A 72089-nucleotide genomic window follows, 5' to 3' on the forward strand; every position below is an offset into this window, starting at 1 on the left:
ACCCTCAGTCTAATGGTCAAGCCGAGAGAGCCAATCAAGAAATTTTGAGAGGCATCAATCCCCAGCTTATGGTCCCTTTGCAGAGGACGCCGAGTTGTTGGGTGGAAGAATTACCCTCCGTGTTATGGAGCATCAACACCACCCCTAATAGATCTACGGGTTACACGCCTTTCTTTATGGTTTACGGAGCATAGGCCGTTCTCCCTAGTGACATCCGTCACGACTCGCCCCGTGTGGCGGCTTATGTTGAAGCTGACAATGAAAAAGGACGTTAGGATGCAATTGACCTGTTAGATGAGGAGCGTGACCTTGCGACGGCTCGTTCGACGATTTACCGACAAGATCTGCGCCATTATCATAGCCGCCGGGTTAAGACCAGAACCTTTCAAGAAGGTGACTTGGTGCTCCGACTTATCCAGGATCAAACTGATATGCACAAGCTATCCCCACCTTGGGAAGGACCCTTTGTGGTCAGCAAGAATCTGAACAATGGGTCATACTACCTTATCGATGTTCGAGACCACACGGACTCACGCATGTCGGAGGGGGAGACCCGCGGGCCGTGGAATATTGCTCATCTTCGGCCTTACTATACCTGAGCCACCGGCTCTTCTGATGTACATATTTTGACAATGTATATATTATGATCAATATAATAAAGCCGGCATCCCTGATAATTCAAGGCCTCTGTCGTTTCATGTCTCAGAAACTGAGTCTTTATTGTTACTTTATATGATCACTTAAAGGCTTGATGCCGAGTTACAGGGACCAAAGAGAGTTTTGTTGCACAGCACAACTCAAACATGGGTACCCGGCGAGCACAGCTCACGAATATGTCACTTGGGGGCTTCTTGTTCAAACATAGGTGTATTCACCAAAGAGAACATAGCGTTACTACCCTCTTGACTGGGTTATCTTATTCAAACATAGGTGTATTCACCAAAGAGGACGTAACCCTTTCGGGTTATCCTGCTTGTATGCCAGATGCTTCTCCATTAGGTAATCCTGTTTGACTCGCCGAACTCTTAACAGTCAATCTTTTAAACAAGACCCTGAACTTGTTAAGGTTAAAACGCCGGTTTGTCATGTGAGGGCACGGCTTACAGATAGCGAGGATGAATCCAGGCGATTATGCCGTCTTCATTGAAACTTGGTTAAACCTGCCTGTTTGCATGATGCTACTCCGACCTGGTGTACTCTCGATAAGTCAATCTTTAAACAAGACCCTGAACTTATCTAGGTTAAAACATCGATTGGGTCATGTGAGAGCCGGCTTACGGAAAGTGAGGATACTCCAGTGGCTATCATGCTAGTTTCATTGTAGTTTTTATGTTGAGATTTGGTTTTGGAGATTTATAACAAGCCTTGTTTTTATGGGTTTTATTTATCTTGCATTTATATCATTCATTTTTCCCACCATATGGTTTTCACAAATCGGGCCAGGTAGTCCTGTCTGTCTCATATTTGAGCATCTTTGGGTTTTTATAACCCGCCATGATGGCGGACTATAAGTCACCAGTGTATGATGATCTTATATACTTGGAAGCGTTGTGATCTAAGTTTTGGGATATTACCCCTTACTGCACTGGTATCATAAGCCGGCAGTGTGATCAAATGTCACAGGTATGATATTTTTGTTATGATTATATATGGTTATGATTTAACCAGCCCTGGTTATGAACTATTTTAGTCACCACTGGTTCTATATTGGGTATTATGACCCGTCCTGCGGTAAACCGCCAGGACACTTGTGATCTGTTTGTATGCAGGAACAGACTCAAATTGATGGCATTATAAGCATAAGTGGCAGCTGCTACCTCTTGAGCACTGTGTTGGTTTTTCCCTTGAAGAGGAACGGGTGATGCAGTAAAGTAGCGTAAGTATTTCCCTCAGTTTTTGAGAACCAAGGTATCAATCCAGTAGGAGGCCACACTCAAGTCCCACGCACCTACACAAACAAATAAGTACCTCGCAACCAACACGATAAAGGGGTTGTCAATCCCTTCACGGACACTTATGAGAGTGAGACCTGATAGAGATGATAAGATAATATTTTTCGTATTTTATGATAAAGACTAAAAGTAAAGAAAGCAAAATAACGGTAATAGAAATAACTTGTTGACGGGAGATTAATATGATGGAAAATAGACCCGGGGGCCATAGGTTTCACTAGTGGCTTCTCTCAAGATAGCATAAGTATTACGGTGGGTAAACAAATTACTGTCGAGCAATTGATAGAATTGAGCATAGTTATGAGAATATCTAGATATGATCATGTATATAGGCATCACGTCCGTGACAAGTAGACCGAAACGATTCTGCATATACTACTATTACTCCACACATCGACCGCTATCCAGCATGCATCTAGAGTATTAAGTTCATAAGAACAGAGTAATGCTTTAAGCAAGATGACATGATGTAGAGGGATAAACTCATGCAATATGGTATAAACCCCATCTTTTTATCCTCGATGGCAACAATACAATACGTGCCTTGCTGCCCCTGCTGTCACTGGGAAAGTACACCGCAAGATTGAACCCAAAGCTAAGCACTTCTCCCATTGCAAGAAAGATCAATCTAGTAGGCCAAACCAAACAGATAATTCGAAGAGACTTGCAAAGATAACCAATCATACATAAAAGAATTCAGAGGAGATTCAAATATTGTTCATAGATAATCTTGATCATAAACCCACAATTCATCGAATCTCGACAAACACACCGCAAAAAGAAGAGTTACATCAAATAGATCTCCAAGAGAATCGAGGAGAACTTTGTATTGAGATCCAAAGAGAGAGAAGAAGCCATCTAGCTAATAACTATGGACCCAAAGGTCTGAAGTAAACTACTCACACTTCATCGGAGAGGCTATGGTGTTGATGTAGAAGCCCTCCGTGATCAATGCCCCCTCTGGCAGGACGCCGGAAAAGGCCCCAAGATGGGATCTCACGGGTACAGAAGGTTGCGGCGGTGGAATTAGGTTTTTCTGGTCGCTTCTGATGGTTTGGGGGTACGTAGGTATATATAGGAGGAAGAAGTAGGTCGGTGGAGCCACGAGGGGCCCATGAGGGTGGAGGGCGCGCTCAGGGGGGGTATGTGCGCCCCCGACCTCGTGGCTTCCTCGTCTGTTGCTTGACGTCCACTCCAAGTCCTCTGGATCATGTTTGTTCCGAAAATCACGTTCCCGAAGGTTTCATTCCGTTTGGACTCCGTTTGATATTCTTTTTCTACGAAACACTGAAATAGGCAAAAAGCAGCAATTTGGGCTGGGCCTCCGGTTAATAGGTTAGTCCCAAAAATAATATAAAAGTGTATAATAAAGCCCATTAATCATCCAAAACAGAATATAATATAGCATGGAACAATCAAAAATTATAGATACGTTGGAGACGTATCAAGCATCCCCAAGCTTAATTCCTGCTCGTCCTCGAGTAGGTAAATGATAAAAACAGAATTTTTGATGTGGAATGCAACTTAGCATAATTTTCAATGTAATTCTCTTATTTGTGGTATGAATATTCAGATCCGAAAGATTCAAGATAAAGTTTAATATTGACATAAAAGTAATAATACTTCAAGCATACTAACTAAGAAATTATGTCTTCTCAAAATAACATGGCCAAAGAAAGTTCATCCCTACAAAATCATATAGTTTGGTCATGCTCCATTTTCGTCACAAGAATATTCTCATCATGCACAACCCGATGACAAGCCAAGCAATTGTTTCATACTTTAGTAATCTCAACCTTTTTTCAACTTTCACGCAATATATGAGCATGAGCCATGGATATAGCACTATGGGTGGAATAGAATATGATGATGGGGGTTATGTGGAGAAGACAAAAAAGGAGAAAGTCTCACATTGACACGGCTAATCAACGAGCTAGGGAGATGCCCATCGAATGATGTGAATGCAAGGAGTAGGGATTGCCATGCAACGGATGCACTAGAGCTACAAATGCATGAAAGCTCAACAAAAGAAACTAAGTGGGTGTGCATCCAACTTGCTTGCTCACGAAGACCTAGGGCATTTGAGGAAGCCCATTGTTGGAATATACAAGCCAAGTTCTATAATGAAAAATTCCCACTAGTATATGAAAGTGACAAAACAAGAGACTTTCTATCATAAAGATCATGGTTCTACTTTGAAGCACAAGTATGGAAAAAAGGATAGTAACATTGCCCCTTTTTATTCATTTTTCTTTTTTTGTGGCCTTTCTTTTTTCTTTTTTTGGGACAATGCTCTATGAATGATGATCATCACACTTCGATTTATTTACAACTCAATGATTACAACTCGATACTAGAACAAAGTATGACTCTATATGAATGCCTCCGACGGTGTACCGGGATGGGCAATGAATCAAGAGTGACATGTATGAAAAATATGCATGGTGGCTTTGCCACAAATACGATGTCAACTACATGATCATGCAAGGCAATATGACAATGATGAAACATGTCATGATAAACGGAACGGTGGAAAGTTGCATGGCAATATATCTCGGAATGGCTATGGAAATGCCATAATAGGTAGGTATGGTGGCTGTTTTGAGGAAGATATAAGGAGGTTTATGTGTGATAGAGCGTATCGTATCACTGGGTTTGGATGCACCGGCGAAGTTTGCACCAACTCTAAAGGTGAGAAAGGGCAATGCACGGTACCGAAGAGGCTAGCAATGATGGAAGGGTGAGAGTGCGTATAATCCATGGACTCAACATTAGTCATAAAGAACTCACATACTTATTGCAAAAATCTACAAGTCATCAAAAACCAAGCACTACGCGCATGCTCCTAGGGGGATAGATTGGTAGGAAAAGACCATCACTCGTCCCTGACCGCCACTCATAAGGATGACAATCAAAGAACACCTCATGTTTCAAATTTGTTACACAACGTTTACCATACGTGCATGCTACAGGACTTGCAAACTTCAACACAAGTATTTCTCAAATTTACAACTACTCAACTAGCACAACTTTAATATCACTACCTCCATATCTCAAAATAATCATCAAGCATCAAACTTTTCTTAGTATTCAACGCACTTATAAGAAAGTTTTTACTAATCTTGGATGCCTATCATATTAGGACTAATTTCTCAATTTAAGAAAATTAGCATGCTGTTTTGTAGGACTCTCAAATGATATAAGTGAAGCATGAGAGAACAATAGTTTCTATAAAACAAAACCACCACTGTGATCTAAAAGATATAAGTGAAGCACTAGAGCAAAAACTATATAGCTCAAAATATATAAGTGAAGTACATAGAGTATTCTAATAAATTCCGAATCATGTGTGTCTCTCTCAAAAGGTGTGTACAGCAAGGATGATTGTGGTAAACTAAAAAGCAAAGACTCAAATCATACAAGACGCTCCAAGCAAAACACATATCATGTGGTGACTAAAAATATAGCTCCAAGTAAAGTTACCGATGGACGAAGACGAAAGAGGGGATGCCTTCCGGGGCATCCCCAAGATTTGGCTTTTTGGTGTCCTTAGATTTACCTTGGGGTGCCTTGGGAATACCCAAGCTTAGGCTCTTGCCACTCCTTGTTCCATAATCCATCAAATCTTTACCCAAAACATGAAAACTTCACAACACAAAACTTAACAGAAAATCTCGTGAGCTCCGTTAGCGAAAGAAAAGAAAACACCACTTCAAGGTACTGTAATGAACTCATTATTTATTTATATTGGTGTTAAACCTACTGTATTCCAACTTCTCTATGGTTTATAAACTATTTTACTAGCCATAGATTCATCAAAATAAGCAAACAACACACAAAAACAGAATCTGTCAAAAACAGAACAGTCTGTAGTAATTTGTAACTAATGCAAACTTCTGGAACTCAGCAAAATCTACCAAAATAGGACGACCTAGATAATTTGTTTATTGATCTACTGCAATTGGAATCAGTATTTTATCACGTTCTGGTGATTTTTAACAATTGTTTTCGTGAACAGAAAGTTTCTGGAATTTCCAGCAAGATCAAATAACTATCATCCGAGAAGATCCTATAGGTTTAACTTGGAACAAACACTAATTAAAACATAAAAACAAATCTAACCAGAGGCTAGATCAAAGATTTATTCCTAAACATAAGCAAAGCAAAAAACTAAAAATAAAATTGGGTTGCCTCCCAACAAGCGCTATCGTTTAACGCCCCTAGCTAGGCATAAAAGCGAGAATAGATCTAGGTATTGCCATCTTTGGTAGGCAATCCATAAGTGGCTCTCTTAATAGATTCATATGGTAATTTAACTTTATTTCTAGGGAAGTGTTCCATGCCTTTCCTTAACGGAAATTGGAATCTAATATTCCCTTCCTTCATATCAATAATTGCACCAATCGTTCTAAGGAAAGGTCTACCAAGAATAATAGGACATGAAGGATCGCAATCTATATCAAGAACAATAAAATCTACGGGCACATAATTCCTATTTGCAACAATAAGAACATCATTAATTTTTCCCATAGGTTTCTTAATGGTGGAATCCGCAAGATGCAAATTTAAAGAACAATCATCAAAATCACGGAAACCTAGCAAATCACACAAAGTTTTTGGAATCGTGGAAACACTAGCACCCAAATCACACAAAGCATAGCATTCATGATCTTTAATTTTAATTTTAATAGTAGGTTCCCACTCATCATAAAGTTTTCTAGGGATAGAAACTTCCAATTCAAGTTTTTCTTCGTAAGATTGCATCAAAGCATCAACGATATGTTTGGTAAAAGCTTTATTCTGACTATAAGCATGGGGAGGATTTAGCACGGATTGCAACAAGGAAATACAATCTATCAAAGAGCAATTATCATAATTAAATTCCTTGAAATCCAAGATAGTCACTCTTGATTCATTGCATATCCCGGTACACCGCCGGGGGCATTCATATAGAGTCATATTTTGTTCTAAGTATTGAGTGTTGGAAATATGCCCTAGAGGCAATAATAAATGGTTATTATTATATTTCTTTGTTCATGGTAATTGTCTATTGTTCATGCTATAATTGTATTGTCCGGAAATCGTAATACATGTGTGAATACATAGACCACAACGTGTCCCTAGTAAGCCTCTAGTTGACTAGCTCGTTGATCAACAGATAGTCATGATTTCCTGACTATGGACATTGGATGTCATTGATAACGGGATCACATCATTAGGAGAATGATGTGATGGACAAGACCCAATCCTAAGCATAGCATAAAAGATCGTGTAGTTTCGTTTGCTAGAGCTTTTCCAATGTCAGGTATCTATTCCTTAGACCATGAGATCGTGCAACTCCCGGATACCGTAGGAGTGCTTTGGGTGTGCCAAACGTCACAACGTAACTGGGTGACTATAAAGGTGCACTACGGGTATCTCCGAAAGTGTCTGTTGGGTTGGCACGGATCGAGACTGGGATTTGTCACTCCGTGTGACGGAGAGGTATCTCTAGGCCCACTCGGTAATGCATCATCATAATGAGCTCTATGTGACTAAGGCGTTAGTCACGGGATCATGCATTGCGGTACGAGTAAAGAGACTTGCCGGTAACGAGATTGAACAAGGTATTGGGATACCGACGTTCGAATCTCGGGCAAGTAACATACCGATTGACAAAGGGAATTGCATACGGGATTGATTGAATCCTCGACACCGTGGTTCATCCGATGAGATCATCGTGGAACATGTGGGAGCCAACATGGGTATCCAGATCCCGCTGTTGGTTATTGACCGGAGAGGCGTCTCGGTCATGTCTGCATGTCTCCCGAACCCGTAGGGTCTACACACTTAAGGTTCGGTGACGCTAGGGTTGTAGAGATATGTGTATGCGGAAACCCGAAAGTTGTTCGGAGTCCCGAATGAGATCCCGGATGTCACGAGGAGTTCCGGAATGGTCCGGAGGTAAAGAATTATATATAGGAAGTCAAGTTTCGGCCACCGGGAAAGTTTCGGGGGGGTCACCGGTATTGTACCGGGACCACCGGAAGGGTCCCGGGGGTCCACCGGGTGGGGCCACCTATCCCGGAGGGCCCCATGGGCTGAAGTGGGAGGGCAACCAGCCCTTAGTGGGCTGGGGCGCCCCCCATGGGCCTCCCCCCTGCGCCTAGGGTTGGAAACCCTAGGGTGGGGGGGGCGCCCCACTTGCCTTGGGGGGCAAGGCACCCCTTGGCCGCCCCCCCCCCCCATCTAGATGGGGTTTGGCCGGCGCCCCCCCCCCCTCCCAGGGGGGCCTATATAAAGGGGGGGAGGGAGGGCAGCAATAGAACAGCCTTGGGCGCCTCCCTCCTCCCCCGCTACACCCCTCTCTCTCGTAGAAGCTCGGCGAAGCCTTGCCGTCATCCCGCTACATCCACCACCACGCCGTCGTGCTGCTGGATGTCCATCAACCTCTCCTTCCCCCTTGCTGGATCAAGAAGGAGGAGACGTCGCTGCACCGTACGTGTGTTGAACGCGGAGGTGCCGTCCGTTCGGCACTCGGTCATCGGTGATTTGGATCACGGCGAGTACGACTCCGTCATCCACGTTCATTGGAACGCTTTCGCTCGCGATCTACAAGGGTATGTAGATGCACTCCTTTCCCCTCGTTGCTAGTATACTCCATAGATGCATCTTGGTGAGCGTAGGAAAATTTTAAAATTATGCTACGATTACCAACAGTGGCATCATGAGCCAGGCCTATGCGTAGTTACTATGCACGAGTAGAACACAAAGCAGTTGTGGGCGTTGATGTTGCCAATTCTTCTTGCCGCTACTAGTCTTTTCTTGTTTCGGCGGTATTGTAGGATGAAGCGGCCCGGACCGACCTTACACGTACGCTTACGTGAGACAGGTTCCACCGACTGACATGCACTAGTTGCATAAGGTGGCTAGCGGGTGTCTGTCTCTCCTACTTTAGTCGGAACGGATTCGATGAAAAGGGTCCTTATGAAGGGTAAATAGAAATTGGCAAATCACGTTGTGGTCATACGTAGGTAAGAAACGTTCTTGCTAGAAACCTACAAACCACGTAAAAACTTGCAACAACAATTAGAGGACGTCTAACTTGTTTTTGCAGCATGTGTTATGCGATGTGATATGGCCAGAAGATGTGATGAATGATATATGTGATGTATGAGATTGATCATATTCTTGTAATAGGAATCACGACTTGCATGTCGATGAGTATGACAACCGGCAGGAGCCATAGGAGTTGTCTTTATTATTTTGCATGACCTGCGTGTCATTGAATAACGCCATGTAAATTACTTTACTTTGTTGCTAAACGCGTTAGCCATAGAAGTAGAAGTAATCGTTGGCGTGACGATTTCATGAAGACACAATGACGGAGATCATGATGATGGAGATCATGGTGTCATGCCGGTGACGAAGATGATCATGGTGCCCCGAAGATGGAGATCAAAGGAGCATAATGATATTGGCCATATCATGTCACTATTTGATTGCATGTGATGTTTATCATGTTTTTGCATCTTATTTGCTTAGAACGACGGTAGTAAGTAAGATGATCCCTTACGATAATTTCAAGAAAAAGTGTTCCCCCTAACTGTGCACCGTTGCGAAGGTTCGTTGTTTCGAAGCACCACGTGATGATCGGGTGTGATAGATTCTAACGTTCGAATACAACGGGTGTTGACGAGCCTAGCATGTACAGACATGGCCTCGGAACACACGCAATACACTTAGGTTGACTTGACGAGCCTAGCATGTACAGACATGGCCTCGGAACACGGAGGACCGAAAGGTCGAGCATGAGTCGTATAGAAGATACGATCAACATGGAGATGTTCACCGATCTTGACTAGTCCGTCTCAGCTGATGATCGGACACGGCCTAGTTAAAATCGGATCATGTTTCACTTAGATGACTAGAGGGATGTCTATCTGAGTGGGAGTTCATTGAGTAATTTGATTAGATGAACTTAATTATCATGAACTTAGTCTAAAATCTTTACACTATGTCTTGTAGATCAAATGGCCAACGTTGTCCTCAATTTCAACGCGTTCCTAGAGAAAACCAAGCTGAAAGATGATGGCAGCAACTATACGGACTGGGTCCGGAACCTGAGGATCATCCTCATAGTAGCCAAGAAAGATTATGTCCTAGAAGCACCGCTAGGTGAAGCACCAATCCCAGAAAACCAAGACGTTATGAACGCTTGGCAGCAGCGTGCTGATGATTACTCCCTCGTTCAGTGCGGCATGCTTTACAGCTTAGAACCGGGTCTCCAAAAGCGTTTTGAGAAACATGGAGCATATGAGATGTTCGAGGAGGTGAAATTGGTTTTCCAAGCTCATGCCCGGGTCGAGAGATATGAAGTCTCCGACAAGTTCTTCAGCTGTAAAATGGAGGAAAATAGTTCTGTAAGTGAGCACATACTCAGAATGTCTGGGTTGCACAACCGCTTGACTCAGCTGGGAGTTAATCTCCCGGATGACGCGGTCATTGACAGAATCCTTCAGTCGCTTCCACCAAGCTACAAGAGCTTTGTGATGAACTTCAATATGCAGGGGATGGAAAAGACCATTCCTGAGATATATTCAATGCTGAAATCAGCGGAGGTGGAGATCAGAAAAAAGAACATCAAGTGTTGATGGTGAATAAAACCACTAAGTTCAAGAAGGGCAAGGGTAAGAAGAACTTCAAGAAGGACGGCAAGGGAGTTGCCGCGCCCGGTAAACCAGTTACTGGGAAGAAGTCAAAGAGTGGACCCAAGCCTGAAACTGAGTGCTTTTATTGCAAGGGAAGTGGTCACTGGAAGCGGAGCTGCCCCAAATACTTAGCGGAAAAGAAGGCCGGCAACACCAAAGGTATATGTGATATACATGTAATTGATGTGTACCTTACCAGTACTCGTAGTAGCTCCTGGGTATTTGATACCGGTGTGGTTGCTCATATTTGTAACTCAAAACAGGAACTACGGAATAAACGGAGACTGGCGAAGGACGAGGTGACGATGCGCGTCGGGAATGGTTCCAAGGTCGATGTGATCGCCGTCGGCACGCTACCTCTGCATCTACCCACGGGATTAGTTTTGAACCTCAATAATTGTTATTTAGTGCCAGCTTTGAGCATGAACATTGTATCTGGATCTCGTTTAATTCGAGATGGCTACTCATTTAAATCCGAGAATAATGGTTGTTCTATTTATTTGAGAGATATGTTTTATGGTCATGCCCCGCTGGTCAATGGTTTATTCTTGATGAATCTCGAACGTGACGTTACACATGTTCATAGTGTGAATACCAAAAGATGTAAAGTTGATAACGATAGTCCCACATACTTGTGGCACTGCCGCCTTGGTCACATTGGTGTCAAGCGCATGAAGAAGCTCCATGCAGATGGACTTTTGGAGTCTCTTGATTACGAATCATTTGACACGTGCGAACCATGCCTCATGGGTAAGATGACCAAGACTCCGTTCTCCGGAACAATGGAGCGAGCAACCAACTTATTGGAAATCATACATACCGATGTGTGCGGTCCAATGAGTGTTGAGGCTCGCGGAGGATATCGTTATGTTCTCACTCTCACTGATGACTTAAGTAGATATGGGTATATCTACCTAATGAAACACAAGTCTGAAACCTTTGAAAAGTTCAAGGAATTTCAGAGTGAAGTTGAGAATCAACGTGACAGGAAAATAAAGTTCTTACGATCAGATCATGGTGGAGAATATTTAAGTCACGAATTTGGTACACACTTAAGGAAATGTGGAATAGTTTCACAACTCACGCCACCTGGAACACCTCAGAGAAATGGTGTGTCCGAACGTCGTAATCGCACTCTATTGGATATGGTGCGATCAATGATGTCTCTTACCGATTTAACGCTCTCATTTTGGGGCTATGCTTTAGAGACTGCCACATTCACTTTAAATAGGGCTCTGTCTAAATACGTTGAGACAACACCGTATGAATTATGGTTTGGGAAGAAACCTAAGCTGCCGTTTCTAAAAGTTTGGGGATGCGATGCTTATGTCAAGAAACTTCAACCTGAAAAGCTCGAACCCAAGTCGGAAAAATGCGTCTTCATAGGATACCCTAAGGAAACGATTGGGTATACCTTCTACCTCAGATCCGAAGGCAAGATCTTCGTTGCCAAGAACGGGTCCTTTCTGGAGAAGGAGTTTCTCTCAAAAGAATTGAGTGGGAGGAAAGTGGAACTTGATGAGGTGATAGTCACCCCTTCCATACCGGAAAGTAGCGCGGCGCGGGAAGATGTTCTTGTGGTGCCTACACCGACTGGGGAAGAAGTTAATGATGATGATCATGAAGCTTCGGATCAAGTTGCCACTGAACTTCGTAGGTCCACAAGGACACGTTCCGCACCAGAGTGGTACGGCAACCCTGTCCTGGAAATCATGTTGTTAGACAATGGTGAACCTTCGAACTATGAAGAAGCGATGGCGGGCCCGGATTCCGACAAATGGCTAGAAGCCATGAAATCCGAGATAGGATCCATGTATGAAAACGAAGTATGGACTTTGACTGACTTGCCCGATGATCGGCGAGCCATAGAAAATAAATGGATCTTTAAGAAGAAGACGGACGCGGATGGTAATGTGACCATCTACAAAGCTCGACTTGTCGCTAAGGGTTATCGACCAGTTCAAGGGGTTGACTACGATGAGACTTTCTCACCCGTAGCGAAGCTGAAGTCCGTCCGAATCATGTTAGCAATTGCCGCATACTATGATTATGAGATATGGCAGATGGACGTCAAAACGGCATTCCTTAACGGCTTCCTTAAGGAAGAGTTGTATATGATGCAGCCGGAAGGTTTTGTCGATCCTAAGAATGCTAACAAAGTATGCAAGCTCCAGCGCTCAATCTATGGGCTGGTGCAAGCATCTCGGAGTTGGAACATTCGCTTTGATGAGATGATCAAAGCGTTTGGGTTTACACAGACTTATGGAGAAGCCTGTGTTTACAAGAAAGTGAGTGGGAGCTCTGTAGCATTTCTCTTATTATATGTGGATGGCATATTATTGATGGGAAATGATATAGAATTCTTGGAAAGTATAAAGGCCTATTTGAATAAGTGTTTTTCAATGAAGGACCTTGGAGAAGCTGCTTATATATTAGGCATCAAGATCTATAGAGATAGATCAAGACGCCTCATTGGTCTTTCACAGAGTACATACCTTGACAAGATATTGAAGAAGTTCAATATGGATCAGTCCAAGAAGGGGTTCTTGCCTGTATTGCAAGGTGTGCAATTGAGCACGGCTCAATGCCCGACCATGGCAGAAGATAGAGAAAAGATGAGTGTCATCCCCTATGCCTCGGCCATAGGGTCTATTATGTATGCCATGCTGTGTACCAGACCTGATGTAAACCTTGCCGTGAGTTTGGTAGGAAGGTACCAAAGTAATCCCGACATGGAACACTGGACAGCGGTCAAGAATATCCTGAAGTACCTGAAGAGGACTAAGGATATGTTTCTCGTTTATGGAGGTGACGAAGAGCTCGTCGTAAAGGGTTACGTCGACGCTAGCTTCGACACAGATCTGGATGACTCGAAGTCACAAACCGGATACGTGTATATTTTGAATGGAGGAGCAGTAAGCTGGTGCAGTTGCAAGCAAAGCGTCGTGGCGGGATCTACATGTGAAGCGGAATACATGGCAGCCTCAGAGGCAGCGCAGGAAGCAGTCTGGATCAAGGATTTCATTACCGACCTAGGGGTGATTCCCAATGCGTCGGGCCCGATGACTCTCTTCTGTGACAACACTGGAGCTATTGCCCTTGCGAAGGAGCCCGGGTTTCACAGGAAGACCAGGCATATCAAGCGTCGCTTCAACTCCATTCGTGAAAGTGTTCAAAATGGAGACATAGATATTTGTAAAGTACATACGGACCTAAATGTAGCAGATCCGTTGACTAAACCTCTCCCTAGAGCAAAACATGATCAACACCAGGACGCAATGGGTGTTCGATTCATCACAATGTAACTAGATTATTGACTCTAGTGCAAGTGGGAGACTGTTGGAAATATGCCCTAGAGGCAATAATAAATGGTTATTATTATATTTCTTTGTTCATGGTAATTGTCTATTGTTCATGCTATAATTGTATTGTCCGGAAATCGTAATACATGTGTGAATACATAGACCACAACGTGTCCCTAGTAAGCCTCTAGTTGACTAGCTCGTTGATCAACAGATAGTCATGATTTCCTGACTATGGACATTGTATGTCATTGATAACGGGATCACATCATTAGGAGAATGATGTGATGGACAAGACCCAATCCTAAGCATAGCATAAAAGATCGTGTAGTTTCGTTTGCTAGAGCTTTGCCAATGTCAGGTATCTATTCCTTAGACCATGAGATCGTGCAACTCCCGGATACCGTAGGAGTGCTTTGGGTGTGCCAAACGTCACAACGTAACTGGGTGACTATAAAGGTGCACTACGGGTATCTCCGAAAGTGTCTGTTGGGTTGGCACGGATCGAGACTGGGATTTGTCACTCCGTGTGACGGAGAGGTATCTCTAGGCCCACTCGGTAATGCATCATCATAATGAGCTCTATGTGACTAAGGTGTTAGTCACGGGATCATGCATTGCGGTACGAGTAAAGAGACTTGCCGGTAATGAGATTGAACAAGGTATTGGGATACCGACGATCGAATCTCGGGCAAGTAACATACCGATTGACAAAGGGAATTGCATACGGGATTGATTGAATCCTCGACACCGTGGTTCATCCGATGAGATCATCGTGGAACATGTGGGAGCCAACATGGGTATCCAGATCCCGCTGTTGGTTATTGACCGGAGAGGCGTCTCGGTCATGTCTGCATGTCTCCCGAACCCGTAGGGTCTACACACTTAAGGTTCGGTGACGCTAGGGTTGTAGAGATATGTGTATGCGGAAACCCGAAAGTTGTTTGGAGTCCCGGATGAGATCCCGGACGTCACGACGAGTTCCGGAATGGTCCAGAGGTAAAGTGTTATATATAGGAAGTCAAGTTTCGGCCACCGGGAAAGTTTCGGGGGGTCACCGGTATTGTACCGGGACCACCGGAAGGGTCCCGGGGGTCTACCGGGTGGGGCCACCTATCCCGGAGGGGCCCATGGGCTGAAGTGGGAGGGCAACCAGCCCTTAGTGGGCTGGGGTGCCCCCCATGGGCCTCCCCCCTGCGCCTAGGGTTGGAAACCCTAGGGTGGGGGGGCGCCCCACTTGCCTTGGGGGGCAAGGCACCCCCTTGGCCGCCCCCCCCCCCCCCCCCATCTAGATGGGGTTTGGCCGGCGCCCCCCCCCCTCCCAGGGGGCCTATATAAAGGGGGGAGGGAGGGCAGCAATAGAACAGCCTTGGGCGCCTCCCTCCTCCCCCGCTACACCCCTCTCTCTCGTAGAAGCTCGGCGAAGCCCTGCCGGCATCCCGCTACATCCACCACCACGCCGTCGGGCTGCTGGATCTCCATCAACCTCTCCTTCCCCCTTGCTGGATCAAGAAGGAGGAGACGTCGCTGCACCGTACGTGTGTTGAACGCGGAGGTGCCGTCCGTTCGGCACTCGGTCATCGGTGATTTGGATCACGGCGAGTACGACTCCGTCATCCACGTTCATTGGAACGCTTCCGCTCGCGATCTACAAGGGTATGTAGATGCACTCCTTTCCCCTCGTTGCTAGTATACTCCATAGATGCATCTTGGTGAGCGTAGGAAAATTTTAAAATTATGCTACGATTCCCAACATTGAGTTGTATGTAAATAAAAGTGTGATGATCATCATTATTAGAGCATTGTCCCAGTGAGGAAAGGATGATGGAGACTATGATTCCCCCACAAGTCGGGATGAGACTCCGGAGGAAAAAAATAAATAAAAGAGGGCAAAGAAGCCCAAATAAAAAAAGGGAGAAAAAAGAGGCCATAAAAAAAGAGAAAAAGGCCCAAACAAAAAAATGATGAGAGAAAAAGAAAGAAGGGGCAATGCTACTATCCTTTTACCACACTTGTGCTTCAAAGTAGCACCATGATCTTCATGATAGAGAGTCTCCTATGTTGTCACTTTCATGTACTAGTGGGAATCTTTCATTATAGAACTTGGCTTGCATATTCCAATGATGGGCTTCCTCAAAATGCCCTAGGTCTTCGTGAGCAAGCGAGTTGGATGCACACCCACTTAGTTTCTTTTGTTGAGCTTTCATACACTTATAGCTCTAGTGCATTCGTTGCATGGCAATCCCTACTCACTCACATTGATATCTATTGATGGGCATCTCCATAGCCCGTTGATACGCCTAGTTGATGTGAGACTATCTTCTCCTTTTTGTCTTCTCCACAACCACCATTCTATTCCACCTATAGTGCTATGTCCATGGCTCACGCTCATATATTGCGTGAAGATTGAAAAAGTTTGAGAACATCAAAAGTATGAAACAATTTCTTGGCTTGTCATCGGGGTTGTGCGCGATTTAAATATTTTGTGTGATGAAGATAGAGCATAGCCAAACTATATGATTTTGTAGGGATATCTTGCTTTGGCCATGTTATTTTGAGAAGACATGATTGCTTTGTTAGTATGATTGAAGTATTATTGTTTTCATGTAAATATTAAACTTTTGTCTTGAATCTTATGGATCTTAATATTCTTGCCACAATAAATAAAATTACATTGAAGAATATGCTAGGTAGCATTCCACATCAAAAATTCTGTTTTTATCATTTACCTACTCGAGGACGAGCAGGAATTAAGCTTGGGGATGCTGATACGTCTCCAACGTATCTATAATCTTTTATTGTTCCATGCTATTATATTATCTGTTTTGGATGTTTATGGGCTTTAGTAAACACTTTTATATTATTTTTGGGACTAACCTATTAACCGGAGGCCCAGCCCAAATTGTTGTTTTCTTGCCTATTTCAGTGTTTCGAAGAAAAGGAATATCAAACAGAGTCCAAACGGAATGAAACCTTTGGGAGAGTTATTTTTGGAACGGAAGCAATCCAGGAGACTTGGAGTAGACGTTACGGAAGCTTCGAGGTGGCCACGAGGCAGGGAGGCGCGCCTGCCCCCCTGGGCGTGCCCCCCACCCTCGTGGGCCCCTCGTGGCTCCCCTGGCCGACTTCTTTCACCTATATATATCCATATACCCTAAAAACATCGGGGAACACAATAGATCAGGAGTTCCGCCGCCGCAAGCCTCTGTAGCCACCAAAAACCAATCGGGACCCTGTTCCGGCACCCTGCCGGAGGGGGAATCCCTCACCGGTGGCCATCTTCATCATCCCGGCGTTCTCCATGACGAGGAGGGAGTAGTTCACCCTCGGGGCTGAGGGTATGTACCAGTAGCTATGTGTTTGATCTCTCTCTTTCGTGTTCTTGAGGTGGTACGATCTTGATGTATCGCGAGCTTTGCTATTATAGTTGGATCTTATGATGTTTCTCCCCCTCTACTCTCTTGTAATGGATTGAGTTTTCCTTTTGAAGTAATCTTATCGGATTAAGTCTTTAAGGATTTGAGAACACTTGATGTATGCCTTGCATGTGCTTATCTGTCGTGACAATGGGATATCACGTGATTCACTTGATGTATGTTTTGGTGATCAACTTGCGGGTTCCATAACATTGTGAACTTATGCATAGGGGTTGGCACACGTTTTCGTCTTGACTCTCCGGTAGAAACTTTGGGGCACTCTTTGAAGTACTTTGTGTTGGTTGAATAGATGAATATGAGATTGTGTGATGCATGTCGTATAATCATACCCACGGATACTTGAGGTGACATTGGAGTATCTAGGTGACATTAGGGTTTTGGTTGATTTGTGTCTTAAGGTGTTATCTAGTACGAACTCTATGATAGATCGAACGGAAAGAATAGCACTTTGGAGTGACTCTTTGTTGCATGTTGAGGGATATTTATATGATCCAATTATGTTATTATTGTTGAGAGAACTTGCACTAGTGAAAGTATGAACCCTAGGCCTTGTTTCCTAGCATTGCAATACCATTTACGCTCACTTTTATCATTAGTTACCTTGCTGTTTTTATATTTTCAGATTACAAAAACATATATCTACCATCCATATTGCACTTGTATCACCATCTCTTCGCCGAACTAGTGCACCTATACAATTTACCATTGTATTGGGTGTGTTGGGGACACAAGAGACTCTTTGTTATTTGGTTGCAGGGTTGTTTGAGAGAGACCATCTTCATCCTATGCCTCCCACGGATTGATAAACCTTAGGTCATCCACTTGAGGGAAATTTGTTACTGTCCTACAAATCTCTGCACTTGGAGGCCCAACAACGTCTACAAGAAGAAGGTTGCGTAGTAGACATCACGCGTGAACCGTACCGGAGCCGATTCACCCCCGCCATTGTTCACGGCGCCGGAGCGGCTCCAACTTCGGATCCGTCCAGAGTCCCGGCGCTGCTTCCCCGTAGCCGTCGACCGTCGCGACATCGCTGTTTCCCTGCCGCCGGCCTCACCGACTCGGCCGCTGGACCTGCCTACTTCACCATGCCGCCAGATAGGTTGCACCCTCATCTCAAATCACTTAATTTAGGCATCAGTTGTCTGAATTTTTATTCTGGGCCAATTGATTCCCAATGGGAAGCAACACCCCTCGAGGCGGCGGAGCTCCTAGGCTCCCGGTTGGCTGGTGTCTAATGTAAGGGTGCGGGGCCGCAAGTTCGCCATGGAAGCAGCGCTTAGATGGTTATCTTTGAGTTGCATGGGTTGAAGGTACTGCCGCCGCCGGATCTGGATGACGGGGAGTCTTTGTGGATTGGCCCGGGGGCGGCGCAACCACGGCAGTGCGGTGGGGCGGGGAGCGGGGTTTTGGCCGAGGCCACGGACAGCGGAGGCAAGCTGCTCTGCCGTTGGTCGCTGGCTCTTCAGGGAAGATTCTTAACAGTGTCAGCCAGGAGGCACAAGACGGCCATCAAGCCATCCGGCGTAGATCGGACAGTACCAAAATAAAATAAAATCGTGTGACCCCAATTTAGTCATCAGTCAACAGACGTGTGACCACTCTCGTACCTTGCTGTTGATCTCTTAGTGTATTTCTTCAGATCAAAGATATGTGTCATTCTTAACATTATGTGTTATCTGCATCTTCAGCCACACCGTCTTCCGACTCACCGCAGCTGCTCCAACAAGGGAAGCATACACCAGAATGGAGCTATAGTCCCCACTCAACAGTTCCCTGCATCGAATGTGCGTGCCCGACATGGACAGCCACAACAACTGCAGGGCCATCGACAAGTCAGCACATGATGCTCACTCCTATGGATGGCGGCCAGATAGGTTGTACCCTCATCTTACTTGTGTGCAACATTTATGGCTTTGTTATTCATCTAAGCATGGAAAATAGATTATCACGTTTCACTATATATGCATGCTGATCTCTTACGGGTCTTGTTCAGGAGTTAACGTTGTTCCATAGTTCAGCTAAGATACTTGTTCTTTAGGTAACGTTGTTCCATAGTTATCATACATCAGCCAATGCTATCCCACAGGCTGGTGATTATAGTATTATACCACTTCTAGTATTACCTATGTTGTTCTTTAATACTTTTGTGTGCCATCTAGTTAATCTCGAGTACAAACGATACATATTCTGTAGCTTTCATCTGTGTTCTCCCTTTAGTTTTTGAGACCTGTTGCTGCTAGTTAACCCCAGTCCTACTATTTATATCGTCTCCTACAGGCACTCATTACATAAATCTAACTACTAGTTGTCTTCCATGCATGTCAGATATAATTGCACACACTGATATATCCACAAGAACCTCACGGAGCAATGTAAAGGCCAATAAACTTGATGTCAATGATACCCAATATGATGGAACATGTAAAGGCAGTTCTTCAGAAGACTTGCAGAAAGATGTTGAATCCTCTTCACCCCACAAGGTCCTTGCTCTAACTTGGCCCGTGATATGGGTACAACATGCATATAATGTCCTGGAGTGTATCTACTCTGTTGCAATGCCATGTGCTTAGCATGATGATCATGCATGTAAATATGTCATACCTTCCTGTTTTTCAGTACCTATTCCATTCATGATAACATGTTTTCAAATTCAAGTACTGTCATTCTACTCTATCGCAATGCCATCTGCTTAATTTGGACATCATGCTTCTGAATATCTTATGCATTGTTATTCATCAGTATGTACTTCATCTGTCTACCATACCATGTTTTTTTACATTGAAGTGTTTTTCTAGTGCTCTGTTGCAATGCCATCTTAGTTTCCCAATCATACACGTGTATGTTGCCTTAGTTTTTCTGTATGTATTCCGCTAGCATACAGTTTTACATTCAACTAGTATTTTTTTACTGTGTTGTCATGTCGTATCCCTAGCTCTTACACCATACTCCCTCCGTCCGGATTACATGTTGCCGAAATGGATAAAAAAGGATGCATCTAGAACTGAAATACACCTAGACCCATCCATTTTTTCCGGATGGAGGGAATACATGTCAATATGCCATGCCTTTCTATTCTTCAGTACCTATTCCATCTCTCTGTTGTAGCATGTTTTATAATTAAAGCACCATTCTTCTATACAAGGCATGCAAGGGGAAGATGACTATGTTAGAATCTGAAGGGTTACAAACCAGGTTTTGCAAAAGATCCAAACGCCAGGAGATAATAAACCAACTCCAGTTTTTATAGATACTGCTCCAGCACAGAGAAACCCAACTCCTACTGATAATAAGCAGATTCCAGTGGCCAAAGAACTAGTTCGCTCCAGTCCAGTAAAAATATGTCAACTCCATTCTAAGAAGCGTGTGCGTATCCTTGCATCATGAAATTTTATAGCATGCCGATCATATTTTCTACATGTTTCTTACCCATCTCTCTTTTAGAAAATAAGCTTAACAGATAGAAGAATTTCTGCACTGGTATCGTCTGTGAGGAAAGATTCTTGCGGGAATTCTCTGTGCTCCAATGCAGATGTAAGTACATGTTGTATATCATTATATTTTTACATCAGCATGTATTTTGTTAATCGACGTGAATCCAACCTTTATCTGATCTAAATTTAGTTGTAGCAAAATGTATGATTAAAGGCCACAATGTTGATTTTTGTAAGGAAAACTGCCTGGTAGTTTTGCATCCTGAGCTGCATGAGTGTACTATCTCATATCAGTGGGTTTGATTACTTTGGTTCTGCAGTGGGTTTTCAGTGTTTTTTTACTGTGTTTTCCTGTCGTATCCCTAACTCTTACATCATACTCCCTCCGTCCGGATTACATGTCGCAGAAATGGATAAAACTGGATGTATCTAGAACTGCAATACGCCTAGACCCATCCATTTATTTCCGGATGGAGGGAATACATGTCAATATGTCATGCCTTTCTATTCTTCAGTACCTATTCCATCTCTGTTGTAGCATGTTTTATAATTGAAGCACCATTCTTCTATATAAGGCATGCAAGGGGAAGGCGGCTATGTTAGAATCTGAAGGGTTACAAACCAGGTCTTTGCAAAAGATCCAAACGCTAGGAGATAATAAACCAACTCCATTTTTCATAGATACTGCTCCAGCACAGAGAAACCCAACTCCCACTGATAATAAGCAGATTCCAGTGGCCAAAACACTAGTCCGCTCCAGTCCAGCAAAAGAATGCCAACTCCATTCTAAGAAGTGTGTGCGTATCGTCGCATCATGAAATTTTATAGCATTCCGATCATGTTTTCTACATGTTTCTTACCCATCTCTTTTTTAGAAAATAAGGTTAAATGATAGAAGACTTCCTTCATTGGGATTGTATTCGAGGAAAATATCTTGCGGGAATTCTCTGTGCTCCAATGCTGATGTAAGTACTTGTTGTATATCACTATATTTTTACATCAGCATGTATTTTGTTAATCGGCGTGAATCCAACCTTTATCTTATCTAAAATTAGTTGTAGTAAATGTTAAAGGCGCCAATGTTGATTTTTGTAAAGAAAACTGCCTGGTAGTTTTGCATACTGAGCTGCATGAGTGTACTATCTCATATCATGCACATTACTGAATTGTAGTGCTGCTCTTGTTGCCCATTCATTCATTGTGTCAATGTTGCTTTCGTATTACCTTACCTGGCTGATGATAGCTGTGCCATATTGTGTTAATTTGGTGTTGGCTAGTTGCCCAAATGTTCGTTGTGCCAATGTTTCTTTCCTATTATCTGACTTGGCCAATGATAGCAATGCTAGTGTCTTAATTTGGTGCAGGCTGCTGAAGATAAGAAGACAAACTCTGAAAACAGCAAGGCAACCCCATTGTTTCTTTCCAATAAATCTAGGCCAGGTAATATGGCAATAACTCATGATTAATCTGTTTGGTTCCCCTCCTAATTTATGTTATGATGCAGTGGTCGAGACACTCTCCACTATCAATAATACAAGTCTGCCAAAATCACCATTTGAATCTGTTCAGTATCCTCTGTCTCGAGTGCAACGGAAAAAATATATGTTTGTGAACCAATTAATGGCTGAAGGAATGATGGAAATGGTGGAGGAATCAGAGGTGCAAAGTCGTGCGACACAACAACTTATGGACGTGTTTTCAGAGACAATGTAGCAAAGCAGCAAGAACTTGCCCACATGCTTATGGGCGTCATCCGTGCTGAGGTTGCAGATTATGACGTTGTAGATCGTTAGGTTCTGTTTATTTATTTGCACTGGCATCAATCTTTGATTGCCCAGTGGATGTAATTTCCTGTAATATATGCTGGATGTGCAACGTTTTCCCCTGTATGTCGTACCTTTGCTTGATCAGTTTTGGTCCTGTGCATAATTGCTCGTCATAATAGGCTCAAATTATCTAATTTGGCCTAAAGACATGTACGAACTTTAGTGGGCCCATTAAGTTAATGGGTCATTACCAGGCCGAAAGTTAATGGTCGGCCCTCTTAACTCCCGGGTCGTTAATAGGCCGACATCGAAGCGGGCAACAAGTGGGCCCAATTGATTCCACGGGCCGTTAACAGGCCGTTACTAAGTTCGGGCTACATATGGCCCAACTATACTGTGGGCCTTTAGCAGGCCGAAAGAGACAGCGGGCTTGTACTGGACCATGAAGAGCATGGGCCGCTAAGAGGCCGAAAGTCAGGTCGTATTGTAAATGGCCCAACTGTGTTGTGGGCCTTTAGCAGGCCGAAAGAGAAACCGGGCTGGTATTGGACCATGAAGGGCATGGGCCGTTAAAAGGCCAAAACTCAGGTCCGACTACAAATGGCCCAACAGATATATGGGCCGTCAACAGGCTGAAAGACACACCGAGCCGGAAATTGGCCCAACACTTAAATGGGTCGCTAAAAGGCCGAAACTCAGGTCCGACTATAAATGGCCCAACTGATTTATGGGTCGTCAATAGGCTGAAAGACACACCGGGCCGGAAATTAGCCCAACATTTAAATGGGTCGCTAAAAGGACGAAAGATGTACATCGTGAAAATTGGCCCATCCACTGAATGGGCCGTTAACAGGCCAAAATCTCATCGGGCCGATATTGAGCCCAAATATATAGCGGGCTGTTAATGGGCTCAAACTGACGATGGGCTGCAATGGTGTCAAATCTTTAATGGGCCGTTGACGGGCCGAATTGGCACATCTCGTATGGGTCGTGGGCTTAAATGGACCTGGCACAAGTAGGCCTTATATGGGCTGGCCTGCTAATTTTTACTGGGCCGGCCTTTTTCACCGGAATGGGCCACTGTTGGGCCATGCCACGTGTCGACCTATCATAGGCGCCTCCTGTCCAATGAGTGGATGACATCTGTCCCAACGGTGAGGCAACACATGGAAAATCCCCATTGGTCCGGGCTGTTAACGGGTTATCGGATCCAAAACCGGACCCGATAGCTTAACGGCGTTCTGTTACGGTGGATGCCACGTGTCGGTCACCCTTGACGAAAGCACTTCTGTGACGCGCGATTTATCGTCATGGAAGTGGACACTTCCGTGATGATAATTTTGGTAATGTCGTGGAACACTTCTACGACAGCACAGGTATGACTATCTTGATTCTGTCATAAATTTGTCATGGATGTACATGCATGACAGAAAACGTGACCTACTGTGACAAACACGTATCATTACGGAAGTGTTTTTTTGTAGTGGATATAATATTATCTGTAATAAAGGTGCCCCGATCAAAAGTTGATTGCTATTAAAAAAATGATCTGAGGGTGGAGGGCGGTATTTCTTTAACAAGTTAGCCAAGACCTTAGTGGCAATCTTGTACTAAACCTTGCACAATCTATTAGGCCAAAACTAAGAGAGACTAGAAGGGTCGGGTACCTTCAGAATTAACACCAAAACAATATTAGTTATTGACTCCACGATGTCCTTTCCCTCAACAATTTTAAGAACTGTTTGAGTGACATCCGGTCCACACAGTTCCCAATGATGCTGAATTTTTTTGGCCGGGTACCTTCCGGGATAGGATCTTTTAAAGGAGGCATATGGAAAAGAGCGCATTTAATCTCCTCTTTGGTGTATGGTACAGCCAATAAAGAGTTCATCTCCTGCAACACCTTGCAAGTGATAGTGTTCAGAACCTTCTCCATCTCCAAAACTCCTTCATAACATATATCGGGTGTGTACACTTGGCCCCACACACTAGTGGCGTGTGAAAATGAAGGCACGCCACAACCTATCAGTCTTGGCGTACCAAATATTGCCACGCCACCGGTATTTTGGAGAAATAGTGGTGGCGTAGATTGAAAGTGGCGCGCCATCAATTAAGATTGTGTGTAAGCATTTCTGCACTAGTGAGTAGCAATGCCTCTAGGAAGGGAACAACGCTCAAACACCGCTGTCACTGGATCCAACCACCAATGGTCAGATCCTTGGTTCACCCTGAAGATAAAGTATGAGCAAATCTAAGCAACTCCTTTAACAAGGTTAAGACGCAAAACACCATCATTGCCATGTATAACCAACTAGGGTCAAACCTAAGATTTCACCCTGGAGCTCGAGACTAGCTATTCGAGAACCACCATCAAATTGAAGTCATCGTGTGTTGTCGCCACCATTTTTTGGAATCACAGTAGCTACATACGTAGCACAGTCTTGACCTGAGATGCCGCACAAGTGATCATGTATTGTTGCCACCACTTTTCGGAATCACAGTAGCTACATGCGTAGCACGGTCTTAACCTGAGATGCCACGCAAGTGAACACCATGCCCGCGTAAGCAGACAGTGTCAAGCCCCAACAAGTGCTAGTCTCCATCAAAGGCTCCGAACGATGAAGGCCGCCTTCACACATACGACGAAGATTGGCGAGGGAGGAAGGTCGTCGGTACCGCCAAAATCCCAATTCGGGACACTCCAGCACTCACGCAGTGACCTCATGCTCCGCCGTCCTTGCATGTGACATAGAATTGGTGCGCAAAAACATACTTGTCGTTGTCGCCGGATTTGAAGGTCCAAGACTCTCCTGCCCATTGCGAGAGTTGCCTAGCAGCGCAGGACCATGGAGCCATACGCACTCCCAAGCTGAGGACTGCCTCATCGGGACGCAATGCATGTCGTTGCCGCTCGCGTCCCATTAACTCGAATCACATCCACCGATGGCTCGCCACCAGAGATCGTCAGTCCGGCCAAAAACACCATCGAGGCCGCTATAGAGCCATATCATGTGCCTCAAGTCGTCACCCGCAGATTGCATCTCGCCGCCAAAGACTACCAGAACAAAGACCTAGGTCCACGCCGCCGCCTTCATCGACTTGTGTTGATACTTAGCCTGGCCACTGGTCTCTATCGGCAACGATGGAAAGGTGGGTGGGGAGGTAGGAGACGATGTTTGTGGCGATGGGAGGAGGCGACGGCTATGTTTTAGAAGTTAGTCTTCACATTAGCAAACTGAGAGGGAAAATTTCCGGTTTACAAGTCAAAACAATCCGAAAAAAACATACTTGTATACTTCTTTTATAAAGAGGGTTCCCCCTCCGATTTCATTATGGAAACCAATTGTGTTAATACAACTGCCTAAAATTTATACATGTACATGTTTCATGTCGTTTATGTTAAAAACGTATTTTTTGCAGGAAATTAGAAACACAATTTAATGCTTAAAAAGTTGCTTACAGCACTGACTTTTTTCAGGAGACAAAACTTGTCCTTTGCTTGTGAAATATAGTAAACATGCAAAATGGTATATGTACTTGTGTAAAACATAATTTTGTAATTGATATAAATATTATATTATTATTATTATTATTATTATTATTATTATTATTATTATTATTATTATTATTATTTTCAGATGCTCGAGGGAGCTTTTTAGCTGCCCCTTGGGTCCGGAGTTTCTCTAAAGTTGCATACCATTCACTAGTGCAAATTTATGCTTTATTGTGCAATTTTGGGGAGGGGTGTGGGTTTTGGTCTTTTGTGGACGCACACACACACAACACCATGAATATAATCATTCTTTCTTTTTTGCAGGTTTTCAAGCATAATATCACACGAGGGCACAACCTAACTGCACATTAAAGTTTGGACGTAGCTCCTCTGACGTGCCGTCAGCCCACTGACATGTGGGCCCGGCCCCACGCGTCAGTGAGCCAACGGCAGGGTGCAGTACGACAGAGGAGCCGGCTCCTTAAAGTTTATGAACGTCAGAAACAGTCGGCGAATCTCACAAATGTATATTGAGAATTTGAACATGGCTAGGTGAAGTTCGGCTCTCGTAGCTTCAACAGCCCACAAAGAAGATTAGAAGCACGTGTGAAGAAAAAATATATATTATCAGAGCACAGTACTGACTTGAGTGAGCTCTAATTAAGCAGCTGTTGCATGTTCACCGTCGGCACACCAATCTGAAATTTTACTTGGTCCACAATGAACTACATAGATGGTACGAAGAACAAACTGCATATATAGGTTGGACGTACGTAGTAGTACTCCTTAACCACGCACACGATCAGGTCCCTCGATCCCACAGAAGCACTCAGAGCACGCCACGCATCTTGATGCATAGATTCTCTACTTTTTCCAGGGTTGGAGGCACAGCACCGCAACCAGAACCAGGACGATCGCCAGAACGACCAGAGATATGATTGCAAGCTTCTTGTCCTTCTTCTTCCAGGCGGTGTGCCGCGCGGCGCGCGCTGCAGCGGGGTCGTTCGCTGCTGGAGCAGCCTGCATCAGTTGAGCTCAACGGGTTAGTTCAGTTCAGTTGCAAGCACATGTTCCTCTCTTGTTCGATCGTCAGGAAAATTAACAAGGGTTTTTAACTGCAACCAAGCTATGGAAAACTATATTGCTTCAAATAAACACCACCTTGGTTATGATCTACTAGCAGAAGATTTTCTAAAGAGAACGAGGGGCAAATATAGCTCGTGGAGTCTCTGTGTAGCTCTAATTAGATCTGGCCAAACTGAAACAAGAACACGTAGATAGAAAACTAAAATTGGCCTACATTAGGCTGTAGCTCGAATCTGAACGCCTTATGTTAATTCCATCAAGCAATTGTCACGAGGTACTCCTATAATCTTCTGCTACATATATGTCAGATCATTTGCTAGTTAATTTACTGCCGATCACGTAGAGAAAACTGAGCATAATCAAGGATGGAGGAAAGCATCAGCGTCGATATACTTTGACAGAAATGATTGTGATTTGGGAACCACATTACCGCAGGTGCTGCCGCCGGAGGATTGGCCACGTTGTTGGCTGCTGCCGCCGCCGGAGGATTGGCAACGTCGTTGGCTGCTGCCGCCGCCGGAGGATTGGCCACGTTGTTGGCCGCCGCCGCGGGCGGAGGATTGTCCATGGCGTCCGTGCACGCTTGCAGAGAGGGAGAGAGAGTGGCGAGAGATGGAGAAGGGTATCCGCTGTGGGGCGAAGTGCTCTATGGCCAGGCGATGGAACTAACCGAGTAGTACTAGTAGCCAGCAGCCAACCCATCGAGAATACTTTGTTTCTCGTTTCGGGTGTAGCAGAGGCTCCAGTAGGACGGCCCCGATAGGCTCATGTTTCGGGGAAACTCCTCTCAAAAGCACGAGCTATGGACTGTGGAACCCGCGTGTGGTGTTTGGGCGTTCACTTCACATGATCACCGCATGTGAAACCGGAGCTCAAAAAATGGCAACACTAGCCATCTCTCATCTAAAGCGGACTGTGCACGGAAATGGCAATGCAATTATGCAATGCAACGCCTGCCCTGCACCGTGCAACGTCTCTCCATGATTTGATCGACCACCATGTGGTTGTGACTGGCTCGAGATGCCATGAAATTGGTACATGAACTCCATGGAGATGAGAAATGTGCCTATGCGTTGCCTTGCGTGCACTGGTGATCCTATCCCATCCATAATGTCTCGAGGCTCGCCCATATAGAAAGCAGATCACGATGGCAGCCCGGCCAATGGCCCTCCGGCAGCTACAGATGCATCGCCATAAGTTTAAAAAAACGAGACCAACTCGGGCTAGACTAGCCTGTTGGCATTTTTTATAGAAGAAAACTCCGTGAGCACCAAGCGCTCGAGCCAAGACTCGAACCTTGGTGGGCTGGTTGCGAACTCCCGCGCCTTGCCAACTGAGCTACGCTCCATTCTCACTTTTTGTAACTTTGTTAAAATGTCTTTTGGGCTTTCTTTTGCTTTCTCTTAGTTTGTAATCACAGGACACTGTGATTTTTGTTAAATGAAATCGGAGAGGGAGCTCTCTTTTATCAAAAAAAAATATATATATTGAAATATCATTTATGGACTGGCATGTTGACCCATCCGTCGTAACAGCCAGCTTAATGGTCCAACCTAACTGACTTGACATGTGTGCCACATCAGCCCTGATGAATGGACCAACCATGTCATAATAGTAATTTTTGGCAACGTAGTGCCCTCAGGGTGGTAAGCATCTGTAAAAAAAGGTGATACACCCTCCATTCCACAATAATTGTCGTGGTTTTAGTTTGGAGCGAGTAATTTTTTAGAACTTTAACCCGAATTGTGATAGTTTTATGCTATTTACTCTATAGAAAGTAGATCACAATGTGAGCATTGCCACACTCCTCAGTTTTGACGATAGAATGATATAACTCTAGATAAATATATGTTTGTACGAAACAAGAAAGGTAGATTTTCCTGAAGTAACATTTTTACTTGTTAGAAATGTAAGAAGTGAAAAAATGTTGGTAACTGGAAAAAAAAACTTTGGACCGGTAAGTTGATAGCAATTGGTCGAGTGGCCAATTGTCGGTCTTTTTCGCACTCGGGTGTTCTATCTTGAAATAGTTGGATAGCCTCTATGCGAGATAAAGAGACCCAATCAACAATAAGACGGAATACACCAGATAGAGACGGAATACCCCTTCAAACCACAAGGGGATGAACATTAGGAGATCAAGTCAGAAGAGAGTCTCGATGATGATTGAAGCTTCACGGCCATGTTTTTTTTAATATTGTAATAGTCATATTTTGTTTCATTTTTTTAAATTAATCGTGTTGTTTATTTGTCAAACCTACTACAATGTTTTGTTTTGCTACTCTGACGGATAGGTTGTTTGTAAAGTGATGCTTTACAGACAATGAGCCAACGACTAAAGGTGTGCACTTCGCCGCATGTGGTGGTAGGTGTGTGTTGCAACCGCCACCACCTGGGGAACCACGAGTACTTGGTCTAGAGTTGGATGGGAAGTAAGCAAATGATCGAGAGGTTTACACCTCTTCCCACTAACCGCTACTTGCCCTTAAGTGAATTTGTTTCATGGTGATATGTTTCGGCCTATGAGATTCCAAAGACAAATATCCAAATCCATAGCACAATCCCCATGCCATTGAAGACGTCACCTGCAGCTCAGAGATCTGCATCATCGCAAAGCCCTTATTGGCAGGAGCACGCCGACCATTATCGGTGAAGTGGGAAGCACTTTCCGATAGCAACCCATATCATTCATTAGGTTCCGGTGCCTGTTGGTTGACGGCAATTTTGGCGCATGGTTCATCACCGATATCTCTTACACCGTCTGAATCCATCGAACACAACTCTGGTCTATGTGAGTTTAATCCACCTTCGACTGCACCAAAGTCTCTAAATCATGCATGTCCCAATCCGCCATCAGCATAAAACCTGTGGGCTATGCAACCACTGCGCATGATGAGCATAAGAGAGCAGAGATAGCCCCCATTTCCCAATTACTGACATCGGCTTTTGCTAGTGATGCATATATATGAGACGGCAAGATTTGCTCTCCCAACTATGCCCAATGACACGGTATCTCAAACACCGTCCCGATGGTGGTGACCCTCCCTCCCGTATATGTCGCACGTCGACAATGATCCCCTCGGCATCTATGAGGACCAAAATGAAGCACCTTTTGGCAGAACAGGACGCCACCATCATATACCTGCACATGTCGTTGTCCCAGGAGAGTGGAGTATATCACCTTCCACCATCATGGAGAGCGGATCTCACGTGCTCGGTCAAAGGTCTAATGGCACACACTGCTTATTTGCCTTGGCTCTGCTCATCGGCCGGCTAAATCCGCACATTTCAAATCAATGTAAATATGGTAGAACTTCAAAATGAAAGAGAGATTTTCAACGTACCATCATGCAACTAAGCACAATACTGGGCATTTTAGAGGAGTGCCAGCAGTAAATGTTAGTATAATTTTTTTCTCTCAATTATGTTATGATTGAGTTCCCTCGCAAAAAAAAATGGATGATTGACTTGCATACAAAGACAGCCGAACATTGACCCAAGGATAAAAAGTTTGCTTGTGGTGCATCTGTTCGGTGCCCGTATAGCGTGCACGATCCTTTACTCTGACGCCCATATATATGGTTTTTGGTATTCTCCTTTCAGCCTTAGTTTACATAGCTCCTGATCTAGTTTAGAGCACAAGCCGACCTTAGCTCAGTTGGTAGACCGGAGGACTGTAGCCGTTGCAGATAAATCCTTAGGTCACTGGTTCGAATCCGGTAGGTCGGATTTTATTTTTGCTTCTTTTTGCCAAGTCTCCTTCATTATCAATCATTCCAGCAAAGTGCTAAACGATGGAAGAGCCCTATATCAGGTGGCACGCTGGTTAGCAAAAGGAGCTACACTCCTCTGCTCCGCCTCAGTAAATTATCTTGAGCAATTTGCCGAACCACACAGCCTTGCCAGTCTACCTCAGTAAAATAATGTATGATGTTTTCCTTTTCTCATTAGATTTTCTGCCCTTTTTTGGAAAAGGAGGATCTCTGAAATTAGATTTCTACTGCAAAGTCTGCGTTAGGAAAAACAGAAAACCGGTACATAGCGCATCGGCGGAGGGAGTACAATTCAAATTCTGGGCACTCGAGCTCTAGCGCCAACTTCAAATTCTTATAGTTCTTTACGAAGGGAGTACAATTGAGCTCCTCAATGGCAATGGAGAAATGGAAGAAGCTAGGAGCCAACGACAACATTTTCAAGCAATAATGCTTACTAGACCTAAAAAAAATCTACAAACATTTTACTTAACTTTACAAATTTGGTCGACCTCGCAACTTACATGAATCCATCCGCATGTCATTTCTTCTTTCCTGAATCATTTTGGGCTCATCAGGAAAGGCTTGAAACACTACCACTACACTTGTTTTCCAAGTACACCTTTCGGGTCTCACAACGTTTGCAGTTATTTCCAGCAGTACACACAGTCTCAACTCAACGCCGTCCAGTCCAGGGTGATCAACGTGACAATGCCATCTGTAGCATTGCTCCTTGCCCGATCGTCTCACCTCCTCGCCTGAACCCCGTTCAGGGACCTGCTCCTGTCGCTGCTCCCTTCCCTCTTGGCCGACGCCGAACCGGGGCTGTGGCCGAGGCGCCGCGCCGTGGAGCTCGCCCGCCGCCGCGAGCTCCAGCGGCTGTTCCCGAGGGCGGCCTTGGCGACGCTGTCCTTGGCGGCCTCGCGCGCGCGCTGTGGCTTGAGGGCCTGCTTGTTGAGGTAGGCGAGCAGCGGCAGGAGGCCCGAGACGGCCTTGCGGAGCGCGTCGTCGCCGACGTTGGCCTGCACCGGGTTGCCCAGCAGGTTGAGCGCCTTCAGCGAGCTGTAGTTGGCGACGAGCTGGCCCAGGCCCTTGGTGGTGGTGACCCTGTTGAAGCTCAGGTCCAGCACCGCCAGCTTGAGCAGCCGGTGCAGCCCCTCCACGTCGCTGATCTTGTTCCCCGCCAGGTACAGCTCCCTCAGCGCCGTGCAGCTCGACAGCCCTGGAATGTTTTCATCAAGGAACATGGCAGGATTAGTCACTGGTCAGTTGTGAGATTGAAAGCTCAAAGATGTGTGGTGAAATTCTGGCAGGATCATAATTTTGCAGTGGAGCACGATGTGGCACCCAGTCAGTCAGTCAGTCAGTCACGTACATCTACATCTGGGATGGGCAAAGCTGTGCAGGATCCACTCGGTTCCCAAGGCCTGAACAAGCTGCTGCTGCTACTCTAGTAGTACCAGGTACTGTGTGAGTGTGACGAGGATCGTGAGAGCAAACATCCGAAGGAAAAAGCAGAATGCGAGATGTCTATATCGGTCGGCCGTAACCAGAGAGGTTCTTTCCAGCGCGGCGTATTGGTACCGGTCGATGACACGACGCTCATCAATTTGGGTGTACGAATAGCCTGTCGCTCGCTCGGACCACCCTTTCCCTACTACAGTGCTGTGCCTGGCTAGCCTGGGCCAAGATCTGGCAGCTCGCTCGTAATGCTACCGGGGCGGGCGGTCCTTGTGGACACCAGAACACTGAACAATGTACAAGGTATACCCCCAAGCGCAGCTGGCTTTCACCAGAGCACGTACGTAGTACTGGAATGGGCGAGATCCATGGTGGATTCATGGTCCGTTGCCAAGAGAAGAGAAGAAATCAGAAATGGTTACCGTGGCCGATGCGCGTGATCCGGTTGTAGCTGAGGCTGAGCACGCGCAGCCGCGTCAGCTCCCGCAGGCCCTCGATGCTGGCGATGCTGTTCCGGGACAGGTCCAGCGAGTGCAGCCCCCTGGGCAGCGACCCGGCCGAGATGTGAGCTGCATGCCAAATCAAACCAACGAATTCATATCACTCACTTGCACCTGTGCTGCCGATCGATCATCTTGAGTGTAGAAACGTCGTATCGATTTACTTACCGATGAAGTTGCCGGAGAGGTTCACCGCCCGGAGGCTGGAGAAGGCCGAGATCATGGGGACGGCCTTGAGCCCCATGCCGGAGATGTGCGCCACGGAGGAGAAGGCGTTGAGCGTCTGCACGATGCTGCTCGCCTGCTGGACCGCCTCCTCCGCCGCCCTGCTGCGCCGCTTCTGCCGCGTCTGCGCCTGCGCGTGGTCCTTCGACGTCGTACCCGACGGCTCGCCGATCTCGATCTCGGTCTCGGTGATGCCGTTCCCCTCCTCCTCCTCGTCCTCCTCCTCCTCCTGCTCCTCGCCGTGGATTAGCGGGCCGTCCCCGAGGCTGCTCACCCACGCGCTGACGCGGTCCAGCGGCGACGAGGCCTCCGCCGAGAACGCCACCCACTGGTTCGGGCACGTCGGCTCTTCCTCCACCTCGGCGATCTCCTTGTTCTTGCCGTCCGCGGCCGCGCCGAACGTGTCGGACGTGTACCCGTCGTGCTGCTGGTGGTGGGAGTGGAGCATTTGGTGGTCCGCGCCAGCGGGTGGCAAGGTGCTCCATGTGGCGGCGCCCGGCCGGTGCAGGTTCCGGTGGCTCCACATGAACAGCCTCCACCACAGCTTCCGGCTCCGGGACGGGAGCACCTGGCTGGACGACCTCCTCTTCAGCATCACGCGGTCCGCGCTGCACGTCGACTTCACGGACGGCGCCGGGCTGGAGCCGGCCGGCGCGCCGTTGGGGCTGGCGAACAAGCTACCGGCGCCGGCGGGCAAGGTGGCGAGGTCGCCGTGGGAGCGCGACTTGGCCGGCGGCAGCAGCAGGTCGAAGGCCTTCCAGCCAGGCCTCGCCGTCTCGATGTTGGAGCAGGAGCGCTCCAGCCTCGCTGGAGTCGCCGGCAACGGCAGCTCGCTCACCACGTCCGGTGTGCCGGTGCCGGCAGCATCCTTGTCGCTGTTGTAGCCGGACGAGTCCGTGGCTGCGCCTCCGGCGAGGCCGACGTCCCTCGCTGGCGAGGCCTTGTCGTCGTCACGGCCTCGGTATGGCAGCTCGGCGGGTGTCGCGGCGACAACCTTTGTGTCGCGGCATGTTGGGGCAGGGGCGCAGCCGACACCGCCTTGACTGATGGAGGCGGCGACCGTCCCGTCCATGGACTCCACCGGCTTCACCTTCTGCCAGTCGCTGCCGTTGGCCCTTTTGGCGTACGGAACCTTCTTCGGATCCTGCGACACACGCCATGGATTGACCACACACAAACTAATTAAATACTATAGTTGAAATCTACATAGGTCAACACAGTGCAAACACGTGACGAAGTACGTAGTACAAGTTAATTAACAGGCTTGGTAAAGAGCCTGTGTACAGTAGTGCACTCGCTGGCCACCCCAAACCGGTTAATTAACCATTAATTAATGAGAAACAGAGAGATGAGCACTGACCTTGGATTTCTTGCCCTTGCCACCGAGCAGAGCACAGAAGCAGCTGATCTTAGCCATCTCGGATCAAGATAGACTCGCGCCTCGATTCTTCTTGAATTACTTGTTTCTGATCCTGATGAAGGATTTGCAGCAGGAAACAGGCGACAGGGACCAGGAGAAGCAAGGCGTTGCGTTTGCCCGATCAGCCGTTGTCTATCGGAGATCCCTTGAAGAGGAGGAGCGCCGGGGCAGGAACGGCGCCTGCATCCACCCTCGCCGGCACGCCGGTTGTCGCGCCGCGCGGCACCGCCGGGGAGAAGAAGTCCAGAGTGAAGGGCGCTGCAACAAGAACAAGAGCGGCGCGATGGATGATGAGACAACGGCGCAAAGTGGTGTCCTATCAGTATCTCGCGATCGGGTAATGGCGGGAAAACTACTATGTTCCGTCATGATCTATAGCGCTGGTAGCGACGGGCGGGCGGTGGTTGTGATGCGGTGGCAGGCAGGCTGGCGGGCTGGCGCCTAGGAAGGATAGCGGAGAGTCCATTCCGGCCTTCTCTCTGGCCGAACAAAGATATCTTGGTGCTGATCTAGGATCGTAACAAAGCTCTGGTGCCCCCTGGCCGAACAAAGATATCTTCGATACTATCATCGTCTTTCTGTGATGTGGAACCTGGGCCGTGCGTCCTATGGTCTTGTAAAAATGGCGAGAAAAATATCAGGAGAAGAGGCCATTACCTGCCAGGAACCGAGCCGGCGAGATCTCCAAGGATCAGGCAGGGAAGCAAGAACCGGCGGACGGTTGCGGCGGCGATCTCGTTGTCAGCCCCGGCCGGTGTCGATGGAGCAGGCGATGTGTGTGGCTGTGGGGCTCGAACGGGGAGAAGAGCGAGTGAGAGGGAGCGGCCGGGGGGCGCGGGCGGTAGTTATAGGCGAGCGAGCGAGCGAGGAGAGGGGCCGGGATCGATCGGAGGAGGAGGGACGGGCTGCGCGCGCGGCACGGCAGCTACGGCCTCCGACGTCACCCAAGACCCAACCCACCCGTGCGTGCGTGCACCGATCTCGGCTCCGGGTCTGTATCCCTGGCTCCGGGTCCGGACCGTTGCGGCGAGCAATGGAAGCGCAGGTGTTTGCTTGTTTGGGGTTTGACTTTGGCGTTCGCATGGAGACACTGGCCTCTTTCTGGCTTTGGGACGTTGTGCTGCGAGTATTAATTTGTTTTTTGGCGGCACGAGCAGGCTGGATGGATGGCGTTACCATATATCAATATCGTGTTCGGCGCTGTCCTGTAGTGGCAGGAGTGCCTATCTATCATGGACCGATTAATTCATGTTCATAAGGGCAATCTCGTTGCATGCTCCACATCAACTGAGGTTACAAAATTAAATACTCCAGCTGGATATAGGATCATCATGCTTTATACTGTACAAGGAAAAACATTAATATTGACCGATAATAAGTACTCCCTCCGTAAAGAAATATAAGCGTGTTTAGACCACTACTTTAGTGATCTAAATACTCTTATATTTGTCTTATATTTCTTTATAGAGGGAGTATAAAGTAAGGACCGGCTTAAACAGCAAACGTTCGCCAGGAAGCATCGCAAATGCAAACATTTTTCAAGACAATCTGTGTTGGTCGAGGATGGCTATTTTAGTTAGCTGACATCGCAAATCCGCTGGGGTTTTTTTTTTGCCAGAATTGTCATGGTTGCTAACTAAATTTGACATCCTCACGACAATATAAATTACCATAAAAACCTTTGATTTGCCATCCCTTCCCGGCAAACGTCAAGTAAATAAAACTACCGTTAATAATGATCGTTCTAACTCAATTTGTTCCAAATATAAGGTATATTACTATCATTCTAAAAGTCAAATGTTTATGTGTTTGGCCAAATTGAAAGAATAATGTATCGACATTTATAATATCAAAAAATAAAATATATTCCATCTTGAATCTAATGATACTAATTAGATGTTAATTTTTTGTGTTTTAAATTTTGTTATGAACTTAGTCAAACATTGAGAATTTTCACTTTTCAAAAAAATAATAATACACCTTATATTTTGGAATAGATGAGGTATTTCCCTTCAGGAAAAAGGTATCTCATTAGAAAATAGCTTTTTTATTAATGTATATTTGGATATAATTTTCAATAGGTATTCTTTTCTTTTTTACAATCCTGTAGGAATTCATTATTTACTAAATAATATATCAAGCAGCGGGTTTTGAGATAAGAGTTGTACAAAATTTAGGACATACTCATTGCTTCACCTTAGACTATATCTTAATTATGGCACCTAAGTAAACTTTGATGTGGCATCCTAATTAAGGAGAAAAGAGAGAGTTACCATATCTTAATCTAGATATAGCTCTTAGCACTAAAGCTATAGCAACTCATACTTTATCTCTCTCAAATCACATTAAAGGAGAGATATTTTAGATCTACAAAAATAACAAGATACGTTCCATACAAAAATACACATTTAATGCATAAGATATAGCTAGATCAAGATATAATACGTTGGGGTGGCCTTATCAGTGTAATATTTTTATTCTTCGTTTTGGATTCATCTATTTAATTTTAGAGGGAACTTATTACTAGTATACTTCGGCCATCATGCACTAGTACATTATTTTATTGATTTCATAAATTTGTTCATATAAATGTACAAAAACGGTCACCATGTTATAAAAATGCGTTCACCTAGTACCCAGAAAATTCTGTCTCTGCCGATCGAGAATTAGCTAATTCTAAGTCTTTTTTTTGCGAAAGCAAACTAATTCTAAGTTGATTGTACAATTACTTTCACACAAACGCACAAAAATGTTCGCCAAGACGTATTTATGTGTTCATTTTCTAGTTACAAAAAATATACTCCGACAAAGTTACTCGCGTTGTTCATTTTCTAGTTACAAAAATGTTCGCCAAGATTGTACAATTACTATTTGCTGAGAGTTCAAAATTTCTTCATAATCTTGCACGAATCTCAGCATGAAACGGACGATCCGCCTTGTCGAGCCCATGGGGGTTCACGCACGGAAGCAAGCGTACGATCAACGCGAGTGACGATGCATTCATTCAGCCGTCGGAATCAAGCTGAATGATTCCCGACATGTGGCGGACGCCAGGCCGGACGTGAAACCTGAGGCCTGCCGCCGCCCGGAAATCCAATCGGAGACATGCTAGGACGTAGTACTACGCCGCAGCTCTCACCGCACAAAAAAGCAGAGGTCCACCGCGGCCCGGGCCAGGCCAGCTGCGCGCGGGGCGACGTGACGGCGAGGGTTCGGTCCGGCTCAGCCCCGTCGTACGTGCGCCATCTCGTGTCGTCCGTTCCGCAGTTCGCCCGTCCGTTCTCGTACGATCCCGGAGTGAAACGTACGTACAGATTACAGGTCGGACTGGCCCGTCCGTCGCTCTCGCTGGATCGCCGGCTGGCCCCCATATGCATGATCGATCGATCGATCCTTGCTGGATATTTTTTTCTTCTTTTTTCAAACGCTTCTAGCTAGGCGCTCCCCTGGCTACGCTGAGGTGAGCTCGGCGGTCGCGCCATGCAATTTGGCTTGGAACGCACGTCGGGGAACCGGGAACGACCGATGGATAACGGATAAGCGAGTATCGGAACGGAAGGTGCACGCCCGTTGTTCCTTTGTTATCGCGATCGCATATATCTCGCGGGGAATCCGGGTCGCCTCTTGCTGCACGTCTCGAATTGAGACCATCGGTCCATCGGATCCATCTTTAACGACCAGTCGCACAAGTCTGGCTCGAGCTAGCCCTTTTCACCGCCTTGGTTCGGACAGTAGCTTGCACGACAGTACGAGTAGATGCAGTAGTATATATGCCTCGTGGTTCTTCAGGTACCGAGAACGGCACGTACTTGCCACCTACGGCGCGTGCATTGCATCTGTATGTACGACTGCACGTACGTACCGGCCTTTTTTTTTGCCGAGCGCGCGCCGACCACTGCACGATGCACTTGGCCATCTGAGAGCGGCAGTTGCCTCCCCTGCCGCTCAGCACGGTCGGTTCACCTCCAAACGGAAATCAGACAAGTTTCTTACTCACTGATCGACCGAACAAGATGCATCAGTAGCGAGCACGTGGAGCCGTGCCAATTCCTTCGCTTATCTTGCCAAAGATGCCTAGTCGGATTTGCCGGCTTCCCTGTCTGTCATTCCCCGGAGATATACTACGTATGCATCGCCGGTCCACTTCAAGCTCTCGTGGCCGCGGGCCCCGTTGAAATTATGGTCGAGTTGGTGTTAACCACATGCGCAACCAAATCATCGACATGCATGAACGCGACCAGAAGCCACAATGTGTGACCGCACGGGTCGCCGTCGTGGGCTTCTATTTCTGCACTGTCTCGTTCCTGGACAAAACCGGGGAATGGAATGGTGTACGCTTCTGCCAGGTCTTTCTTTTTTCTCTGCTGACTGTTGGCGTTAGAAAGCTGTCCTGCCCTGGGTGTAGCATCTTGATGCAGAAGTGAACGGCCGTCCGCTGCGACCGTCTGGATTTGGCACTTGCTTTCGTAGGTAATTTCAACTGCACGTTGTTACTATATATCCCAGTTGGAGATGTTCGGGTCTCGGCTGTAGTACAATTCTTGGAAGAAAGATGCTGACATTCTCTCTATGTCAGTAGGCGGAGCCTCTTTCCTAGCACCATCAGCCTCAGGAAGCCTTTAGTCTTACTCATCTGCGAGCCTTCTGCCTTGCTTTGCTATGGAAAATTAGAGCAACTTCAAAGGGCCGATCCATTTCGTCCGCCGCTGTCCGTTTGGGTCGGCACGGACAAAAGTGGCAGGCCAACGCGCCGACCCAAACCCAAATCACGTTCGCATCGTGTCCGCGCCGACGCATTTGCGGCCCAAATTTATGCCCCAAATGCGTCGGCGCGGACGCCGAACGGACGCCACGCGCGCCTTCTCGCTATCCGCGGCGTCCCCACCTGGCGGCCGTCCAACTACCCGCTGCCCACGCGGTCAGCTTAATTTATGACCACGGGCCCACGCGTCAGCGACAGCGCTCGTCCTTTTTTAATCCGATCGTGCGGCGGGGCCGTCCTCATCCAAACTCGTCGTCCACATCTAGCAAGCTTTGCTCCACCGTCGCCGGCAAACCCTAGCGACCAGAACCACAGCGAGATGGGGCTCTTCTCAGGCGCCGGCAGCAGCAAGGCCAAGGGCAAGACCCCCGCCACCCCTTTCCACTCAGAGTTCCTCCCGCCTCCGCCGGAGCCTCGCCGGTAGAGGCAGCGCGTGAACGTGCCAGTGCACCAGGCGGAGTGGCACTGGCAGCACCGCCAGCCTCTGCCGTACCCCAACGTGACCCTGCCGCACGACTGGCATCTGGATCAAGATAGGATCCCAGTGCCGACGGCGCTGCGGACGGCTAGGGCTCACGCAGAGGAGGTGCGGCGCCGGCGGGCGCTGCTGACGCCGGAGCAGCGCCGCGAGCCCGCCTACGCATCCAACTCGCCCAACTGGGCGAGGTGGTTCGCCTTCGAGCACGAGGAGGCGAGGCGACGGGGCGTGCGCGAGGTCGACCGGAGCGAGCCGCCGCCGCCGCTCATCGTCCACGAGGAGGACCAGGCGGCCGACGACGCCTACCAGGCGGCTCTTGCGGCCGTCTACCGGAAGAGCGAGGAGGACGAGCGGCGCAGGGCGGAGGCGGCGGAGGAAGAGGAGGCTCGCTACGAGGCGGCAATGGCGCAGGCACTTGCCCTCTCCGCGGCGGGCGACTGCGTGGTGCCGCCGGTGGCCCCGCCGTCCCCTCCCCGATGCCTCGTCAAGCCGGAAAAGCAGCCGGAGCCCGAGCCGGAGCCGTCCCCCATCGAGCGCTACTCCTGGACGGGAATAGTGCGCGAGTGGGTACGCGCGCCACCGGTCTGGATGAGGGCGACGCCAGCGCAGGAGGCGGCGTACCTCGAGCACTGGCGCCAGATCCGGGTGGCCGAGGAGCGCCGCGACGGCGAGTACCTCGAGATGCTCGAGCGCGACCTCGGGGAGGAGCAGCGCGAGACCGAGGAGGAGGCGCGCCAGGCCGCGGCTGCACAGGCGGCCGCACAGCCCCCCGCGCTGGCACTGCCTGCGCCCGACATGGCCGCGCTCTGGAACACAGCGTTCTGCTGGGCCGGGCCGGCGCCGACGCGCATCGACCTCACGGACCCCTGAGGACGACGACGACGACGCCTAGGGCAGCGTGCTGCCTCGTAGTTTAGGTTGTTTTTATTTATTTTTAAATACAAATGTGGACGCGTGGATTCTCGCCGGCCTTCGTGGCCGGCTTTATGTTTAATTAATGTTGTTTTTCTTTTTAAATATACATGCGTTATTTTTTTTCTAGCGCCGTCAAAATGGGTCGGGCCAGCGTTGGGCGCACGCGCCGACCCAAACGCGGAAGCGGACATCCGTGTCCGCCTGGTCGACCCAAACGGACAAAAGCGCTGTCCGTTTGGATCGGCCCGTTGGAGTTGCTCTTATCCAAATATCCCATTTGTTCTTCCCCATACAGGAGCTCATTCCGCACGTTTGTGGCCCGTCTAACTTCTCCAGGGTCAGCATTGGCAAGCCAGGCAGCAGCTCTTCCGGTTTTTCTGTCGAGATTGCTCAACCTGACGGAACACGTTTCCTACCAAACCAGGCGCATAGCTTCGCTGAAACATTTTGCAGGGCTGCTTCCGTAACGCGACATCTCCTCGAACTCGGGGAACCTCGGACACAACAACGGACGGTCAATTACTGCTCTCCAGGTACTAGTACCGTGGTACGTATAGTAGCCTGGCAAGGACAAAACGGACACGGCACGAGCGTCCGCCGTAGCTTTGCTCTGCTCCGTCCGCAGCAGCCGTCGCCGTCGTCGTATCGTATGGTCTGCGGCTCGGGGCTCGCGCACCACTTTTTTCCTTGACGGGTCTCCCGGCGCCGGCGGGGCAGCGGCCGAACCAACCCAGCCGGCACGTGTGGGTGTGGGTGCGGTATGGCGTCGCTCGCGCGGGAATGCGGGACCGCGACGTGACCACGCACCGGACTACTGGTACGGCCGGCGATGGAGCGCTGCGTTGGCGTCGACAGTCCGTCCGTGGGGTCACACTATTCGCCGAACGCAGGCGAAAATCATACTACGTACTACTGGGAGCGGCCAAGCTCAGGTGGTTACGGGTTTACAGGTAGGTAGGCTGATTACGGCCATGACAGATGCGACGCCCGTAAACGCTTTTCTCCCTCGTGGATCAAAGCAAATAGTACAAGTAACGAGTACCTCTGTTTTCAAATGTATTTTTTGAACTGCCAAAACGTCTAACATTTAGGAACGAGGGGAGTAACAATTTCGTTTCACTGTATACACCATTCTTCTTCTTTTTGTCAAGATCATCGCAAAGATAGTCCATTAGACGAGTAACTAATATTCCAAGTTTCCAAAAAAGAAAAGGAAAATCTTTTTCTTTAGGTAGAAAATAAAACGAAAATCTGAGTTCCAACACCCGCGTAACCTTGTCGACAGGGCCGCGTGGGCTTTGTGGTAGAGGTCTTATGGACGGAGGTAATAGTCTATAGCGCCGATTAGTGAGAACAACTAGTTAACGAGCGCTCCTTCAGGAGCCTCGCAACGATCAGCGTCACTTGGCGCGCTCTCAGTCATTCGTCACGTGTCGCGCTGTGGACGCTTCCTCCGGAATTTTTTTATTTTTCCGCACGCGCTTTCGGCTTTTTAAACGTTTTTTCTTTCGGGTTTTTTCGACGTTTGGTTTTCCCCGGATCTTCCTTAGCTTTTCGATAAAAAAAACTTATGCGAAAAAAACGCGTTTTCTTTTTCTTTTCTTTCGCGAAAGTCACGGTTTCTCTTCCACGAGAGGCACGGTTGTGCTTTAGCGAGAGTCACGGCCGTGCCTTTCGGAAACGGAAAAAAAAAACGTGTTTTCTGTTTTTTTTCCTTTCGCGAGAGTCACTGTTTTGCTTCCGCGAGAGGCACGGTTGTGCTTTCGCGAGAGGCACGGCCTCTCGGAAAGGGAAAAACAAAACGCGTTTTCTGTTTTTTTTTCTTTCGCTAGAGTCACGGTTTTGCTTCCGCGGGAGGCACGGTTGTGCTTTCGCGAGAGTCACGGCCGTGCCTCTCGGAAACGGAAAAAAAAAACGAGTTTTCTGTTTTTTTTCCTTCCACGAGAGTCACGGTTTTGCTTCCACGGGAGGCACGGTTGTGATTTCGCGAGAGGCACGGGCATCCCTCTTTCGAAAAGGGAAAAAAACCGTGCTCCCGGTTTGGTTTTTTCGCCCGTTTATTTCGTCCGGTTTTTTTGTGAAAAAAAAGTTCGTCAAAATCTATCAACATGGAATCTAGTTTTGAAGAGATAAAACGTTTTGAATAAACGGATCTACGAAAAAGGGAAAACTCCTAGGTTGCGAGAAGTGGCGTGCTGCATGTGCGCCACTTGTTGCGACCTGAAAAAGTGGAGTGTTCTTTGCAACGAGTACTCCTTAATTAGTGATTTCGCCGATTAATTTCTTTTTTGAGAATCAGTGTAGATTACTTCAGTAAATGTACCCAGTCACACCCCACAATCAACTGGGCCGGCCCGTCAAAGCGAACCGCTTCTACTTTTTGTTTAGCTTTCTGTCCTGTTTTGGAAACGGAACTTCTAGAGCTTTGGACCAGATTTTTTATTTTTAGTCTTCTTTTTTTCTATTTCGTTTATTTTTCATTTTGTTTTATTCTTATTTAAATATTTCATAGTTTTTTCTTTCAATTCTTGAAAATTTTCCAATGTTTCGAACATTTTTTAAAAGATCACAAATACTTTAAAATTCTTGAACCTTTTCCAATTTTGAACATTTTTCAAATAGATGAAATTTTTATCAAATTCATGGGAAAAAATCAAACATGTGAAATTTCTCAAATTGGTGAACTTTGATAAAGTTCATGAAAAAAAATTCAAATTCATGATTTTTTCAATTTTATAAACTTTTCAAAATTCTTGAACCTTTTCAAAACTCTGAAATTTTTTCAAGTTCATGAGCTTTTTAGATCTATGATTTTTTCCAAATTTCTGATCCTTTTCAATTCCATGAACTTTTTTCAAATTCGCAAAGTTGTTTTAAAATTCATGACTTTTTAAAATTTATGAATTGTTTCTTATTTTCTTGCAAAAAATTCCAGACCCACACTAGTAGAAAACTTGGCTTTGGTTGGGGCCTGGCCAACCCATTAGTCCCGGTTCTTACACGAACCAGGACCCATGGCGGCATATGTCCCGGTTCGTGCGCCCAGGGGGCCGGCCGGGCCTCGGGAGGCATTTTCTCGGTTCGTGTGGACCCATTTGTCCCGGTTCTAGGTACGAACCGGGTGTCGTGGTTCTAAGTCTAACAGTAGAATGGGGGGGGGGTAGGGATGTAGAGGCAAGATCCTAGCTATGGAGAAGTTGTACGCACGAGTTTTACGAGTTCAGGCCCTTCTCGGAGGAAGTAACAGCCCTACGTCTCGGAGCCCGGAGGCGGTCGACTGGATTATATGCGTGTGTGTTACAGGGGGTGCGAACCCTTGTCCCAAAGGAGGGGGGTGGCTTATATAGAGTGCGCCAGGACCCCAGCTCCCCTCCGTTACACTGGGTTCAATATTCATAAAGAAGGAGCGTTACAGGTAACGTCCGTAGTAAAGTACTATAAATGACTATTAAGTCTAAGGGTAAATGCCTGACCGTTGCTGCGCGGAGTGGCTTTAGGTCTTCTGCACGTCGAGTGGTTTAGTGGTCGAGTGACCTAAATAAGGGGGGGTCTCCGAGTGAATGGTAGGTCGAGTGGATTGCACTCGACACCTTTGTTGGGTCCCCTCTATTTACTCTTGAACCTCTTTGCTTCTAGGACAAGGACCTTAGGTAGGACGTATAGGTCAGGCCTATTACCCTACCCCAGGTCTATGTCCTCATCATTAGCCCCCGAATGGATTGAGGCCCGAGTGAAAAGAAGGTTGAAGTTGACCTTGCTTTGACTCTTGCTGTCATCTCCAAATGGATGCCAGTTGTTGGAACTTCGGCTTCGTTTCAGTCGCCTTGATCGATTCAGAAATGGCCGACTGGTTTTTATAACGTCATCCGTCAAGTGTTATCCTTGACATGGAATCTTTGGTGTGATCGGTTGTAGAGGATCCCGGATTTCGCGGGATTCGAAATTTTGGTGGAAGCGCGCCGTGGTAAGCGGAGTAGATAAAATAGGATGTTTCGATTTTCGCGCCACCTTTTTCGCCACGTATCCCGTGTGCGACTGTTAAGGGATTTGACAGGATCGTCCGGGCCCACGCGTCAGCCACTCGGAAGTAGGCCTTTAAAAGCGGTGAGGCCGAGGCGTCCGCACTGTGCGTGCCCATTCTCCTTCTTCTTCCTCTTGCTCCTTTACCTCGTTCAGCTTCTCCACTCTCGACGCCGCCGCTCCGCCACCATGGGGAAGGAGAAAACGGCAGCGCTGGAACGCGTGAAGAAGGCGACGGGGGCGGCGAAAAGCAAGAAGACGAATCGGGGATCTTCATCGCGCTCGGGGCTGCCGTCGGGTTGGATCCAGGGAGAATGGATCCGATCGTCACTTCGGCAGGAAGACTTGGACGATATGGCCGAGTTAGGGCTAATCGTCCATGAGTCTGCGCGGCTGCCGGAGGGGGAAACGGAGCCACAACCGCGACCGGGTGAGTGTGTTCTGCTCGCCACTCATGTCGACCGCGGCTTCTCGCTTCCTCCACACCCCTTCTTTCGAGGTTTCTTGAATTTCTTCGGGGCTCAACTCCATCATTTCACTCCCAACACCATCACATACCTTGCCGCATTCGTGTCCATGTGCGAGAATTTCCTGGGGTGTCGACCGCACTTGGGTCTTTTCAAGCAAATTTTCACCATCCGCTCCCAAACAGTGAAGAAAGCGAACTCGGACGACGAGAAAACCCATGTTATCCAGATGTGTGGGGGTCTGGGTATTCAGAAGAGGAAGAGGAGTTCCTTCCCTTCGATGACTCTTCCTGAGTCGGTCAGGGGCTGGCAGTCGACCTGGTTCTATTGCCAGGATATCGTGACCCCAGGCCAGTCGACTGGACTTCCCCCTTTCTCTTTTGATCGTGTTCAAACTCCATCTTCGTTGAAAGTGACCGTCGCGGAGAAGGCGGAGACGGGCATGCTGGTCGAGAAAGTAGTTCAACTGATCAACCAAGGTGTCACCAGCAAGGATCTGCTGGAGGTGTTCCTCAGTCGGCGCATTCAACCACTCCAAGCTCGTGACCACTCCATGTGGATGAACTCCGGGGCTGGTGATACCGCTCGGGTTCATCCGGAGGAGGTGGCGGCCAAAATAGTGGCCCAGTGGCTGAGGGGCATCACCGGGAACAAGGACAACCCCAGGGGCGCCAGGAGAGTCAACCCTTTCACCGACAGCAACCAGCCAGACAAGGTTTGGCCACTACAACTGATTGAATTTGGATGTGTTTTCTAACTGTTTGTTGATCCGACTGATTTCCACTCGGCTCCTTGTTTCGTAGATTTATACAGAGATGTACTCAATGCCCAATGGCGAACAAGCTCTGGAGCAGGACCATGAAGGCGAGGACAGCGTGGAGGAGAGCGGCGAGTGGGAGTCACCAGCCGACGATGATGAATATGAGAGCGATGAGTCGGACGACGAGGAGGTAGCCGACTCACCACCTCGTTCCGAACGTTGATCCAAGCAGCACCATGATCCCGCGGGCAGGCGCGGCAAGGCTGTGGCCTCGAGCGCTCCATCTCAAAAGCGCGCTCGGTCTTCGACTCCAAAATTGGCTGAGAAGGTCACCAAGCAGCCCAAGATCAATCCTTCGAAGGCTCGGAAGACCTTGCCTAGAATCAAGATGGACATTCCTGTTGCTTCTGGGTAAATGTTCTCCCCGTATTTTCTTGTTCTGACCGATTCTCTTGTACTGACCGAGTGGATGATGAACCTTTACAGCCCGGCCTCGGCTGCGACTGATATGGATATTGACAAGACCCCAGACGACGAGGAAACCGACGACGCAGCTACCTCCAAAGCCAGTAAGTCTGCCCGACTCGAATTCATTTGGACGATTGGATTGTTTGTCAGGTATCTCTTTGACTTTCTCTGTTTGTTGCAGCACCACGGGACGTTGTTGTGCTCCTGGACGATGAAGAAGAAGTACCGGCGAGGGGAAGGAGGAGGAGGGACAAGGAACTGAGCGGGAAAGCGCCTGAGGCCCAGGTTCCTCAGTCGACTGAGATGCCTGGGACGGCAGTCGAGCGATCGACAGATCCGGCACGTACCAACGTCACTTTCGCTATCCCGCTGTTGACTGATTGCCCATCAGGATCAGCTGCTCAGACTTCTGCTGCACCAATACAACTCCACGCATCAGACCCAGCGGTTGCTCCGACTGCTCTGCCATCATCGCTTTTCACTGCGTATCAAACCCCGGACGACCCACCGACTGCCGCCAAGGAAGCTCTTCTTCAGTTGAACCTTGTGATGGGGCAAATGAAAGTGGTGCATGAGGCCAGTCAGGTGGCCTTCAATGCCGGAGCTGCTCTGCAGACCAATGTCCAGGTTAGTTGATTTCCGATTGATCATATTTCTCATCCGATCACCCACTGGGGTGTGACTGTTTTGAAGTTGTACGAGTCAATTTGAGTCGTCTTGAATTGAATCTTTGAACTAGTGGGGGCACTCTTAGTGCACCCACTGGGTGTCGTCCCCGAGACCATAGTTGACTGCGAGCAGTCGACTGTGGTCTGAGAATCTGAATTTTGTCACTCGGTCTGGACTGGCCAGGTCGAATGACCCCAGAACCAGTGGGGGCACGCTAAATGCACCCACTGGGTGTAGTCCCCGAGACCGTGGTTGACTGCAGGCAGTCGACTATGGTCTGAGAACTGCTTTTTTTACTCTCGCGCTGGGCAGACCATGTCGAGTGTTTATTCAAACCAGTGGGGGCACGCTAAGTGCACCCACTGGGTGTAGTCCCCGAGACTGCCGTTGAATGTTTGATTCGGCGGTAGTCTTAGAGTAGCTATCACTGTGATGTCTTTTTATCTCGGTCAACTGATATGGCTTATACTGCAGAAATCTTGTGATCTTGGGGCTCAGCTTTCCACAATGAACAAGCAGCAAATCAGCCTCAACCTTGATCTGGAATTGGCCAAGAATAATCTCAAGACTGCTCGTGATGAAGTAGCTGCCATGGGAGGTAACCAATCGTCAACTGTCTTTCTCACTGCTGGCACTTTTCCTTTCCATTTTTTGAACCGAGTGACTCCACTCGAGCAGATGTATGTAGTCAAAACCGTCAACTCCAAGCCCGTCTGAAGAATGTTATTTCTTTAGAGAAAATGAAGCAGGCTTTGGAGAAGAAGGATCTGGATCTTGCTGCTGCACAGAAGGAAGCGCGAGAGAAAACGACGCTTGCTGACAAGAAGCTTGCTTCAGTCGGCAAGTTAGAAGAGGAGAACTCCAAACTGAAGACTGCTGTCTCTGACGCCAATCGGGAGGTCGAGCGACTGAAGAAAGACAAGAACAAGCTGACTGACGAGCTCGGGAGCCTCAAGGCCAAGAAGGGCGAGTTGGAGTATTATCTGGGCCAGCTTGCTGCAAAGCTGGTCCTAAAACTTGAAGGTACTGATGATTGACTGACTTATTACGGTCCACTGTCAAGCTTGATTATATTGTCGACTCACCATTTACTCAACTGTGTAGAGCTTTGCCAAGACTTTGAAGTGGAAACTGGGCGGGTCGAGACGGGTCTCGATCCCATAAATTGTCCAGTCAAGGATGATGTTGTGATGAATGTGCTGCGGTTGGAACCTCGCATGGACAGCGCGGTTGCTTATCTTGCCCGCCTGAAGGCAGCGATGACTCGGGTTGATACTAAACTCTGGCCTCAGGCGGAACTGTCTCAAGACCTCGAGTCTCTGATGGCTCAACTGAATCAAATTCCTGACCGAGTGCAAGAGTGGAAGAAGTCATCTGCTCGCTGTGGCGCTGATGTCGCATTGTCCTTGGTCCGAGTGCACTGCAAAGACGTCAAAGAAGACAAGCTGGCGGAGCTCAAGGTTGCTAACACAAAGAGGCACACCTTCCAATCCTTCATGGACACTTTCCTTGACGCCGCCACTCGCATTGCAGACAGCATAGACCTTGACAGTTTCTGCGACCCAGCCAGTCCTTCTCCTGACGCGTGACCGAGAAACATTATGCTCCACCTTTATTTTCCTCGGAATGCCGAGTGATTGTGTAATCGTTAAACTTCTTCGGGCTTGATGCTCGAATACTTTTGATCCGTCATCCGGAACTTTAGGATTTATCTGAACTTGGTTTATATCTGAATATGCTTGTGTTTGCCTTCGAGTGGAATTCGCTTTTCAATTGGAATAATCTTTGTACTTGAGATGCAGCTATTGTACTTATGGCGCAGCTCCGCGGAGAAGGTTGCAGTCGACCTGCACCTCGCCGTCCTTGCGGATAGGGAGGGAGCACACGTTCTACTTGTGGTGCAGCTCCGAAGGAGAAGGTCGCAGTCGACCTGCACCTCGTCATTCTTGCGGATAGGGAGGGAGCACACATTGTACTTGTGGCGCAGCTCCGAAGGAGAAGGTTTCAGTCGACCTGCACCTCATCGTCCTTGCGGATAGGGATGGAGCGCACGTTGTATTTGTGGCGCAGCTCCGAAGGAGAAGGTTGCAGTCGACCTGCACCTCGCCGTCCTTGCAGATAGAGATGGAGCGCATGCTGTACTTGTGGCGCAGCTCCGAAGGAGAAGGTTTCAGTCGACCTGTACCTCGTCGTCCTTGCGGATAGGGATGGATCGCACGTTGTACTTGTGGTGCAGCTCCGAAGGAGAAGGTTTCAGTCGACCTGTACCTCGTCGTCCTTGCGGATAGGGATGGAGCGCACGTTGTACTTGTGGCGCAGCTCCGAAGGAGAAGGTTTCAGTCGACCTGCACCTCGTCGTCCTTGCGGATTGGGATGGAGCGTACGTTGTACTTGTGACGCAGCTAAGCCCCCGAGTGGGAGGGTTGCTCACCACTCGGTAGGATTTTTCAAACTTAGGCGAGTACTGGACTGCAGCTAAGCCCCCAAGTGGGAGGGTTGCTCACCACTCGGTAGGATTTTTCAAACTTAGGCGAGTACTGGACTGCAGCTAAGCTCCCGAGTGGGAGGGTTGCTCACCACTCGGTAGGATTTTTCAAACTTAGGCGAGTACTGGACTGCAGCTAAGCCCCCGAGTGGGAGGGTTGCTCACCACTCGATAGGATTTTTCAAACTTAGGCGAGTACTGGACTGCAGCTAAGCCCCCGAGTGGGGGGGGGGGGTTGCTCACCACTCGGTAGGATTTTTCAAACTTAGGCGAGTACTGGACTGTAGCTAAGCCCCCGAGTGAGAGGGTTGCTCACCACTCGGTAGGATTTTTCAAACTTAGGCGAGTACTGGATTGCAGCTAAGCCCCCGAGTGAGAGGCTTGCTCATCACTCGGTAGGATTTTTCAAACTTAGGCGAGTACTGGACTGCAGCTAAGTCCCCGAGTGAGAGGCTTGCTCATCACTCGGTAGGATTTTTCAAACTTAGGCGAGTACTGGACTGCAGCTAAGCCCCCGAGTGAGAGGGTTGCTCACCACTCGGTAGGATTTTTCAAACTTAGGCGAGTACTGGACTGCAGCTAAGCCCCCGAGTGAGAGGCTTGCTCATCACTCGGTAGGATTTTTCAAACTTAGGCGAGTACTGGACTGCAGCTAAGCCCCCGAGTGAGAGGCTTGCTCATCACTCGGTAGGATTTTTCAAACTTAGGCGAAACGGATTCGCGGCTAAGCCCCCGAGTGAGAGGCTTGCTCACCACTCGGTAGGATTTTTCAAACTTTAGGCGAAACGGATTCGCGGCAAAGTCACCCACTGGGGGATTTTAGACGCAAACAAAAGCAACAACAACCATTTAGGAAGACTGTAAAGCTCTTGTCTTTGATAAACAAACTACAAATGTATTTCTTATTACATCTCATCCGAATGAGTACTTAAGTACAAAAGGGGCGGAGCAGCTCCGCGTTCCAAGCCCGTGGCTCGTCTTTCTGATGCTCGACATTGTAAAGATGGTATGCTCCATTGTGGAGAACTCTGGTGACAATGAAGGGACCTTCCCAAGCAGGGGCAAGCTTGTGTGGTCTCTACTGATCCACTCGAAGAACCAAGTCTCCCTCTTGAAAGGCTCGACCCCTCATGTTTCTGGCGTGGAATCGACGCAAGTCTTGCTGATAAATGGTCGACCGGATTAAGGCCATCTCTCTTTCCTCCTCTAGGAGATCGACTGCGTCCTGCCAGGCCTGTTCTGCTTCATCTTCAGAGAAGAGCTCGACTCGGGGTGCATTGTGAAGCAAGTCACTCGGTAGAACAACTTCAGCTCCATAAACCAAGAAGAATGGAGTTCGGCCAGTCGACCGATTGGGAGTTGTCCTCAATCCCCAAAGAACTGATGGAAGTTCATCGACCCAGGCGCCTGCTGCGTGCTTGAGATCACGCATCAGTCGGGGTTTCAGTCCTTTGAGAATCAAGCCATTTGCTCTTTCTGCTTGTCCATTCGACTGGGGGTGGGCGACTGAAGCATAGTCGACTCATGTGCCTTGGGAAGCACAGAAGGCTCTGAACTCATCAGAATCGAAGTTCGACCCGTTGTCAGTGATGATGCTGTGCGGAACTCCATATCTGAATGTCAATTCTCTGATGAAGCTGACGCCAGTACTGGCTTCAAGATTCTTGATAGGCTTGGCTTCAATCCATTTGGTAAACTTGTCGACTGCTACAAGCACATGAGTGAAGCCGCTCCTACCAGTCCTCAGGGGTCCAACCATATCCAATCCCCAAACAGCAAAGGGCCAGACGAGTGGAATAGTCTTCAGGGCTGACGCAGGCTTGTGGGACATATTGGAGTAAAACTGGCAGCCTTCACATTTGTCGACTATATCTTTCGCCATTTCATTTGCTCGTGGCCAATAAAATCCAGCTCGGTATGCTTTGGCCACAATGGTCCGAGAGGACGCATGGTGACCACAGGTCCCCGAGTGGATGTCGTTGAGGATCACTCGACCTTCTTCTGGTGTTATGCATTTCTGGCTGACTCCGGTTACGCTTTCCCTGAACAGTTGTCCTCTTATCACAGTAAAGGCTTTGGATCGACGGACGATCTGTCGAGCCTCTTCTTCATCCTCTGGGAGTTCCTTCCTAAGGATATACGCAATGTATGGCACTGTCCAGTCGGGAGTGATGACCAAAACCTCCATGATCAGGTCGACCACGGCTGGGACTTCGACTTCAGTCGGATCTGTGGCACTCTTAGGCTGCGGGGGCTCTTCAGTGAAAGGATCTTCTTGAACTGAAGGTGTATGAATGTGTTCCAAAAACACGTTGCTGGGAATGGCTTCCCTCTTGGAACCTATCTTTGCCAAATCATCGGCTGCTTGATTTTTCAGTCGGGGTATATGATGGAGCTCTAACCCCTCAAACTTCTTTTCCAACTTCCTCACCGCATTGCAGTAACCAGTCATAGCTGGGCTTCTGACGTCCCACTCCTTCATCACTTGATTGACTACCAAATCTGAGTCGCCGTAGACCATGAGGCGACGGACGCCGAGTGAGATGGCCATACGTAACCCATATAAGAGTGCTTCATATTCCGCTTCGTTATTGGAGGAATCAAAGTGAATCTGGAGAACATATCTGAGCTTGTCTCCTCGGGGGGATACCAGTACCACCCCAGCACCGGAACCATTCAGCATCTTGGAACCATCAAAGAACATGGTCCAGTGCTCCGAGTGGACTTGAGTCGGCAGTTGCTGTTCGATCCACTCGGCGAGGAAATCTGCTATTGCTTGGGACTTGATAGCTTTCTTTGCCTCAAACTTAATATCCAAGGGAAGGAGTTCAATCGCCCACTTTGCCACTCGACCAGTTGCATCTCTGTTGTTCAGAATCTCTGATAATGGAGCGTCGCTGACGACTGTAATGGAGTGGTCAGAGAAATAATGTGCAACCTTCTTCGTGGTCATATAAATCCCATAAACAAGCTTCTGATAATGTGGATATCTTTGCTTTGATGGAGTCAAAACTTCAGAAACATAATATACTGGGCGCTGAACTTTACAGGCTTTTCCTTCTTCTTCCCGCTCGACCGTAAGTACTGTACTGACGACTTGTCCAGTGGCTGCAATGTAAAGCAGTAAAGGCTCTTTGCTGATTGGGGCAGCAAGCACCGGCTGGGTGGAAAGCAGGGCTTTGAGCTCTGCAAATGCTGCATCAGCTTCAGGAGTCCACTCGAACTTATCAGACTTCTTCATCAGTCGGTAAAGAGGCAATGCCTTTTCACCGAGGCGAGAAATGAATCGACTTAAGGCGGCCAAACAACCTGTAAGCTTCTGGACATCGTGCACACGCACAGGGCGTTTCATTCGGAGAATGGCACCAACTTTCTCTGGGTTAGCGTCGATCCCCCGTTCGGAAACGAGGAAGCCGAGTAATTTTCCGCCCGGAACTCCGAATGTGCACTTTGATGGATTAAGCTTGATATCATACCTTCTGAGGTTGGCAAAAGTTTCAGCAAGGTCAGCCAACAGGTCGGAACCTTTACGTGACTTGACCACAATGTCATCCATGTATGCTTCCACATTCCGACTGATTTGAGTGAGTAAACACTTCTGAATCATCCTCATGAATGTGGCTCCAGCATTCTTCAGGCCGAATGGCATGGTGACATAACAGAAGCACCCAAATGGAGTGATGAAAGCTGTTTTTATCTCATCGGGTCCATACAGTCGGATCTGATGATACCCGGAATAGGCGTCCAAAAAGGACAAGCGCTCACACCCTGCAGTCGAGTCGACTATTTGATCGATGCGGGGGAGAGGAAAGTGATCTTTCGGGCAGGCCCGATTGATATGCTTGAAGTCAATGCACATGCGAAGTGAGTCGTCCTTCTTGGGGACCATGACAACATTGGCTAGCCACTCGGAGTGGTAAATCTCTCGGATAAACTCAGCTGCTAGGAGCCGAGCCACTTCTTCACCGATTGCTTTTCTCTTCTGTACGGCGGACCGTCGAAGATGTTCTTTGACTGGTTTCACTTTTGGGTCGACTCGCAAACGGTGCTCAGCCAGCCCCCTGGGAACACCCGGCATGTCAGAAGGTTTCCATGCAAAGATGTCCCAGTTCTCACGGAGGAACTGGATGAGCGCTTCTTCCTATTTGGAGTCGAGTGTTGTCGAAATGTGAGTCGGAGCAGCATTGGGATCGGTCGGGTGAATATGAATCGGCTTCGTTTCACCAGACGACTGAAATGCTGAATCCGTGGCAGGCTTCTTAGCTCGCAACAAATCACTCGGATCTGCATTTTTTTGATACTCCTGCAATTCCACTACTGCCATTTGCGCATCGGCGATCTTTGAGCCCTTCTGGAAGCACTCTTCTGCCTTCTTCCGATTGCCAGTGATAGTGATCACTCCTTTAGGACCAGGCATCTTCAATTTGAGGTAAACGTAACATGGTCGAGCCATGAAACGTGCATAAGCCGGCCTGCCCAGAATAGCATGATAAGCACTCTGGAAATCGACGACTTCAAACGTCAACTTTTCTTTGCGGTAATTCTTGGAATCACCGAAAACCACATCGAGGGCGATCTGGCCGAGTGACTCAGCCTTCTTGCCAGGAATAACCCCATGGAAACTCATATTGCTTTCACTGAGTCTGGACATCGGAATGCCCATTCCTTTCAAGGTCTCCGCATACAGTATATTCAGGCCACTGCCACCATCCATCAGAACCTTAGTCAACCGAGTGCCTTCGACGACTGGGTCGACCACCAACGCTTGCCTCCCAGGGGTGGCTATGTGTGTCGGGTGATCAGACTGGTCGAATGTAATGGCAGTCTGAGACCACTTCAAATAACTGGGCGTCGCCGGAGCGACCATGTTCACTTCTCTGTTGATGACTTTCAGTCGACTCTTGCTCTCAACATCAGCAAAAATCATCAGAGTGGAATTGACGTGGGGGTAACCATCATCGTCCTCTTCCTTATCCTCAACTTTGTCGATTCTTTTTCCTTTTCTTTGGGCTGTTTCTCTCGGAACTGCTGGATTAGGAGCCGACATTGTCGAGTGGTATGTTTCGGGTAAATGAGATTACCCTCCTCATCTTTTTTGGTGTGAATGTGGCATGGTAAATCCAACACATCATTTCCATCTTGATCTTTTACTTTCTTGGGGTTCCATGGCCCTTTGGGCTTCCCCTTGAACTTTCCTTGAGTCACGGCTAAGGCTTCTCCGGGAGCAGCTGGCTCGGCTTTGCGCTTCTGCTTCCGACTGGAGTTCCCTCCCCCGGTTTCGTGGGCGACTGTTTTGTGCTTGCCACTCCGGAGCCGATCCTCCTCTTCACCATTAGCATACTTGGTGGCAATTTCCATCATTCGACTCAGAGACATATCTCCGGTCCGACCGAACTTCAGATTCAATTCTCGATACTTGACGCCTTCCTTGAAGGCACAAACTGCTTGGTGATCAGACACATTCTCCACCGTGTGGTGCAACGTGATCCATCTCTGGATATAATCTCTCAAAGTTTCATTCGACTTCTGCACACAAGACTGTAGCTCTGTTAGCCCTGCTGGCCGTTTGCATGTACCTTCAAATGTTCTGACAAACACTCGGGCAAGCTCTTCCCAGCTATAAACACTGCCAGGTGCTAACTGATTCAACCACGCTCTGGCCGAGCCCTCTAACATCAGAGGAAGGTGCTTCATGGCCACTTCATCATTGCCACCACCAATCTGCACAGCCACTCGGTAGTCCTCAAGCCAAGTGTCAGGCTTGGACTCACCAGTGAACTTGCTGACTCCAGTCGCCAACCTGAAGTTGGGAGGAATCACTGCTGCTCTGATGGCTCTGCTGAAACACTCGGGACCTGAAACATGCACCCTGCTGCCGGTCGGGTAATCTCTATCGTGGCCATCTCTGTGTGCCCTGTTCCTATCAACTAGACCTTGAACGAGAATGGATCTCGCATCAAAGCCCGGCTCCCGGGGGTCGACTGGAATCCTTCGCCCACCATTGTGAGGGCGTCTGTCATCGTGTTGCCGAGGCGCGTATGACCCACTCCTTGGGGGAGGCGTGGGTACTCGACGACGATCATACTGCTCACGGTTTCTGTACTGATCCTGTCGATCTCCACGTCCCTCACGCCTTGGAGGTGATCTTGGGCTGTGAGCCGACTGAACTGTGTCTGCCATTACAAATCTACTATGAATCCTATTCCGAGACTGTGACACTGCTGTGTTCTGCTCCCCCGCCGCCCGGAGCAAAGCCCGGATCCGCATCAAACCCCTACCAGCCTCCGACTGGGAAGGCTGAATCGACTCTGCTATTCGGGCAGCAGCTGTGAGATTCTGGATCGGAGTTCGATATACCTGGGTTGGAGGCGAAAAAAGTTGCCGTCGACTGGACTCAAGAACTCGCTGCAGAGCACGCTCGTCGAGTATGTGCTGGAGGTTCTCCAGTCGAGTGCGCTCAGCCAAGTTGGCTAGGCGCACCTCCTCCCAGGCCCGGGCCTCGGGGTTTCTCCAACGATAGGAGTGTGAAGTGCATCCATGTTACGGCGGCGAAGCTCTTCCCTCTGCTGCGAAGAGAGGGGCTCGGGGCGGTACTCCTCGTGGACACGCGACGGATCGCCTCCGCCATCGCCACCGTCGTCACGGGGGAAGCCAGGAGGACTACGCGGTCCGTTGACCATCAGGACTTCCGCCACGGGGTCACTGCTGTCGCACTCGGATGCAGTCTCAACGGAGCTAGTCGACAGGTCGAACAGGCCGTAGAGAGTTTCGTCGGGCTCGATTGCGGCGACTTGGGGGGTGGCCGACTGGCGAGCCACCGCGTGCCTCACCCACCGCTGGAGCCTCGACCGACCGGAACGCTTGTGCCGGCGGGCAACAGGGAGTGAAGACACCACAGGAGCCGACCGATACTGGGTCGACGGTTGCCGCAGGAGGACGCCGCGGAGACACGCGCGAAAGTGTGTTGCCCCGCGGATGGGGAGCGCCTCGACGTCGAGTGGCGCTTCTTGGAGCCAAGTGGAGTCGTCGGCGACGAACACGAGCGCGCCGAGACGGATCTCGCGGCCCTCGGCCAATCCTCCGCCTGAAACCATGCTGATGGGGATCGGAAAAATTGCAACTTCTCCGACAAGTCGCTAAGACACCTGCCCCACGGTGCGCGCCAACTGTCGTGGTTCTAAGTCTGATAGTAGAATGGGGGGTAGGGATGTAGAGGCAAGATCCTAGCTATGGAGAAGTTGTATGCACGAGTTTTACGAGTTCAGGCCCTTCTCGGAGGAAGTAACAGCCCTACGTCTCGAAGCCCGGAGGCGGTCGACTGGATTATATGCGTGTGTGTTACAGGGGCTGCGAACCCTTGTCCCAGAGGAGGGGGTGGCTTATATAGAGTGCGCCAGGACCCCAGCTCCCCTCCGTTACACAGGGTTCAATGTTCATAAAGAAGGAGCGTTACAGGTAATGTCCGTAGTAAAGTGCTATAAATGACTATTAAGTCTAAGGGTAAATGCCCGACCGTTGCTGCGCGGAGTGGCTTTAGGTCTTCTGCACGTCGAGTGGTTTAGTGGTCGAGTGACCTAAATATTGGGCGGGGGGGGGGGGTCTCCGAGTGAATGGTAGGTCGAGTGGATTGCACTCGACACCTTTGTTGGGTCCCCTCTATTTACTCTTGAACCTCTTTGCTTCTAGGACAAGGACCTTAGGTAGGACGTATAGGCCAGGCATATTACCCTACCCCAGGTCTATGTCCTCATCACCGGGACCAATGGTCCTCGCTCCTAGCCCACAGCCATTGGTCCCGGTTCGTGCCTAGAACCGGGACAGAAGGGTAGTCTTTAGACCCGGTTCGAGCCACGAACCGGGACCAATGAGGTGGCTATATATACCCCCTCGCCGGCGAGCAGAACACTCCACACTGCTTTGCTTTTTGTGGCCAGCGAGGGGAGAGCTTTGTGGTGCTCTAGCTCACCTTCTATGCACATGAGGTGTTCGATGAAATGCCCGAGCCACTAGTTAAGCTCTCTCCTCTCGAAACTCGACCTCCGAGCTCCATTTACCCCAAGATTTGTCTAGGTTTAGCGGTCCGTCACATCCCGTCCCCGTCTTCACCACCGTCGATCGCCCGCGCCGATCTCGTCGCCCGCACCACCGTGGTGAGCCTGTTGTTATTATCTTCTTTCTGAAAGAAAAAAAATATTCTTAATTTAGATAGATACTTGTCCAATTTTCTTACTTTTATTATTGCTTGTTATTATATAGTGCGATAGTTTTGGTATCCGCCCCCGTCGGCCCTCGTCCTGTCTATGATTCGGATGTGGTATATATTATCTTTTTATAACTATTTGGTTCATTTATTGTTTATGACAATTATGCCGACCAATGTGACATAGATTTTATTTATGTAGGAGGTAGTTGAACCGGAAATTCCAGCCGACCCTATTGTCGAGAGGTTAAATTTAGTTGAAGAAGAAAACAATTACTTGAAGGAAAAAATAAACAAAAATTGAGGAGGAGAAGATGATATTGGAGTTGCATGTTGCGGATGTCGTCGATAATCACAAGATCAAGATGGATGCAATGTGGTTGAAGATTAGAAAGATTAGAAAATATGCCATTCATACCGAGGCTTGGTATCATTATGCCGTTGGATCAATTGTTACCTTGGTTGTGATTATGATCGCATTTGTTGTTGCATTGAAAGGTTTTACATAGTTTCAATGTATGGTTTAACTAGATGCTCCGGAGAGGTATATGTTGTTCAATGAGAACTATGTATGTACTTTGTTTTTAATGTGATGATGAACTTCTATTAATTTGGTCACTTATCTCTCCATGTGAATCTGTAATGGTTTTTGACACACATAATTATATATAATGCACGCAGTGCATCCAATTTTTTCCCGTAACCCTCTCAACTTTTTACCACATGCTATGTGGGTGAAATGATGATACCATGCCAACTTTCATCCTTTTGAGAGTTCATTTGTAGTGCTTTTCAATTTCAGGGTCATTTAGCTCAAAAAAATCAGTAAATGCATGAAAAATAACAAATGAAGTCAGAAAGGGTTGAAAATTGATGATGTGGTTTTGAATGGTGCATTTTGAACACACAAAAAGTCTGGAGTTCAAATAAGTTCAAAAAAATGAAATCCCTTTGTAACAGATGAGTTTCCGTATGAAACCCTGATACTTCGAAACAGATTGTCCGTTTTGTACACGAAGTACATCTAATTTTTGCCGTAACCCTCTCAACTTTTTTGAACATGCTATGTGGGTGAAATGATGATACCATGCCAACTTTCAACCTTTTCAGTGTTCATTTGAAATGCTTTTGAATTTCAGGGTCTTATAGCTCAAAAAAATCAGTAAATGCATGAAAAATAACAAATGAAGTCAGAAAGGGTTGAAAATTGATGATGTGGCTTTGAATGGTGCATTTTGAACACACAAAAAGTCTGGAGTTCAAATAAGTTCAAAAAAATGAAATCCCTTTATAACAGATGAGTTCCCGTATGAAACCCTGATACTTCGAAAGAGATTGTCCGTTTTGTACATGAAGTACATCTAGTTTTTGCCGTAACCCTCTCAACTTTTTTGCACATGCTATGTGGGTGAATTGATGATACCATGCCAACTTTCAACCTTTTCAGAGTTCATTATCATAAAATAATTATCAAAGTATTTTCTGTTCAAAACATTAAAAGCAAAAAAGAATTTTAGAAAAGAACTTTTTGTTAGAAACTTTAATAGCAAAAAGAATTATCATAAAATAAAATAAATAAGTTGAAACAAAATAAAATAAATAAGTAGAAACAAAAAAACTTTAATAAATAAGTAGAAACAAAACAAAATAAAATAAACTTTAATAAAATAAGTAGGTAGAAACAAAATAAAATAAAATAAACTTTAATAAAATAAATAAGTGGAAACAAAATAAAATAAAATAAATAAACTTTAATAAAATAAATAAAAATAGCAACAGTAAGTATTTTGTTGTTAGTAGAAACAAAATAAAAAATAAAGCAACAAAGAAATCAAAAAAATTGGAAAAAATAAAAAAAATGCCACCTACTGGGCCACCACGGCCTGAATACGACTAGAAACCCAGCTAGTTGGGCCAGGATTGAGGCCCGCGGAAGGCCCAGCAGGCCCACAGGCATAGCAGTGTCATATTAGGCCCATATGTCTGCAATTCAGAGGAGTTCGAGAGGGAAGAGGCGGCGGAGCTTATAAACATGTGCGGCGCGCTCTCAACTAGCGAGGTGGGACTAAACTCCCACCACAATGCCGCTGTGCAAGGCCATTGGTCCCGGTTGGTGGCACAAACCGAGACCAATGCCACCCTTTGGTCCCGGTTGGTGCCACCAACCGGGACCAAAGGCCTCTGCTTCCCGTCCTTTGGGCTGCTGAAAAGAGACCTTTAGTCCCGGTTGGTGGCACCAACCGGGGCTAAAGGGGGGCATTGGTCCCGGTTGCTGCCACGAACCGGGACTAAAGCCTTTGTTATATAAGCCAACACTTGTGAAAATTTCATTTCTTCGATCCCTCCGACGACGCCGCCAGGCTGGCCGAGCTCGCCCCGTCGACGCCGTCGCCGCCCCTGCCCCGACCACGCCGCCGTTGCCCCGCCCCGACCACGCCGCCGTCGCCCCTACCCCCCGACCACGCCGCGCGCCCTCGCTGTGCCTCTGCCTCGCCCTGCCCGTCCCGATCGACCACGCCGCCGTCGCCCCTGCCCCGACCATGCCGTCGTCGCCGCCCTCTACACCGACGCCGTGCCTCTGTCCCTGCCCCGACCACGCCGCACCTCTCCTTGGTCAGGTCGGCGCCGCCCCCTTCCCCTGTCCTCTCCTCCCTTTTTTTCACATATATATGATGTTTTTTCCAGATTATATGTATATGTGTGAGTATATGTATGTGTGTATATCTGGTTATATGTCCTTTTTTCAGATTTTTTGTTCATATATATGATGCTTTGTCTTTTGCATTTTTATAAAAATGTATATATGTATGTATGTTCTCTGCGTATATATGTTCATGTATGCAAAAGATAGATTTTTAGAAAAGTTTTATCTATGTATGTTCTCTGATTTAGTGCATTTTAGGTTAGTTTCATTTTTAGAAAAGTTATATATATTTAGGAAGAAGGAAGAGAAGGAAGGAAGAAAAAGAAAAAGTTTTATATATGCAAAAGTTACATTTTTAGAAAAGTTCTATCTAGGAAGACGAAGAAGGAAGAAGAAGAAAAAGAAGAGGAGAGGAAAAAGGAAAATGATAAGAGGAAGAAAGAGAAGAAGAAGTAGAAGAAGAGGAGAGGAAGAAGAGGAGAAAAAAAAAGAGGAAAAAAAGAAGAAAAAAATGAGGAGAAGAAGAAAGGAATAGAGGAGGAGAAGAAAAAATAGAATAATATATTCTATTTTTTCTTCTCCTCCTCTATTCCTTTCTTCTTCTCCTCTTTTTTTCTTCTTTCTTTTCTTCGATCTCCTCCTCCATTCCTTTCTTCTTCTCTTCTTTTTTTTTCTTCTTCTTCCTCTTCTTATTTTTTATCGGGTATGTCGTTGTCGATATACCCCCTCCCCGATAACTTCGACATGAGGGGGGGGGGTCAAGGGTCGCCGAGGGTTCGAGGAGCGAGGGTCGGGAACAAGGGTAGAGGTCACCGAGGGTCGAGGGTTGTCGAGGGTTCGAGGGGCGAGGGGTCGAGGGTTCGAGGGTCGTCGAGGGGCCGAGGGTTCAAGGGTCGTCGAGGGGTCGAGGGTCGAGGATCGCCGAGCGGTCTAGGGTCGAGGGTCGTCCAGGGGTCGAGGGTTCGAGGGGCCGAGGGTCGAGGGTCGTCGAGGGTTTAGGGTCGAGAGGTTGCCTAGTGTCAAAGTATTGAAGAAATCCATGGCTTCATCATTAGTCGGAAGTAACCGGGGCATGATGGTACAAAGTTCTCCAAAGTTATTTTGGAAGGGAGTCCCGGATAGGATAATTCTTTTTTGGTACGAATTTCAGCAAAGGCCTTCCAAATAGCGATATTCAGAACGCTCTTGCTGAACTTTGTACCAAAAAGCGAATTATCCTATCTGGGACTCCGTTCCAAAATAACTTTGGAGAGCTTCGTACCATCATGCGTCTGTTACTTTTTCCTAATGATGAAGACATGGTTTTGTTGAATCCTTTGACACTAGACAATTTTCTGCACATCCAGAATGGCGCCATTCTGTTAAATCCCTTGTTGGTCCGAACGTCGGACAATCATGAGAGAGGCGGTCCGGCCCAAACCCTAGAAGCGCTACCGAGGCCACCCGAATTTACCAAGTTAAAAGAGCGTTGTCGTCGAGGCCACCCCGAACCCTTGAAGCATTGCCGAGGCCACCCCAAACCCTAGAGAGGCGTCGAGGCAACTAATATGATTCCTTGTTGTAATTACCTAGCTAGGTCTACGTTTGCCACTAATATATCCACCTGATGTCATGTTTGTATAATAATTGCCATGTTGTAATATCTGCAGAAACAATGGAGCACGGACGAGACGAGGCAGCAGAAGAGGTGTTCGGGGACATAATCTTAGCCAGAGCTGATGTCTTGTCGTATCTTAACGAACAATGATGGTCTGGAAGGACAGGGTGAAGAAGCAGGCTATGGTGATCGAACAATGGAGGAGGAAAGACATGATTATGATGGCTCCGGTGACCGAATGCCGGTGCAAGAAGGAGACCGTGATGACGGCTCCGGTGACCGAACAGAGTCCGGCCAGGTATATATATTAATTAAGCCTGTGCTGACTAGCTAATTGATGCATTCATTGTTTTGGTATGTACACATATTAACTCTCGTCTTTCTTCTTTTTTCTAGCCCTCCAGATCGAGCACAACTTCGGTAAAGAAACGAGGCCCGAAGAAAAAGTTGCGCTCGGATGAACGGTTTGAGATCACAGCAATCGCGCGCGATGGCCAACCGATTGAACCCATCCGGACCAAGGAAGCATTTTTTGCTCAGTGCGGGGTTCTTGTTAGGGACAAGATCCCGATTAGCATCCACCAATGGTTTAAGCCTAAGAAGGAAGACCCTGAGGTGTCTTATGTCAACGATATGCAGAAAGATGATCTTTGGACCGCGCTGAAGGCAAATTTCACCCTACCGCCAGAGGAGGATCCGGAGAAGCCAGTTAAAGAGCAATTGATCAAGTCTCATGCTCTTAAGAAGATGGTAGATCTATTCAGGAGGTGGAAGAATGAGCTGAAAACAATGTTTGTCGACAACGAAAAGACACCAGAATTCACTAGCCGGTATGAGAAGATCAGAGATCACTGGCCCGCATTTGTGGCCCACAAGACATCGGACAAGAGTAAGAAGATGTCAGCGAGAAACAAGATAAATGCTGCGAAGAAGGAGCATCACCATCGCATGGGGTCAGGTGGCTACCTCAAAGCCCGGCCGTTGTGGGCCAAGGCTGAGAATGACCTGCTTGATAAAGGGGTCAAACCAGAGACATTGAACTGGCCAGACCGTTGCCGGACTTGGTTCTTCGGGGTTGGCGGAACCTTGGATCCTGTATTAGGGAAGTGTGTTTGGATGAACGAGCAAATGTGAATACCCGTCACGAAGCTTCAGGACTATATCGCCGCAGCGCAGCAAGGGACGTCCGTTCCAGACAGAGAGAACAACGAGCTCACAATGGCCCTCGGGAATCCTGAGCACCCTAGATGGACACGAGGCATGCCAGGCTCCATTCTGTGGAAGGCTGGGTTTCCGGACGCAGGCGGTTACAAATGGCAGGAGAGGAGGAAGAAAGTGGAGCAGACCCAACTGTAGGCGCTGCACGCAAGGGTACAAGTGATAGAGGAACGAGAAGCAGTTCACAGCAAGCGACCTGCCGAAGCTACCCCGCCATCTCAGCGGAGAAGCAGCGTGGCTTCCACCAAGCTGCTTTAGCTGGAGCTTCACGGCTCCTGCTAGCTACCCCGTGGATGCTATCACGGAGTCTCAACATTGCCACCTTATGACGCAATGGCACAACTTCAAAGTCAAGGCGGCTGTCGGCTCTGTTCGACCTCCTGAACCCGACGCAACTTTTCACTGCCGTCCAATTCCAGAAGGATATACTAGGGTGACGGTGGACGAAATAACGGAGGGATTTGAGGACCTCGAGCTTGACCACCCTACCGGTGAAGGGGAGACTCGGTTGGGTTCTGCTCTGAAGACTCCATGCCTATGGCGGAAGAAGCTCATCAACCTTTCGAACTGGACGCCTCCGCCTCCTCCTCCTCCTCTGGCGAGTCAGGGCACTCCGCCTCCTCCTCCGGCGAGTGCTCAGGGCACTCAGCCTCCTTCTCCGGCATGTGGCGGCACTCCGCCTCCTTCTCCGCCTGCGCCGGCGCGCCCGAGCAGCCAACCTCCTCCTTCTCCGCCTCGTCAGCAAGGGCGGAAGAGACCCGCCGCCGCTCCAGCTGCTCCGGCGCGTCGTAGTCCTTCTCCTCCGCCTCGTAAGCAAGGAAAGAAGACAGCCGCAGCCGCTCCGTCTGCTCCAGCGTCTAGCAGTGCAGCCAGAGGCGGGAGGCATGATAACCCACAAGTAGAGGGGATCGCAACAGTTTTCGAGGGTAGAGTGTTCAACCCAAATTTATTGATTCAACACAAGGGGAGCCAAAGAATATTCTCAAGTATTAGCAACTGAGTTGTCAATTCAGCCACACCTGGATAACTTAATATCTGCAGCAAAGTATTTAGTAGCAAAGTAATATGGAAGTAACGGTAACGGTGGCAAAAGTAACAGTGATAGTTTTGTAGTGATTGTAACAGTAGCAACGGAAAAGTAAATAAGCGAAGAACAATATGTGAAAAGCTCGTAGGCATTGGATCGGTGATGGAGAATTATGCCGGATGTGGTTCATCATGTAACAGTCATAACATAGGGTGACACAGAACTAGCTCCAATTCATCAATGTAATGTAGGCATGTATTCCGAATATAGTCATACGTGCTTATGGAAAAGAACTTGCATGACATATTTTGTCCTACCCTCCCGTGGCAGCGGGGTCCTAGCGGAAACTAAGGGATATTAAGGCCTCCTTTTAATAGAGTACCGGACCAAAGCATTAACACATAGTGAATACATGAACTCCTCAAACTATGGTCATCACCGGGAGTGGTCCCGATTATTGTCACTTCAGGGTTGCCGGATCATAACACATAGTAGGTGACTATAGACTTGCAAGATAGGATCAAGAACTCACATATATTCATGAAAACATAATAGGTTCAGATCTAAAATCATGGCACTCGGGCCCTAGTGACAAGCATTAAGCATAGCAAAGTCATAGCAACATCAATCTCAGAACATAGTGGATACTAGGGATCAAACCCTAACAAAACTAACTCGATTACATGATAAATCTCATCCAACCCATCACCGTCCAGCAAGCCTACGATGGAATTACTCACGCACGGTGGTGAGCATCATGAATTTGGTGATGGAGGATGGTTGATGATGACGACGGCGACGGATTCCCCTCTCTGGAGCCCCGAACGGACTCTAGATCAGCCCTCCCGAGAGAGTTTAGGGCTTGGCGGCGGCTCCGTATCGTAAAACGCGATGAATCTTTCTCTCTGATTTTTTTCTCCCCGAACACGAATATATGGAGTTGGAGTTGGAGTTGAGGTCGGTGGAGCTCCAGGGGGCCCACGAGGTAGGGGGCGCGCCCCCACCCTCGTGGAAAGGGTGTGGGCCCCTTGGCCTTGATTCTTTCGCCAGTATTTTTTATTATTTCCAAAAATAATCTCCGTGAAGTTTCAGGCCATTCCGAGAACTTTTGTTTCTGCACAAAGATAACACTATGGCAATTCTGCTGAAAACAGCGTCAGTCCGGGTTAGTTCCATTCAAATTATGCAAGTTAGAGTCCAAAACAAGGGCAAAAGTGTTTGGAAAAGTAGATACGACGGAGACGTATCAACTCCCCCAAGCTTAAACCTTTGCTTGTCCTCAAGCAATTCAGTTGATAAACTGAAAGTGATAAAGAAAAAATTTTACAAACTCTGTTTGCTCTTGTTGTTGTAAATATGTAAAGCCAGCATTCAAGTTTTCAGCAAAGATTATGAACTAACCGTATTCACAATAACGTTTAGGTCTCATGTTTACTCATATCAATGGCATAATCAACTAGCGAGCAATAATAATAAATCTCGGATGACAACACTTTCTCAAAACAATCATGATATGATATAACAACATGGTATCTCGCTAGCCCTTTCTGAGACCGCAAAACATAAATGGAGAGCACCTTTAAAGATCAAGGACTGACTAAACATTGTAATTTATCGTAAAAGAGATCCAATCATAGTCATACCCAATATAAATTAACAGTAATGGACACAAATGACAGCGGTGCTCTTCAGCTGGTGCTTTTTAAAAAGAGGGTGATGACTTAACATAAAAGTAAATAGATAGGCCCTTCGTAGAGGGAAGCAGGGATTTGTAGAGGTGCCAGAGCTCGATTTTTAAATAGAGATAAATAATATTTTGAGCGGTATACTTTCATTGTCAACATAACAACCAAGAGATGGCGATATCTTCCATGCTACACACATTATGGGCGGTTCCCAAACAGAATGGTAAAGTTTATACTCCCCCTCCACCAACAAGCATCAATCCATGGCTTGCTCGAAACAACGAGTGCCTCCAACTAACAACAGTCCCGGGGGAGTTTTGTTTGCAATTTTTTTGATTTGATTTGCATAAAGCATGGGACTAGGCATCCCGGTGACCAGCCATTTTCTCGTGAGTGAGGAGCGGAGTCCACTCCTCTTGAGAATAACCCGCCTAACATGGAAGATACGGACAACCCTAGTTGATACATGGCTATTCGAGCATACAAAACAGAATTTCATTTGAGGGTTTAGAGTTTGGCACATACAAATTTACTTGGAACGGCAGGTAGATACCGCATATAGGAAGGTATAGTGGACTCATATGGAATAACTTTGGGGTTTAAGGGATTGGATGCACAAGCAGTATTCCCGCTTAGTACAAGTGAAGGCTAGCAAAAGACTGGGAAGCGACCAACTAGAGAGCGACAATAGTCATGAACATGCATTAAAATTAATAAACATTGAGTGCAAGCATGAGTAGGATATAATCCACCATGAACATAAATATCATGAAGGCTATGTTGATTTGTTTCAACTACATGTGTGAACATGTGCCAAGTCAAGTCACTTGAATCATTCAAAGGAGGATACCACCCCATCATACCACATCATGTAGCGACCAGACCTCAAATGGCCTGTGCTGCTGTGCACCAGTGTCATCCCTGGATCAGTAATGCTGACACGCACAGTACAAATGGAGGATTTATAACAGAGTAGCAATCACACACTTATTACATCGAATATCTCCAAAGAGATTAAGTATGATAAACATGGCTTAAGGCCATCTAATAACGATAACAGCGGAAGACTTGGAAGATAAGTGAGTCCATCAACTCCAGCGGCATCACTGAGTATAAGACCACGACCTAAGGCACCTTACTCGTCGTCTGAAAAGTCTGCAACATGAAACGTTGCAGCCCGAAAACGGGTCAGCACATAGAATATGCTGGCAAAGTAACACATAGAGAGCAATGAACAATGATAATGCTATACTATATGCATATATGGCTGGTGGAAAGCTCTATGGTTACAGTTTTGCGAAAAGCCAATTTTGTCCTACTTCAAAAGGAATAAATTTTATTTAACTATCATGGTGGTTGAAACATTGAGAAGGTACCTCCAACTCAATCCCAATTAAGTGTCATCATTAACCCAACAAAATTAATTATAAGTATCACGGTGATGAGATTCAAATGATAATCCAAGTACTAGATACTCAAGTTGTCCATAACCGGGGACACGGCTAATCATGATCAGTTTGTACACTCTGCAGAGGTTTGTGCACTTTTCCCCACAAGACTCGATCTCCTCCGCTTGATTCTCGCACTGCATGATGTTTGAGAAACGGATGACCGAGACACAGTCTTTCAGAAACAATCACTCTTTACTCTGGATGGACCGGTACACCTACTTTCCCCTACATCTGCTAGTCCACCTCTTCAAGAGATCCTGTAACCTACTCAGCTATGCTAGAGCCCATAATAGCTTGTGGCTGCACACGGAAGTTTCTAGCATGAATAATCTTATGATCCCTTTGAGCCTGGGTGGCGGACCTTATACATACAGGCAACACTGGGTTCTCCAGGTGCCTCAATCCACCCAGATGTGAGTTTTAGTTGCCACCTTAAGTTGAACCATTAATAAACATCTCACATCTGTCATGAATTTCACTCAAACCCAATCCACGTCTACGAGCATAGCATGGCAATAATAATAGCAACGTAGAAGTAACTCCCAAGGGTTTGATAATAAAACAGGTAATAGGTACTACCTCAACTACTTCCCAATACCCACAGTTTATTAGATCCTAATCATGCAATGTGTTTGAGGAATAGATCTAATGCAATAAAAACTGGTTATGAACGGGGTATGATCAAAGTGTTACTTGCCTTGCTGATGATCCGCAAAACCTAGCGATTCGAAGTAACAAGCGGCACACTCCGGGTACTCTATCGCAAACAAACAAGCATACAATCAGTACTCAACTAATGCACAGGTAAAACTCGAATGAAAGATCCAACCAGAAAGTTCAACTTAAGAACTCCGGTTTGCAAAAAAAATCAACTCGAAAGAAGCAACGAAAGTCAAACGGCGAAAGAAAGAAACTTCGTTTGCTAATCTGGATCTAGGTCAAATTTTACTGTAGCAAAAACTTGTTTGAGTAGATTAATCGGAAAGAGAATTTCGAGACGAAACTCTAGGCGCTTGAATCGCCTGATTCCGATAAACGAGCGAGAAGTTAAACAGATTCGAAAATTCGATCAGAAATCGAATCTGAGAAAATAACGAGAAAATCCGTCGAAAAAGAAAAACGGACGAACGGTTAAATAACGGACGTTCGTTAATAGAGAAAAACCGACGAACGCGTTCGTTAAAACAAACGGTTCGGTGAACGCTCGTAGAATAAGAAAACCGAAAAAAACCGATCTAGGGTTTTTTTTTAAATAAGAAAAAAAACCGGTCAACGGCGGAACGGCCGGCGGCAGTACCTCGACGGGGCTCCGGCGTCGAGGGGCTCCGGCGGCGGGGCTCGGCGCTCGGGGGGGGGGAGCGGCCGCGGCGGCTCCGGCGAGGGGGCGGCGGGGCGGCAGCAAACGGCGGCGGCGGCTGCGCGTGCGGGCGGCGACGGCGGCGGCGAGTGCGGCGGCGGCGCGGGTTGAGGGGAAGAGAGAAGAGGGGGGCTATTTATGGAAGGGGGGGAGAGGTGGCGGCTTGGGGGAGGGGGCACCGGGCGGCGTGCGGCGGCGGGAGTCCGGCGGCGGCTCGGCGTCGTGGGGAGAGAGGAGAGCGCGGGCCGGCCGGCCGGTGTTCGGCTGGGCTTCGGCCCAGTCGGACGTCGCGCGTTTTTTTTTTAAAAAAGTTCCGCGGAAAATATTGCGTAGGAAAATAAATAAAAATCAGAAAAATATGAAATAAATTTTCCCCGTCTAGTTAGAAAATCTAGAATAGGGTGAACATTTTTAAAAATCAAAAATAAATATTTTGAAAACATGCATATTTTTAATGCAATAAAAATTGCAAATAAAATTCAAATAAATTCCAAATAATGATTTTAACATTTTTCCTCCAGTATTTCAAATGTTTTGGAGAAGTCATATTTTCTCCTCTCGTTTATTTTAAAAAAAATGAAATATTTTTCCGGAGAGAAAATAATTAAAACCACAATCCTCGTTTGAAAATCAAATTTGAAAATTCGAGAAAATCCCCAACTCTCTCCGAGGGTCCTTGAGTTGCTTAGGATTCTCGAGGATTTGTCAAAATGCAACAAAACATGTTATGCAAATGATGATCTATGTATAACATTCCAAATTGGAAATTTGGGATGTTACACATCACAACCATTTTAATAGCATGTTGGCACGCAAGGTAAACCATTATAAGCTCCTAGCTAATGAAGCATGGCATAAGCAATTATAATCTCTAATTGTCATTGCAAACATGTTTATTCATAATAGGCTGAATCAGGAACGATGAACTAATCATATTTACAAAAACAAGAGAGGTCGAGTTCATACCAGCTTCTCTCATCTCAATCATTTCATCATATATCGTCATTATTGCCTTTCACTTGCACGACCGAACGATGTGTATAATAATAATAGTGCACGTGTATTGGACTAAGCTGGAATCTGCAAGCATTCAATAAACAAGAGAAGACAAGGCAATATGGGCTCTTGGTTAAATCAACAATAATGCATAAGAGCCACTTCAACAATTTCATTATGGTCTTCTCCTATCGACCCCCAAAGAAAAGAAAAGAAATAAAACTATTTACACGGGAAAGCTCCCAACAAGCAAAAGAAGAACAGGAAATATTTTTGGGTTTTCTTTTAATTATTACTACTATAGGCAAGAAAGTAAAGTAGCTAAATGCTACAACTAATTTTTTTGGTTTTTCTTAAAGTTTTTCAAACACACAAGAAGAAAGCAAGAAAAATAAAATAAACTAGCATGGATAGTACAATGAAAGAGTATGAGCACCGACAACTAGCAATGAGTGTGTAAACATAAATGTAATGTCGGTGAGAGATACATACTCCCCCAAGCTTAGGCTTTTGGCCTAAGTTGGTCTATTGCCACGGCTGGCCTGGCGGATATCCAAAGTTATAGTTGGGGTCGTACTGAGATGCAGCAGTTATTGCATCATGGGCTGCAGCCTGGAGGCGAGCTATCTCAGCCCTCCTCTCGTACTCGTTTGCCTCCTCCCTGGTTATGAAATATCTCCCCTTCGCCTGAAAGTCAAAAAAAGTAGGAGCAGGGAGAGAGACGTGATAGGTGCGTCGTCTGTCAAAGATTAGTCGGTACTGGAGGAACTGATCGTTCCTCTCAACAAAACAATGACGAACCATAGCCTCATAATCTAAATAAATAGGAGGCAACTCAATATCATACTCACGTATGGGTATATTAAGAAAATTAGCTAAACGGGTTGCATAAATTCCACCAAAGAAATCTCCATTAAATCTATTTTTATGCAACCTACGTGCAACAATGGCTCCCAAATTATAATGTTTATCTCCTAATACAGCACTCCTGAGAACACTGAGGTCGGGGACACACATGTGACATGCTTCATCCTTACCATTTATGCACCTACCTATGAAGAGAGCAAAATAATGTATAGCAGGAAAATGAATGCTCCCTATGGTAGCTTGTGCTATGTCTCTAGATTCCCCCACAGTTATACTAGTAAGAAAATCTCTAAATTCAGATTTGCGAGGTTCACTAGGACTACCCCATTGTGGAAGTTTGCAAGCAGTATTAAAATCCTCTAAGTCCATAGTATAAGAATTTTCATAAAGATCAAACAGGACAGTTTGAGAATTGCATGACGATGAAAATTCAAACCTCCTCACAAAGGAATCAGTGAGATAGTGGTACTGACGGCACTTATCTGCCTTGAAGCTCACAAGATCAGCGTTACGCACATATGCGTTAAATTCTTCCTTGATTCATGCTCGATCCATGAAGTCCTCTGAAGGCCATTCACAAGCCCGCACTTGAGCGTCCCTTGGTGGTTCATTGTCGGCATCGCGCATTGCGAGCCTGGGTCCTTGCTTCCTTGAAGGGCCACCTTGGTACATTTTCCTAAACATATTTCTTCCTCTGAAAAATTTCTGAAAATTTTAGTAACTTCAAATAAAAGTGAACCAAACTCAACAAAATTGATAGCAACTACTCCCACAAGTGCCTAGAGACTATATCATGCATCAGAACTACTTGGAACCATATAAATTTGACATGCAAGCTCAAGAACATGGTCACCTAGGCAGCACAATTTTACAATGAATAAAGCACTAGAACAAAAACTAATTGGAACATTGGAGGAGTCACATACCAGGGAACAATCCCCCAAAGCAGTTTTGTGAGAGGTGCTTTGAGCAAGGAGATCGAAAATCGCAGCAAAATGACCTAGAACTCATGCTTGAGCGGGTTGGTGATTTTTTGGGAGGAAGAAGGAGTGTGGGGGTGCAAGAATAAGTGGAGGGGAGCCACCATGGGCCCATGAGGCAGGGGGCGCGCCCAGGGGGGTGGGCGCGCCCTGGACCCTCGTGGCCAGGTGCTTGCTCCCCCTGCTGTGTTCTCAGTGCCAGATATTCTCAAATATTCCAGAAAAAGTCATATTTCAATTTCGGGGCATTTGGAGAACTTTTATTTTCGGGGTATTTTTTATTGCATGGATAATTCAGAAAACTAACAGAATATACTATTTTTTTGCTTTATTTCAACTAAATAACAGAAAGTAAAAGGAGGGTATAGAAGGTTGTGCTTTCTAACTTCATCCATCTCATGCTCATCAAAAGGAATCTACTAACAAGGTTGATCAAGTCTTGTTAACAAACTCATTCCGAATAACATGGAACCGGAGAAATTTTGAATAACACTATGTTACCTCAACGGGGATATGCACATCCCC

General features: G+C 47.2%; 2 protein-coding genes and 1 non-coding gene across 3 annotated transcripts; 1 reads left to right on the top strand and 2 right to left on the bottom strand.

Annotated features, from left to right (window-relative positions):
* Nucleotides 1-26681: 26681 nt before the first annotated feature.
* Nucleotides 26682-27817, bottom strand: LOC123166290 (ice-structuring protein). The gene is made up of 2 exons (XM_044584064.1): nucleotides 27591-27817; nucleotides 26682-27094 (listed from the first exon to the last, which is right to left on the bottom strand). The coding sequence occupies exons 1-2, from the start codon at nucleotides 27726-27728 to the stop codon at nucleotides 26939-26941; spliced, it is 294 nt and encodes a 97-aa protein (XP_044439999.1). The 5' UTR covers nucleotides 27729-27817; the 3' UTR covers nucleotides 26682-26938.
* A 2986-nt stretch (nucleotides 27818-30803) lies between these two features.
* On the top strand, nucleotides 30804-30889 carry TRNAY-GUA (transfer RNA tyrosine (anticodon GUA)). Its single transcript is given in 2 exon segments — nucleotides 30804-30840; nucleotides 30854-30889. It is a non-coding gene; the product is annotated as a tRNA-Tyr (tRNA).
* Nucleotides 30890-31230: 341 nt separating this feature from the next.
* Nucleotides 31231-35487, bottom strand: LOC123166289 (uncharacterized). Its single transcript, XM_044584063.1, has 5 exons — nucleotides 35176-35487; nucleotides 34459-34776; nucleotides 33042-34242; nucleotides 32796-32942; nucleotides 31231-32134 (listed from the first exon to the last, which is right to left on the bottom strand). Exons 2-5 carry the CDS (start codon nucleotides 34513-34515, stop codon nucleotides 31659-31661), a joined length of 1881 nt encoding a protein of 626 aa, XP_044439998.1. The 5' UTR covers nucleotides 34516-34776; nucleotides 35176-35487; the 3' UTR covers nucleotides 31231-31658.
* Nucleotides 35488-72089: the final 36602 nt, after the last annotated feature.

The sequence above is a fragment of the Triticum aestivum genome, chromosome 7D (genome assembly GCF_018294505.1).
Source record: "Triticum aestivum cultivar Chinese Spring chromosome 7D, IWGSC CS RefSeq v2.1, whole genome shotgun sequence".
NCBI lineage: Eukaryota > Viridiplantae > Streptophyta > Magnoliopsida > Poales > Poaceae > Triticum > Triticum aestivum.

Bases quoted from the DNA above. Each gene is read 5' to 3' on its own strand.
- LOC123166290 (XM_044584064.1), bottom strand. From the start codon at position 27,728: ATGGACAATCCTCCGCCCGCGGCGGCGGCCAACAACGTGGCCAATCCT. The intron at 27,095-27,590 runs GTAATGTGGTTC...CAACTGATGCAG, and splicing joins CTCCGGCGGCAGCACCTGCG to GCTGCTCCAGCAGCGAACGA.
- LOC123166289 (XM_044584063.1), bottom strand. From the start codon at position 34,515: ATGGCTAAGATCAGCTGCTTCTGTGCTCTGCTCGGTGGCAAGGGCAAG. The intron at 32,943-33,041 runs GTAAGTAAATCG...TTTGGCATGCAG, and splicing joins CCTCTCCGGCAACTTCATCG to CTCACATCTCGGCCGGGTCG. The intron at 32,135-32,795 runs GTAACCATTTCT...AAAACATTCCAG, and splicing joins GATCACGCGCATCGGCCACG to GGCTGTCGAGCTGCACGGCG.